The following is a 72089-nucleotide window of genomic DNA, read 5'->3' on the forward strand; positions in this document are numbered from 1 at the left end:
ATCCCGGAGATTGCCGGACACCGTGGGCCTACATCTGCATTTTGAAAATTTGTGCTGTCAGTTTTGAGATGATATATAAAAAACCAAAAAAATAGATAATTTAAAAACTTGTGAAAAATGAAGTACCTTTGTCGTCCCATTGTTCTCCCTGTGGAAGAACCATGTCCGGATCATTGCAAAATTCCATTCCGGCATAAGGAAAATCCTGAATCGCAAAGACCTGTCTCTCCAGCCAGTGAAAGTAACCATCAGGAAATCGAACAACTGCTGCTCCCTCATCAGGATGCCGGGCCATTACCGCAACCCATCTCGTCAACTTAGGCTCCCGAGGAGGCCCAACTGGAACTGTAAGATGCTCGGGGATCAGCATTGGAACTCTCTCTAGGGCAAAGCTCACAACTAAAGGCCCATATCCAAAGGTCTTCAGTTGTTCGTTCTTTGCCCTGGTTAGTTGGCCCTTCATATTGGCCAACACAGCATCACACCAGTTGAAAATGGTGCCTCGGAAGAAATCTATAGCCATCCGCTTTTGGGAACCAGTGGCTATGTGCAAAGCGGCAGTGCCACAAAGTCTGGTAACTGTAAAGGTAATTACCATAAGTTCAGGTCTGGATATGTATTTGATTTCTATCCCCTTATCCTGGTTTTGATTGTTGCACCACTCTAGCCAGAGACTAGCAAGGGATTGGCCACTCGGCCTAGTCCCGAATAGAGAGAGTTTCTCGCCCCTGTTAGGCAAGCCAGTGAGAAATTATATGTCGGAGGACTCTATCTCGAGCTGGTGTTCTCCGATGTAAAAACATTGATCCTGAATGTTCCACCTTTCAACCAGCCACTCTAAGAATGGCACCTGGGCCCTCATGCTAGGTATGGCCCAGTACTTATAAAGACCGCATGCCTTTAAAGCATCAATGGAAGGTTGATGACCTATTGCGGCCAAATCGACATCTTCGTGTTCTCTTTCACGCCAATCTAGCATGGTGGACAGTCTACACACGAAAAAACATTGATTAGAATTCATAAAATAAAAATTTGATGGTTGATTTTTGTGTTTGGGGCTTGAAAATCCGCTTTGCGCGGAGTACGCACCCCACGTTCAGAAAACAGAGCGGTGGTACGCAGCTGTTCTGAAGGTGGGCTACGTACTCCGACCTTTTTCCCATATACGAGAAAGTCGGGGTACGCAGGTCGCCCATGGGGCACCTGCGTCCCCCGAAAAGCGGACCCTAAAACCCAAAACCCTCTAAAAAATCAACTAAGACTTGAAATGAAATTCTAAACAGATGAAATTGAAGAGGAGGATGTTGTGAAATACCTGAAAGAGACGGCGCTCGATTCTGACGATCGGATTCTCCGCAAAGTCCACGGGAAGTTTCTTGCCAAAAGCCCTTTTCTCAACCTCAACAGTAAAATGGTAAAAATGACATGGTAAAAAGTCTTTTTATAGGTTTTTTGGATGAATGAATGCTAAATTTGTTTATTTTTCACCATGAAAGGATGTTTTTCAATGTATTTTTGCCCATCTTAAACAGGTATGAGTAATGTGTTTTTTTTGTGCAGGACAAAAGGACTTTAGGGTAAAATCATCATTTTTCACGAACCAAGAAATCAGAGTCATCTTTTAAGCCCTTTTCTGACTCCTAAAACATGAAAAGATTGCCGAGCGTTTCTTTTACACTCGTTAAAATGGAATTAAAAGACGGTCCTCTTATAGCCCTTTTCTGACCGTAAAAACACGAAAAGATTGCCGGGTTTTTGTCATTTCAAACTCGATATTGGAAATAAAACGACGTGTCCTTGATCACTTTTTACTTTTCAGGTCAAAGGCACTAATCATGAAAGTACTCCTTGGTCGTAAGATCAAGCGGTTCTCTCAGGTATTATTTATACCTTTTCAGGCTTGGGAGACACAAATTTACGAAAAAGTTCACCTTGGAGTCTTCTTTAGTTTTTTCAGACTCTCTAAAATTGAAAAACGTCGAGTTTCTCCTATACTGGACTCGTTAAAATTTCACAGTAAAGGACCTGTTCGATTACAAACAGGAACGGACCACTCCTTCTTAGGGTCCGAATCTAAACTAAGTTGGACTCATCCGAAGGATGAGCTTATAATCAAGCATATGTTATCCTCCTCAAGCTTGTAAAAAATAAAGAGGTACTTGCCAGAAATGGTGGGGGAAAAGAGAGAAGAATGAACCTATTTGTTATCCTTTGTTATATAAGAACCTTATCACCGCTCTTGAACACGACACATTTCATTCACCTGGGTTGGGAAATCCTTTGCCTTAAAGCTGATAAAATCACTTTGAAAGTCTTCAACCGTTTCTGGGTATTAACTTTGGGCCAATCGCCACCAAACCATCTGTCGTGTCGTTATGTGTTCAAGAGGTCTCTACAAATAAACCATTCATATGCAAAATACTTGTCATCCATTTGACCATCCCTGAGTCAGTCCTTACAGCAACATTTCTTCAACTTGAACAATGATTTCGTGTTGTGGGCTTGCCTACAATGGGTCGCTTTCTATCGACATCGGCACATTATCTAGAAAGATGACTTAGAAATCGTCAGTACCTTGAAGTCTTCATGCATCAATGGCAGGTTTCTCGCCTTCGACGACAGTTTACATCATTGACTTTCGATCAAAGGGTTCCGTGACGTGTTCGACATCAACTCATTCATTCACATTTCATGGATTGTACTCGGTACTTTGAGAACCATTGACATCACTGGTGGTTTCTCTCACACTTGTTAACGGTTTACATCATTGACCGGTAATCAAGTGGTTTCTACCATGCTCGACATCAACTCATTTATTCGCATGGATAGAATCGTACCAATTCGGGAAGTAGAAATGAAGACCCTGGATCTAGTTTCCACTATCCAGGCTGCGAGGAGTTTTGTATTCATTATATAGTAGACTAACCATAAACAGATGGCTGCGTCCATACTGTGTCTACAAAAGTCTACGATTGTGATGTACTGCAAAATCATTCTTGTATCAGAGCAGTAGTTAGATTGTTAGTTAAAGTTTTCAATCTGAGTATGGGAATGCCTACCTCAGCGATGATAGCATCTTATATATGTATTTTGTGTTGAATATTTGCAGGTTCTGACCAGGATCTCCGCAAGATACTCCTTGAAATGATAAAGTACTTCACCCTTCCTAGATCATGTAAAACCCTAATCTACTACAGGCTTCGCACTTTAGGGGGCAATATGTTACACTAAAAAATGTCACCATGACTATTTGCAGTTAGTATGGCTCCATCCACTGTCATACTATCCTCCTTGGCAAGTCTCATGCCTCTACTCTTCATGTCAAACTTCAAGAAAGAGAGAAAAGTCATTAAAATTCAATTATCTCTGGTACGCAGTTTCTCTTAGCCTGACCTGCGTGTACGCGACCCAAGTTCACAATACATGCGTACTTGTACGCTCTGTATGTAAAGGGGTGGGTGCGTACTCCTGTAAAGGTCAAAAGGCGCAAGTTTCACTCTAAAAAAGTTACTTGTGGTCATTTCTAGAGCCTTCTAGAAGCTTGTTTGACGTGTATGGAGCGCCTCCAGATGGTTCATGTATCCCTACAAAAGAGGAACTTATCCCATCAAGAGGGGAGCTATCCCATTAAAGAGGGGCTTATCCCATTGATGGTGGACCTGAATAACTTCCTCTAGAGCACTATAAATACAGGCATTGGGCCAAAGGGAGGGGAGGTTGAAAGCTGAATATTCCTAAGGGTAGATGCTGCTGGAATTAGGACTTCCTTGTAGAAGCTTGTGAGGAGAGATTACCATCTTTGCTTGTTCTATTTGGAAGTGGGTGAGCTGATCAGAGTAAAGGAGAACTCTTGTGGACCCTGGGAGGGACTTGCACAACACCAAGGCTCAGGTTGTAATGGTTCCTTTTGTTACCTTTTAATACAAATTAGTCCATTCTTCTCAACAATTTGTTATTTATGAGTTGTTTCATATACTCCTTGGTCTATATGTTAAATATATTTTATTTTATGTGATATTCAGGTGCTATTTAATCGTTTGATTGTTAGTGAATGCAGGTTTCGAAGGGAAGGAGGAGCTCATCCGGATCAACGAAGCTGGACTACTACAACAGCGTTGGGTTACAGGTAGGATCTAAACACTTGATTTCTCATATTGTAAAAGCATATTTAGAGAAGGATTGCTCTTATTTGTCTTGTTTGTCACTAGAAAGTCTTAGGCTTCTAGGGAGGTCGGTTTTGTCCGCACTAACGACTCATTCCGTGTGACAGTAAGGAGGTTGAGGATGCAGATGTTTTGAGAAGGTACCTAGTTCTAAAATAATTCTAGGATGTATTTCATAAGGATATTTTAGAGTTTCCACCTCACAGGGAGGTAGAATTTTCCATTGAGTTAGTGCCAGGGGCAGATCTGGTGTCAAAGGAGCCTTATAGGATGAGTACACCTAAGTAGTCTATCATCTTGGGATGCACCGATATTTTTTGTAAAGAAGAAGGATGGTACTCTTAGGTTTTGCATTAACTACAGGAAGTTGAACAAAATGACCATCAAGAACAGGTATTTTTTACCAAGGATTGTTGACTTGTTCGATCAGTTGAAGTAAGCAACAATGTTCTTGAAGATTAATTTGAGATCCGGATATCATCAGGTACACATTAAGGAAGAAGACATCTACAATAAAACTTTCTGGACCAGGTATGGGCATTATGAGTTTGTTGTAGTTCCATTTGGTTTAAATAATGCTCCAACTACCTTTATGTGCTTAATGAATAGTGTGTTGCATCCGTACATGGACAAGTTTGTTATTTTGTTCATTGATGATATATTGGTATATTCTAAAAATGAATAAGAGCATGATGAGAATTTAGAAGCAGTGTTTAGATTGTTGAGAGAGCATCAATTGTATTCTAAGCTCAACAAGCGCAGTTTATTCTAGACTGAGGCTCATTACCTAGAACATGTTATCTCCAAGGAGGGAATTATAGTAGACCTAGTAAAGATAAGGGCCATCATGGAGTCAGTAGCTCCTCGAAATGTAGATGAGGTGAGATCCTTCATGGGGTTGGTAGGTTATTACTGAAGGTTCATCAATAACTTCTCGCAGATTTCTTATCCTATCACATCATTGTAGAGAAAATGTAAGAAGTTTGAATGGACAAAGGAGTGTGAGGCTATTTTTGAGTAGCTCAAGCAATTTTTGACACATGCACTAGTGTTAAATATTGCAGTTCTAGACAAAGAGTTTGTAGTATGTATTTGGAGGAGTCCTTACGCAGGATGGACAGGTGGTATGTTATGAGTCGTGAAAACTAAATGAGAATGAGAAGAATTACCCCACACATGATCTTGAGTTGGCAGCTAACATACATGCATTGAAGATGTGGAGGCACTATCTTCTAGGCAGAAGGTTTGTGTTGATGAGTGATCACAGTGGTTTGCAGTATCTATTTGACCAACCAAACCTGAATGGTAGGAAAGATCGATGGTTGGCCACGATCAGTGAGTTCAATTTTGAGATCAGGTATATAAAAGGTAACGGGAACATGGTGGTAGATGCTCTTAATAGGATGGTATGGGTAAATCACTTAGAAGCTATGAGCTCCTATGAGACAGACTTACAGGATAAGATCTTGCAAGCAGGTCAGCAGGATGTCAGGTATATGGAGATTATGCACAGGTTGCAGCAGAGTACATGTACATGTACATGTGGCAGTATAGGTATAGGTACAAGTAGTAGAACAAGTATAGGTATAGGTATAGGTATAGGAACATGTAGTGGTACAAGTACAGGTATAGATGCAAGTTCACAGGATGTAGACTATTCCCTTATAGCAGATGGATTGGTTAGATTCAGAGACAGGGTATATGTGCCAGAAAATAGTGAGATCAAGAAGGTGATCTTGAGGGAGTTTCATGTGAAACCATATTAAGGAAACCCAGGCTATCAAATGATCTGAAATGGGGACCTAAAAGCTTCTTGTCAGCTTACAAGAACCTCTCCCCACTCCAAAGATTATATATATTCGCAAGATCTATGCTTATATGATTGAAAATTTGAAGAATTAAAGGACTTGAAATAGGTGTATGCTTTTGTTTGCCTTTAACTGTTAAGTGCTTATGTTCATTTGCTTAAACTGATATGAAATGCATATAATAGTAAATAAAGCAGCAAACAAGCAAACACATAAGACAACAATATAATATGGAGTTCACCCTGATATCTTGGGCTACGTCTCCTTGAGCTCTAATAAACTCGATTAGGCTCTCTAGGATTACGGTAATCTTTCTTTTACAAGTTCCACACTCAACTCCATTGGTTTATAGCTGAACCTATGGGTTTAGAATACCATCTTATCTTGCTGGTTGTCCTTTAGCTGCAGACAGATCTAGGATTCTCTAGACTTGACTCCTTCAGTTAGTGCTCTGAGCTTCTTGAGCTTCTAGCCTCTCTAACTCCCTCAGAATTCTGCATTGTCTCTGGAATCCTTCTCCTATCTTCAGTACAATATTCACCAGCAACAACTTGATCATTTCAATCTCTTCGCTATCCTGACTTCATTGCAGCTTCATGGCTTGTAAAAGTCCATTTGAGCTCTCTGGCTCTGTCTTCCCTTTCGCTCTCTCGCTCTCAGCCTCTTGGGCTTTGCAACTTTGTTGCGTTTAGCTCTCTGACTCTGCCACTCTACTGCGCTCATCTCTCTGAGGAATCAACCCTTTGCCATTTCCCCAACCTCTGGTGGCTTCTCTGGCTTTCTCTAGAACTGCGGCTCTACATCCAACCTCTGGTGGCTCTCCATCTATCAGTTCTCTGAAGGGAAAAACCAGCTTCTTCACTTGGCTCTCTAGCCTTTGAGGAACCCTCTAACTCTGTGGCTTCCTATCTATTTCTCTATCCCCAATCATGAGGAATCATCCCTTTCTGCAGCTTTGTGTCTCTTCGACTAGCCCTCTAGCTCACTGGCTCTATGGTTCTGCGCTTGGCCCTCTGGCTCACTGGCTCTATGGCTTTGTGCTTGGCCCTTTGGTTGCATCTTCTATAACTCATTCCTATTAAAAAATGCCCACTTACAGCGTGACACGGGTGATAAGAACCATTTTACAATGAAAAGGACCGGCGGCTTTCCTTCGGAACAAATTCTCGAAAATAGAACATAATTCCAATACACAGATAATACTCGCAATTACATTGAAAAACATGAGCGAAAAGACTTAAGCCGGATATCAAAGGGATGTAGAATCACCCCTGTGATGCAGGAAAGTGTTCCCTCTGTAGACAGAGGAAACCCCTCTAGCCCTAGAGTGGGTCTAGTCACAAACAAGGACAAATTAACAATAGCTTTCCTCAAATAGTTCAAGTTGAAGGCCTACCTCAACCGGTGGTCGATGGAGTTCCGTTGCACTGCTCCAGCTTCCACTTCCTTCTCCTAATGAGTAATCAACTTGAAACAATGCAAAGGAAATACAACAAAGCACGTAACTGGAACATCAATGATCTATTTAACCACAAAGTCAAGAAGTCATGAGCTACATTACAACAAGACATAGGAAAACATCATTGATTGCATTAATCATGAAATAGAGTAAGCTTACAACCAAGGTATTGACGTCACAAGCCTTCTCAGAGGGATCCAGCCAGCATGTTCCTCAAGCATTCACTCTTGAAAGTGGATCTCCCAATACACAAGTCTCTCTCACTCAAAGTTTTACACAATATCAAAGGCACTTCACAACCTTCCTCAAGCTCTCAACAAACCCACACTTGTCACACTCACACCAGTTATTTAGCAAACTCACAGTACTAACAGCAACACTCCAAAGACTAAGAATTCCAAACTACAAAAACTAGCCGCACATAGCAATGGTGAGAGTTTAAATAGGAGAAGGAGTCTCCATGAATGGTGGGAGGATGAGATTATCTCCAAGGAAGGTAGCACAAATGACGGAATAACCACGCCAGAGAAAGGAGGGCGACATAAACAAGGCCAACAACCAGGTCTGGAGTCATCTGGAAGGCCGACTGTTGGAACAAACTCGCCCAATCTGGATCACCGTGGGCACATATCTGGCCTTCCGCACTGACATCACTATTGAATAACGTAGCTAGTCAGGTCATCGCGATTACAAGCGAAAGTCGCACTGACACATAAAATCCTACCATCGTGGAAATGAAGTGTACTTCTGCGATGGCAGTGCTTCTGGACTGTTTTGGAGCGCTCATCAGCGCGTTTATTTGGCCAAAAGACGCGATGAGGCAGAAACTTTTGCAAATTGAGTCATTTGGCAACATCAGAGAGCATGGGCATGAATGATTTTGGACTCATGACATAGTAGGAAGACCGGGATGAAGGCAGTGACAAATTACTATGTAATAGATGCCCCCTAAAGTATGAGGCCCGAGAGAGAGGGAGGGATGAAATGCTTTATGAAACTGACTGGGCTGGAACACCATCTGGAAGAACCTGCACGCAAGTAAAACTAATATCTCTGATAATGAAGTACATGTAGTCTAGGCATGGGCACATCCATCCAAAAGGCATACGAAATAGGTCTATGGTATGGACGCAACCATCCAGCTAATGAGACCATGATGATGATAAAGGTATGGTCACAGCCATCCATGAATGAGTCATGTAATCATAAAACCAATCCACGCAGCCCAAACATGTGTAATCTAAGTTCGGGGTCTTGAACCCATCCGATCATAGTACAAATCCTAACATGCGAATAGATGTGCTGAGGTCAAACATGATAGAAAATCGCTTGATTACTGGTTAGTGATGAAAACCATTAACAAGCATGAGAGAAACCACCAATAATGCCAATGGCTCTCAAGGTACTTTCCAGTACAATCCACGAAGTGTGAAAAAGGAGCTGAAGTCGAACACCCATGGAATAACCAAATCGACGACCAATGATGAAATTCGACCGTCAGGTGCAAAGAACTTGCCATTGAGGCATGCAAGCTCTAAGGTACCAAAAGGGATCTCCAGGTCAATCTCCTAGATAATGAGCTGATGTCGATAGGAGACGACCCGTCATAGGAGGGCCATAATGTTTCCCCCATCAATGACACGAGATAAGGAACAAGAGGTAGATGGGGAAACAGAGAATCAGAGGAAAAGGTGAGGGTGTAAACTATAGAAGGATTATACTCTTGAACATGTCGGCGACACGACTCCAGAGGGGGGTGGTAGCATTTAGGAACCAAGGGATCAAAGGCTCGATGGAGACGGCATGAATCGAATGGAATGAGGCTAGAATGATAACCCAACCCGCGGAAAGCCAAATGACGACGTATGGATGTCCCAACTTGACAAGAAGCAAAAGTGTCGATGTTCAAGAGTGACTAGCTGCCATGGACAATCAATGATAAACATGTTGTTCAGTCCAACCTAGTAATAGTTTAACAAGCCCTAGGAAGGAGAAGCTCGAGTCTCGTCATGGTGACAAGTCCAATGTCGTCAGGGTTTAACGAGTTTGACATAGGTAAAACTCGGAGTCTTTTTCATGTTTAGATAGTTTGAAAAAGACACAGAAAAGAAAACTCCAAGGGGGTCCTTTTTCGTAGAGTTGTGTCTCTCGAGCCTGAAAAAGTTTAAAACAATACTCGAAAGAACCGCCCGACCATTACGATCAAGGAGTACTTTTCGTAACTAGTGACTTCAACCCGAAAAATTAGAAAAGCGGTCAGAAGCACATCATTTCATAACCGATAATGAGCTTGAAACAACAAAAGCCCAACAATCTTTTCATTTTTACACGGTTGGAAAAGAGCTTAAAGCATACCTTCATTTTTATTCTCTTTAACGAGTCAAAAAGGGAAAAATATTCGGCAATCTTTTCATCTTTTACAAGTAAGAAAAGAGCTTAAAGAAGACTCGTCCTAGAGGAACGAGTGGTATAAAGGGTAGCAACTGGTTCTGGAAATGGTGGAACTGCTCAAAACATGTAATGGTCAAGAGGCTGGCTAATAAAACCACTCATCGATGCGGTTCCTCAGGAAAGGATAAACAACCAAGTGAAAGCATATGATCAGCCAAAGACATGGTGGCGATGGAATGAAACAACCAAGGCTCATCTAGCAAAATTTAGCAGATAAAAATGACAATCACGAGGTGTAAATCGGCTATGGGTTCATTTTTACACAAGCTTGAACCATGGAGAACTCTGCTTGGATTCAGTTTCATGTTTACACAATCTTGAAACGAAAAACTATGCTTGTTATAAGTTCGCATGCCCCCAGCATAATGATGCAAATCGAGGTACATGCCCCCCAAGCTTCATTGCATTCAACGAGGTGGATGGAATGAAGGTTCACATTCGAGATATTGGAAAGACTTGACTTTGGTTTTTACGAGATCTTAATCAAAGACGCGATTTGGAAAGGGATTTGTTTCCTTTTTAAATGAGGTTGACATAGTAAAAGAACTATCCTCATAACCCTTGTTTCATTTTTTAACGAGGTTAACACAAGATCAAGAACTTTCCTCGTGACACCTTGTTTCATTTTCTAACGAGGTTGAAATAAGATCAAACTATCCTCGTGACACCTTGTTTCATTTTTTAACGAGGTTGACATAGGAACAAACTATCCTCATGACACCTTGCTTCATTTTTTAATGAGGTTGACACAAGATCAAAACTATCCTCAGACTCCTGTTCATGGGCCATCCGAGAACATGGCTCCCAAGAGGTCTTCACGGGAGGGAAGAAACGCACACTGGGAGGAATACATGTCATGGTGCACCAATGATAGATTGGATTCCAATGCCCCCAGTACATGATGTACGAGACCATCTGCATGATCATCAACAGAGGTGGAGATGGAACGGGTAGCCACATAATTGACCTGTGGCAAGGAAGGTACTGCTTGCGAGCAAGAACCGAGAGGGGATGACTGCTGCGCAGGAGGCACCGGGGGACTAAAGAACAATAATTGATCTATAGTCACTATTCTTCCTTCGTGTGGAAAACAAACCACGTGGAAAAGGGAAGAAACGAGGGCCCCCATGGCATAAATATAATCACGGCCAAGGAGAAGACTGAAATTTGCACCTTGGACAACCATGGCGTCTATATAGACAGTTTTGCCCCCCAAAGTAACAGGAAACTTTGGGAGGATACCGAGAGGTTGACAAGGTTCTCTGTCGAATGCCAATAGATTCTGTGTAACCGGAACAAGCTGTGGGGAACCCAAAGCTTAGCAAGTAGTGGAAGGCATAAGGTTGACAGACGCACCCTCATCCAAGATAGTGCCAGGTACTACCTTATCGTAGGCATATACTGTAATCTCGAAAGGCAGATAGGATGGAAGGCAGAAAGTAGTCAAGTGACTCCAGTCGAAGGTGACAGCCAAACTACTTGGTGGAAGAATCGTATGATTTCCCCCCTACCCCCCAGGAATTGAAAAAGGACTCTCGAGATTAGCTAGAATAGGAGAGTCGTTTTTAGATGCTGGAGAATTTGATGAGACGAGAAGAACATGAGCACTCCGCTCTTCTGAAATAGAGTGATCAACAAGCGATGGACCCGATTTGACACTCTCACTGACCAATGGTTGGTCTGGAGCAGGCTTAGCGCAACCAGGCCCGGAAGGAGGACGACGGACAAGAGAAGAATCTAAGTCATTCTATTTATCAATGGAGGGAGGGTCTAAAGAGAGCCGCTGATAACCAATGGGAAGTTGGGATGAAGAAGCTGTAAGACTTTCCAAAATGGTGGAATCTTTATCCATGAGTGGACAAAGGTGAAGGGGGTGGATGCCGTCACACAGTCTATAGGGGAATCGAATGTTCCCTTCCTTCTTACCGTTGCTAGTTGCTAGGATAGGATTGCCTTGAGCTTTAGAGGATGACAAGGGATGAGCCAGATCATGAGACCATACTTCTAGGATCCTTGGAATGCCAAGACAGTCACGAAGAAGATGGTCACCCTTGCATAATTTACAAGGAAATTTAACCTTCCACGGAGGAGAAGTTGTTTCATCCTGGGATGGACTCGAAGCAGTAACTGCACAGGTGGCCTTGGATTTATCGGACTTCTTCTTCTTCTTCGTCTTGTTCTTATTCTTCATAGGCTCCTGGTTACTAGATATGAAGCTTTCACCAGGCGAAGGAGGGGGGGAGGAGGAAGAAATAGGAGAAGAAGGCGTAGGCTCACCCTTGGATTCAACATGTTTTGGTTTAGACGAAGGAGACGGTGGAACAGGAGGCATGACACTCGGGACCAACGAGGTTGAAAACAACCATATGGGCAAACCGATGGTTATCCCAGGCAATGACAGTGTTGCCATATACAGAGCACCGGCATTTCCAAATGAAGGAAACGAACCAGGATTTCCATCTAAGGGAAAACCTGGGCCGGTAGACTCGGGGAATGTCGCCATCCAGAATGAGAAAGAACCCTACTCAAGCTAACACAAACAATATCTAACTGGGTAAATGTGAATTGTGGCCGAATAAATTTTAAGGCACAGGAACAAGACTTGACCTTTTCATTTTTAAAGAGTTGAGAAAAGGACAAAATATAACTCTATTCGCCTTCGAATATTTAATGAGCTTGAAGTGACAAGTGCTCAAATGGACCTTTTCTTTTAGGGAGTCCGAAAAGGAACGAAAGTGACTACTCTGGAGAACTAGGAAAAAGGTTTACCAAACAAATCAGTAAAATTGCATATACACCTTGGCAATCATATGAAAACCAAGTACTTTCCGTACGGCATTCAGTCTTCCCGAATGCTGTGTTCAGTGCGTTACGACTTGTAAGGCGGCAGACACAGCTTCTTATGGATAAAGGATGATAACTTAGTGGGGTCTCCCCATATACTCAACGGTACGTGGGAGCACAATTCCGTACTAGACCACTATTGAGTCACAGAAGGAGGAATCACCCAACCTTGAGTGGAAACAAAAGTGACTAGGTTTAACGATGCCACAACACGTCTCTAGCCTAGACCTCAAAATGTGTGTGTTATGTTCCAATGTGTTATTAGATTTATTCAGTTCATTTTAGAGTTGATCTTGGATTATGTTTCAGTTTTCAGGCCTTACTGTGTGTATATAAAAAAACCTAGGATGCAGCTAGAATGAATGAAATATCATTTTTCTTCGATGAACACCTACCTGTGGGAGGGTAGAGAGATCATTCCCAAACCAAGAAAACCAAGGCAACAAAACAGTCACTTAATGCAAACAGACACCAATCGCTAAAGTGCACAAATACTACTAATGAGATATTTAAATCATTCGCTTTTCAATATGCAACTTGAAATGCAAACTCACTTTCACTCTCGCATGCTAAATGAAATGCAATCTTTTTTATTTTGATGCCTTTAATCTAAAAGAAACCAATAAGCAAAAAACAAATGTGGAAAAACAGTTGATCCAAACAATTGTAATCTATGTCCGGGTAGTGAAGAGAAATCAAAACAACGCCAAGATTGGTCCAATAACAATCACTAAACAATCAACCAAAAGTAAGCAAAGGGGAAGGTTCAATCAAACCAACAGCAAGTAGCAAACGAAACCTTGCAAACAAGCAACCAAGCGAAGCTGATCCAAAGGACTTGAAACAATAAACTAGGTCACAAAGAAAAAGACAAGATTTGCTCAACAAAGCTCACAAGAGAGTGCCTCAACCTTTAAACAATGAAAAACAAGTCATCAAACAAGTGAGAACAGCAAGGGACTAGCAAGACTGATGGATTCAGGAGGTAGAATTGAAAAAATTCAATTCTACAGCAATCAACGCAGGCAATGTACTAGCAATAAAGCGCTGATAAGGAACAATACGCAACAACAAAGCGATGTCAGCATGGAAGTACACGACTTTTCCGCGATGGTCCGATTTACAGAACTGTCATGACTATTAAGCGTAATTGCGCGATGAACAGGATAATACAAAAGAGGTGGCGTGATGACAGCGAGACTGTTAAATTAAAAGCCGCGATGATGTTCAAAACACTAACAGGCGAACAAAAAACTCCCAAACCAAAAACAATCAATCTTTAAGAAAATAAGGACATTTCCCAGATCAGGCCAAGAAACTCAGAAAACAGGTAACTAATCCCCAAAATCCAAAAGGGAGTAAAACAAAAACAAGGCAAGAGTAAACAAGAAAAAAAACAAAGGCCAGCTCCCCAGTGGAGTCGCCAATTTGTGATGCAGGAAAGTGTTCCCTCCGCGGACAAAGGCAACCCCTCTAGCCCTAGAGTGGGTCTAGTCACAAACAAGGACAAATCAACGATAGCTTTCCTTAAGTTCAAGTTGAAGGCCTACCTCAACCGGTGGTCGATGGAGTTCCGTTGCACTGCTCCAGCTTTTGCTTCCTTCTCCTAATAAGTAATCAACCTGAAACAATGCAAAGGAAATACAACAAAGCACTTAACCAGAACAACAATGATCTATTTACCCACAAAGTCAAGAAGTCATGAGCTATCTAATACATTACATACAAGACATAGGAAAACATCATTGATTGCATTAATCATGAAATAGAGTAAGCTTACAACCAAGGTCTTGACGTCACAAGCCTTCTCAGAGGGATCCAGCCAGCATGTTCCTCAAGCATTCACTCTTGAAAGTGGATCTCCCAATACACAAGTCTCTCTCACTCACAAGTTTTACACAAGATCAAAGGCACTTCACAACCTTCCTCAAGCTCTCAACAAACCCACACTTGTCACACTCACACCAGCTATCTAGCAAACTCACAGTACTAACAGCAACACTGTTATAGCTCCAAATCTCACTCTTATGGTTTGTGATGCTGCACTCATGGCCTAGGGCAACCCCTCCTTCTAGACCTGGTCCAAAAATTTTAAAAGACAGCGTTTTCCCTTATACACGACATTGCCCTGAGTTAAACGCGTGTATACGCGGGTAGGCATATACCCAACCCGCGTATATGTATTAAAACACTTTAAAAAAATATAAAAACTCCTTAATTTCAGGCAGAGATCATGGGTTTTACCTGCTGATCACCTGTTATTGCCCGTGGCCCAACTGTTCCCAACCAACTCCCAACTAAAAAACTACTTTGGGAGAGGTATAATAAGACCTCAACAGGAAGGCCTAAAGGGAGAGAAGAGAGAGAAAGGTTATTATGCTGAGATTTTTCCCCTGACCAGGTCTGAAGATCCTTGTGCCTCCTGCACTTCCCCAATTTGTATAGGAAACCTTTGTTTCCTTGTGTGTTGATGTTCATCCACCACTTGTGACATCATGGAGTAATTCATGGAAAGAGTTTGTTAAAGGCTTGAGGCTGGACGAATTCGGAAGGAAGCTTTGCTTGGAGCCTGCAAAAGGTGACTCAGGTGAAGTTACTCCTTTTCTGTACTTTATTTATCTATAATAAAAGAAACACATGTCTTGGTTCCTGATATAAATCTTCTTTATGTTTATGATATTCATGTTAGAATTCATATGTGAATGGTTGTTTATATTTCATAACTAACTACCTTTCTTTATAACATGAAGATGGTTTCTTTGTAAGGTTTTGTCCATGTACTGTTGTGCTCTCTAGAATTGGTTGTTTTGCAGGACAAAGAAGCAAGAGGAACTCGAAGAAGGGTTTGGACCCTAAAGGACCTTCTCAAACGTAGGACCTAAGGTACGCCCCCTTTATCATAGAATTTGCTTATAATAGCATAATGGTTGTGTGAATGTGTGTTTCTTTGTATAGACAACTTTCAGTCTGCTAGGGTTTCAACCCAAAAGCCCTAGGGGAACATTTCCCTTAACAGAATTGGTGACTCCACTGGGGACAACATTGTTGTTGTTCCTAGTTTGGGTGTTTTCAAGCCAATCAGGGCTCAGCTGCCTGTTTGCTTGCTGTTGTTGTGTGGTCTGTTCTTGAATTCTAAGTTTTGCCAGTTTCTTCAGTTTGTTTTTTATTTTTCTTGAAATCTTTTATATACGTTGTTTTTCTTAGTTACAGAAGCGTATATACGCATGTTTCCTTAAGTGAACCCACGTATACACAAGTTTCCTCAGGCACAGTCACGTATACACGCAATCTGTACATAAGTACAGTCACGTATATATAGAAATTTTCAAGATTTTAAATCTTTTTGCCTCTGAAGGTCTATCTGGTGGTTTGATTCAGTCTGAAACAGTCACTTTCCATTATTAGTTGTTAGTTTTACAGCAAGCATCTTGTTCCAAATTCTCTCTGATTGTAAGAAGTATTGGTCTTGTTTTTGTTGTTGCAAGCGTCATCGTTTTTTGCTTAAGCACGCAAGATTTCTTGCTGGGAATCTTGGCTTCTCTGATTCATCAAGGCAAGAAGATTTATCTCAATCTTTGTGTTAAATATTGCTTTTGGTGACTTTTTGTTTGCTTGACAAAACCGCTTTTTGTGACCATCCACTTTTTTGTTTCATGAAAGTTGTTGATTGATACTTTCTTGAAATTTGTCTTTTTGATCTTTTTGGTCTTTGTTGCCAAAGCTTTCATTGCTGCTTTTGATTGTTAAGAGCATCTTTAAACACATTTCTTTTTGTTGAGTTTTCATCCATTGTGTGGTGTCAACTTGCAAAAGTGTTTGTTGCCTATTCTTCAATCACAAAGTTTCAGTCTTGTTGAGAGCATTTTTGAAAAGACTCTTTTGTTGTTGCTTTTGAAGAAAACTTTTTGAAAACTTAGTTTTTCTTTCTTGAACTTTGCTTTGATTTGGTTTCCTTTTAGTGAATGAAAGTGCTTTTTGTTTGTCTTGAAACTTGTTTTTAGTGTTTAGACAAAGTGAATGGTAGCATCTCATATTCCATCTGAACATTTTAAGTGGCAAAATAAAAATTGATAAGCAAGCAACTTTCATTTCTTGGTTTTAGAGTAGTTTTGAATCTTGCATCAGCATGTATTTGTTGCATTAGGATAGATTTGCATATCTTTTTAGGCATCCTAGTTTTTTTAACTTTTGTGAGTGTGAAGCGTGAATTAAAGAAAGGAAAAGAAAATTTGTTTTATTTGAAGTTACTCTGAACCCTGTAGAGATTTCTTTTCATCGAAAAACGAAAACAAGTGCATGTGCATGTAGTTTGGTTTTTATTAATTTCTTTTGCATCAAAAAACACCACTAGTTTCACTTCTGTTTATCCCATGACTTAAAGAACAGCCTATTTTAAAATCAAGTGCTAATTAAAATTCACTAAAACTTTTTTTTAAGTTAGATACACCAACAAGTTTTAGGATTTTAGGGCCTTGGATTAGGCGAGTGGAGAGTTAACTCTCCAAGGCCATTTAAACTGTCAAACATGGGAGTCTGAATAGTGAGTGAAAATCCAATAGCGTTAGGAATACCAGGAAAGCTCTGGATCTGGGAGTTAAGCACGAGGGTCTATGAAGACAGGGAAGAGAGATACCCCCTCTCCTACTTGTCTAAACTTACCTCACAACTGTTCCACCTGGCTTCTGCGACGAGTTGGTATCCATAGTTGCTACTCGTAGGGATCTACACAGGTGGCTATGGAGGGGAATACTGTGGCACCTGAGGTTGACGTTGCATCACTCTCAGCGGTACTACTAGAGGGCACCCTTGCGAAGCTTGGGGGCTTGCACTGGCACAGGCTGTTGTTAGGAGGTCAGCGTAACTTCCTCTGTTACCTTCGCTGATAGGACTGGGCCCTCATCATCCCAGACTATCTTTGGAAGGCCCCTTAATTCACTTTCTTGTATTTTGGTGTCCGGTCCTAATCACCCGAAGCAAAAATACTTGGAAGTTGTTTGACTGGCTGATATCTTTAGGGACTTTATGGTGTGTGCTCTGTGCTCTTAGTTGGTATAGCTTTCAATTTTTTGAGTCTTTAGTTAGATCTTAACAAAAAATTCAAAGTGGTTGACCGATCACCTAGACGGTCTCGAAGACTTCGTGGTCTTTCACCACCAAGTTTAGAGCCTTCTCCTAGAAGGCGCAGAGGTAATACTGCTTGTGGGTTTCGTCCCATGGTAGTTGACGCATCGGGGATTGATCCTCCTCTCGGGGGCATTAGTGTTCAAGCAAGGCCTGGCACTTCAAAAAAACAAGAGAGGAACACTCCAGTTCTTTCTCGAGTTCTCTTTCAGGCAGAGAATAACATAGAGGTAGAAGAAATCTCAGAGTCGTTAGCAGCTCCGAATTCTCTCCTACCATCTAGCCATATGGACGAATTACAATACGTTGGGACTCTGATGCATAGACTTTCAAGTCCAGGTTATGTTACGCGCTTACCATCGATGACCACTACTGGAAGCATGGCTTCTACTACAAGTGCTACAACTATGCAGACTCCAACATCGGTACAAGTGGGAGGAATGATTTCCATCTCCTCTTCTTCTTTGTTTGGATCTTTTGATAGCACATCTTTAGTTGGGTCTACATCCATTCCGTCCACGAGTGGAAATTCCCAAACCAATGCTTTTGGTTCTAGATTCTTCCCATTTGGCACCCATTCACACGGTATTCCATCAGTTCCGTTTAGTGCCGCCACATCCATGATGGGTGGATCAGCTTCATTCCAGAGTTTTCCTTTCGGAAGTGGTCATATACCACATTCCAACCCGACGATAGGATCCATGCCTTTTTCTTCTATAGGAAAAAGCAGCAATCCTTTCCAAGGTTGGACTAACCCTAGGGTTAGTGGCGCGGGAACTGGGAATATGTTTTTCGGCCAACAAGGGAATAGGCCGTACTCCACAGTTAGTTCGTTTCAAACTATTCCTCCCTTAGCTTCGGCTTGGAATCCATATCAGGGGTTATCAACTCCTTATAATCCTTTAGGAGGAAACTTTGCTAGTTATGGAGGTTTTGCGGTCGGAGTTGGTCAAACTCCGAATTTTGTTGGATCACAAGGCTTGCCTTTTTGTTCAGCTGGTTCTACTGGTTACTTTGGGTAGCCTGGTGCCTTCCAAAATCCAGGCCAATCTTTTCAGAACTTTGGGAGCTCCACCCAGTCTGGGTGGAATCCCCAAGGTCCTCCTAGGCTTCCGTTTCTGGCAACTTTGAACTTGCCAGATCTCAATAATTTAACAAATGATCCAATCAAGTACAATCCGGCCTGGCCTCCGGTCTCAACCAAACTCCCTTCGGACATTCCAAAATTGGAAGGGAAGAGCGGTGAAGACCCAGGCGACCATGTAACCACATTCCATTTGTGGTGCTCATCGAACTCCCTTATCGATGATTCGATTAGGTTGAGACTTTTTCAATGCACCTTCACTAGTAATGTGGCCAAATGGTATATAGAGTTGCGAAGGGGTAGATTTACATCTTTCGCTAACTTAGCTAATATTTTCTTAAATCATTTCCAGTTGCTTGTCCGTTATGATGCCGGAACTGAACTTCTGACCACTTTTCGTCAGGATAAGGCAGCTCACATTTCTGACCATATTCAGGAATGGAGACGGAGAAAGAGGCTCATTAAATCCGAAATACCTCTGGAGTACCGTCTCGAATGGTTTTTGAAATCGTTACAACCCGAAATATCTAAGGATGTCCCCATGTCTGGAGTCTATTCTGAGGAGAAAGCCATTTTTAGGGCCCAACAATTAAAATTAATCTACTCTCAGTCTGGGAGCCTACAAAAATACTTGCCAAATGCTCCTGGGTCTAAGGTTGACATAGCTAAGTCGAAGCCAGGTCCCCATGCGGATGGTATCTTTGGGTCGGTAGACACAAATGCAGTGAACTTGTTGAACCAATTGCAGCAGTTGTCTTTACAAACTGCCTCTAACAACCAAGTCACATCGTCTAACCCTCATGCTTCCCAAACCTCTTCGATTAATGCCATCCAATCTGATAACCCCAAAGGAAATCAAAATCCCAATGGGAAAAATAAAGGACGAGGTAAGAAAAAGAACCAGGATGGGAAGGCTAACGCAAATAAATCCGGCAATAATGCTAGTGGTGGAAGAAATGAGTCTAGAAAGAAAGTCAAGTTTCCATGCAAGTTGTGCAGTGGAGACCATTTAACTCACCTCTACCCCAAGATTGAGGATGCTCAGCACTTGTTAGGACAGCAAGGGACTTCTAGTTCTCAGGCTGTGTTAACCAACCCTTTCCCCAAGGGCAGCAACTTCTTGCTGGCGCGAGTTCAAACCCTGGAACCTCCGCAGGGGGCAACCAGGAAGGGGAAAATCATTAAATGTTTTTATGATGGGTTCTAACGTCCATGTGGCTACTTTGTCACGTGATTACGGTGAAGCCGAAACTTCCAAGGACAAGACTGTTCCCGGAAATACCGACCTTCATATTGAGCGACCCCCTATCGAGACTATACCACAGATACCGAAAGGTTCCGCTAAACATGCGACTATTAATCCTAATGCTAGGGCCGCCCAGAATTACTCCATTGTTGAGGATCTGGCTCAGAGTCCATGCGCCATGTCCACTTTATAGGTTCTCCAGTCGTGTCCGGCTCAATGAAGTGCTTTACTTTCCGCAATTGGGGCAGTCAATCCAACTAACACTTTAGTGCTCACTTTTGACATGTTAAATGTCAAAAAGCGACTCCCTCATCATATGGCTTTCCAAATAAAGTCTACATACCGGAAAATTAACATTTTTCATACTGTTATCGAAGAAGGAGCTTCCACGTGCGTCATGTCAATGTCAGGCTGGAAGGCTATTGGATCGCCTTCGGCTGTTCCTTCACCTACCGTCTTGACTGCATTTGATGGTCATTCTCATAAGCTGCATGGGATTATCCCGGCCTTTCCTATATGTGTTGGGGGGAAGGTCATCAATATTGAAGTAGAAGTCATAGATGCTAACCTAGACTACAATCTCCTCTTAGGAAGGAACTGGGTATGCGAAATGGACGTCATTGTTTCGACTCTGTTTCGTGTCAGTTTCTTTCCTCATGAGGGGAAAATCGTTAAGATTGATCAGTTGGATTATTGTCTAGTTGATCCTTAAGCAAGCTCTAACTCTATTGTTCCCTTAGTGGATAACCCTCGTCCGCCTATTGAGAATTTAGGAGTGGGGATGTATTCCTCATTGATGGGTACCTTTGATCTTCCCGCTCCTTTCGCTAGAATCAATGCCGTTTCATCATCTAAGGAGTCTCCTTGAGAAGAGTTCTTCCGAACTCATTATTTTTTAGACCCTTGGACCTTGCCTTCACCTACGACCACATTAGTTGAAGGACAAGTAAATGGAATGGCATTCCCTATATCTGCAGCTAAGCTTAGATATCAGTCTATCGTCAACTCTACAGACGACCACTCTAATCCTTTTTCCGAAGAGGATTTAGATGGTGATGTGGCCCCAGCCTGGAGCCTTGATTATACCTCTGCCTTGGACTGCTTAGATTTGGTTTTACCTTTTGAAGAAGCAATCCTCGAAGCAATGATGGGTATAGATCGACCTTGGGAAGACTTACACCATTGTTCATACTTTCTTCCTCCATTGCAGGAAGTAGAATCTAGATTCTCCGAGCTCTTTACTAGTGATGTTTGTACGGTGTCAAATCCTTTGGCTCCAGCACACGTTCGTGCCGAAGGTAATATGTCGGTGATTTCAAAAACGATACCTATAAACATCTCTAGGGACCCTAACATGATCGATAATCTCTTCATCGGAATTGAATGTTCCCCTGAAGAAATTCAAATTTACACCGACCTTTTTAAGGAATTTCGAGATGTATTTGCTTGGTCTTATGAAGAAATGTCTGGCATTGATCCTTCTATAGTTCAACATGAGATCAAGACGTATGAGAATGCCAAACCGATTCATCAAAGGTTTCGGCCGGTTAACCCTAGGAAAGCAGCAGCTATCAAAGCTGAAGTTGAGAAGCTGCTAAAGGTAGGTTTCATATACCCTGTTCCTCTTACTGATTGGGTTTCTAATCCAGTCCTTGTAGATAAAAAGCAAGGAACAATCCGAGTATGCATCGATTTTAGGGAACTAAACAAGGCTTGTCTAAAAGATAATTACCCCATGCCATTCATTGATCAGCTTATCGACGAGTGTGCGGGTAATGAGATTTTTTCCTTCATGGATGGTTTTTCTGGTTATAATCAAAATTCTATCCATCCTGAAGATCAACATAAGACAACCTTTATATGTCCTTGTGGTACCTTTGCATATAGAAAGATGCCTTTTGGTCTTAAAAATGTCGGAGCTACTTTTCAGCAGGCCATGTCATATGCTTTCCATGACATCAAACATGTCATCGAAGCATACTTGGATGATCTCGCTGCTCGTTCTCGAAAGAGAACTGATCACCCTAGTCATCTTCGAATGGTTTTCGAGCGATGTCGTTTTTATAAAATCCGGTTGTGTCGTGGCGGAAAAAGTCGTTTGTGCGGACACAACTGACCTCCCCAGGAGTCTAAACTCTCTAGCGACAAGCAAGACAAAATGGAGTGATCTTTCTCTAAATATACCTTTTAAAACATGAAAACTACAAGTGTTTAGGCTTACCTTATTCCAAAACGCGGTTGTTGTAGTCCGTCCTTGCCGATCCGGATGAGCTCCTCCTTCAAGTCAATTCCTGCAACCACAAACAATCAAACAATTACCAAGCACTTGCATTTCATATAATAAAACATATATCCAACATGCAGACCAAGGAACACATGAAATAACTCATTAACACAAGCTATTGAGAAAAATAAACCAGTTTGTATTAATAACGAAACAAAGAAACTCTTACAACCTGGCCTTGGTGTTGTGCAAGTTCCTCCCAGGGTCCATCAAGGGTTTTCCTCTACTTTGACAAAGCTCACCCACTTCCAATTAGAATCAAGCAAAGACAATCTCTCCTCACAAGGTTCTAAATGGGAGTCCTAATTCCTGCAGCATTTACCCAAAGAAAATGTATAGCTCCAACCTCTCCTCCCTCTGGCTCAATGTCTTTATTTATAGTGCTGTAAAGAGGTTATTCAGGTCCACCATCAATGGGATAATCCCCCTCTTTGGGTGGGATAGCTCCCTTATTGATGGGATAAGTTCCTCCTTAATAGGGATACATGAACCAACTGGAGGCGCATCCATTTCATCAAACCGACCTCTAGAAAGTTCTAGAAGTAACCACAAGTAACTTTTTTTAAGATGAAACTCGCACATTTTGCCTTTTACAGAAGGATGCACCTGTCCCTTAACATACAGAGCGTCCATGGACGCAACTTTTGTGAACATTGTGAGCGTCCCCGCAGGTAAGGTTAGAGAGAACCTGCGACCCCAGAGATAAACACATTTTTAACAAGACTTTCTCTCTTCTTTGAGTTTGAGATGGATAGCAGAGGCATAAGACTTGCCTAAGAGGGTAGCATGACTGTTGATTTGAGCCATACTAACTGTAAGTAGTCATGGTGACATTTTTTAGTGTAACAGATTGCCCCCTAAAGTGCGAAGCCTGGAATAAATTAGGGTTTTGTAATTCTAGGAAGGGTGAAGCGCTTTATCATTTCAAGGATTGTCTTGTGGATGACCTGGTTGGAACCTGCAATTTTCAACACAAAATACATGTATAAGATTATATCATCACTGAGGTAGGCATTCCCATACTCAGATTCAAAACGTTAACTAATGGACTAACTATTCTGATACAGGAATGATCTTGCAGTACATCATTTTTTATAGACTTTTGTAGACACAGTATGGACGCAGCCATCTATTTATGATTAGTCTACATAGATAATGAATACAAAACTCCTCGCAGCCTGGATGGTAGAAACTATATCCAGGGTCTTCACTTCTACTTCCCGAATTGGTACGATTCTAGCCATGTGATTAAATGATTTGATGTCGAACATGTTAGAAACCACTTGATTACCAGTCGATGATATAAACTGTTAACAAGCATGAGAGAGACCACCAGTAATGTCAATGGTTCTCAAAGTACCAAGCACAACCCGTGAAATGTGAATAGATGTTTTGATGTCGAACACTTCACGGAATCCTTTGATCGAAAGTCAATGATGTAAACTGACGTCAAAGGCGAGAAACCTGCCATTGATGCATGCAGACTTCAAGGTACTGTCGATTCCTAAGTCATCTTTCTAGATAATGTGTCGATGTCGATAGAAAGCGACCCGTTGCAGGCAAGCCTGCAACACGAAATCATTGTTCAAGTTGAAGAAATGTTGCTGTAAGGACTGACTCAGGGATGGTCAAATGGATGACAAGTATTTTGCAGATGAAAGTTTTGCTTGCAGACCTCTTGAACACATAACGACACGACAGATGGCTTGGTGACGAATAACTCAAAGTTAATCCCCGGAACCCGGTTAAAGACTTTCAAAGTGGTTTGGTCAACTGTGAGGTAAAAGATTTCCCAACCCAGGTGAATGAAAAGTGTCGTGTTCAAGAGTGGTAATAAAGTTTCTTTTGAGACAAAAGGTAACAAACAGGTTCATTCTTCTTTCTTTTCCCCCACCATTTCTGGCAAGTACCTCTTTATTTTTAACAAGCTTGAGGAGGATAACATATGCTTGATTATAAGCTCATCCTTCGGACGAGTCCAACCTAGTTTAAATTCGAACCCTAGGAAGGAGTGGTTCGTTCCTGTTTGTAATTGAACAGGTCCCTTACTGTAAAAGTTTAACGAGCCCAGTATAGGAGAAACTCGGCGTTTTTCATTTTTAGAGAGTCTGAAAAAACAAAAGGAGACTCCACGTTGAACTTTTTCGTATATTTGTGTCCCTCAAGCCCGAAAAAGTATAAAATAATACCTGGGGGAACCGCTTGATCTTGCGACCAAGGAGTACTTTCATAATAGTGTCGTTGACCTGAAAAGTAAAAAGCGATCAAGGACACCTCGTTTTATTTCCTTATCGAGTTTGAAACGACAAAAACCCGGCAATCTTTTCCTGATTTTGCGGTCAGAAAAGAGCTAAAAGGGGACCGTCTTTTAATTCCGTTTTAACGAGTGTAAAAGAAACGCTCGGCGATCTTTTCATGTTTTAGGAGTCAGAAAAGGGCTTAAAAGATGACTCTAATGTTTCACTTTTTCGTAAGTTTTAACGAGTTCGAAAAAATGATAAAAATGTACTCATATGGCCGACTTTCAATTTAATTTACGAGCAGGAAAAGACGGAAAGAACTCGGCATTTTCATTTGTTTTACGAGAATGAAAGATAGCAAAATAATCTCGGTATTTTCATGAGTTTAACGAGTCTTGAAAATAACTGAAATTGACTCGAAATAGGTTTCATTTTTACATAAGCTTGAAACAGAGAAAAACTATGCTTCATAGTAGTTTCATTTTTTCACAAGCTTGAAACAGAGATAAAACTGTGCTTGATGCCCCCTAAGCGTAACTGCTAGAGCGCATGCCCCCCTGCTTCATTTCATTCAATCGCTTGGATGAAATGAAGGTTGAGTTACGAGATCATTTGAAAGACTCGACCTAAAACTGTAAGAAAATTATGCAAAAACTGAAATAACTAACCTAAATATACAACTTAACATTTACGAGGTCTAGTCAATCTCTCGACTCAAGTAGAGGAGGATTTGTTTCATTTTTTAATGAGCTTGACACAGGAAAAGAACTATGCTCGGATTCGGTTTCATGTTTATGCAAGCTTGAAATGAAAAACTATGCTTGTTACAGTTCACATGCCCCCAGCATAATGACGCAAAACGAGGTACATGCCCCCCAAGCTTCATTGCATTCAATGAGGTGGATGGAATGAAGCTGTACTTTCAAGATCTTGGAAAGACTTATGGGAGATGTTTCATTTTTTAGTGAGGTTGACACAAGAAAAGAACTATCCTAAAAACCCTTGTTTCATTTTTTAAACGAGCTTGACACAAGATAAGGAACTATGCTCATAACTACTCTACAATCTACCTAACAAAAACTTTACTCTAAAAACCTTGATTCATTTTTTAACGAGCTTGACACAAGACAAGGAACTATGCTCTAAAATCCTTGATTCATTTTTTAATGAGCTTGACACAAGACAAGGAACTATGCTCATGACTACTATCTAGAATCTACCTACTTAACCTAGCCTTGTTTCATTTTTTAACGAGCTTGACACAAGACAAGGAACTATGCTCAAAAAGTTCGCATGCCCCTAGCATAATGATGCAAAGCGAGGTACATGCCCCCCAGGCTTCATTGCATTCAATGAGGTGGATGGAATGAAGCTTTACTTTCAAGATCGTGGAAAGACTTGTGGGAGTTGTTTCATTTTTTAGTGAGGTTGACACAGGAAACGAACTATCCTCAAAACCCTTGTTTCATTTTTTAAACGAGCTTGACACAAGATAAGGAACTTATGCTCATAACTACTCTCTACAATCTACCTAACAAAAAACTGTACTCTAAAAACCTTGATTCATTTTTTAACGAGCTTGACACAAGACAAGGAACTATGCTCTAAAATCCTTGATTCATTTTTTAATGAGCTTGACATAAGACAAGGAACTATGCTCATGACTACTATCTAGAATCTACCTAACAAAAACTTTACTCTAAAAACCTTGATTCATTTTTTAACGAGCTTGACACAAGACAAGGAACTATGCTCATGACTGCTCTCTACAATCTACCTACTTAACCTACCCTTGTTTCATTTTTTAACGAGCTTGACACAAGACAAGGAACTATGCTCATGACTGCTCTCTACAATCTACCTACTTAACCTACCCTTGTTTCATTTTTTAACGAGCTTGACACAAGACAAGGAACTATGCTCAAAAAGTTCGCGTGCCCCCAGCATAATGATGCAAAGCGAGGTACATGCCCCCCAGGCTTCATTGCATTCAACCGGCTGGATGAAATGAAGGTTTACTTTCAATATTTAACTTGAAAAGGGAGTTGTTTCATTTTTAAGGAGGTTGACACAAGAAAAGAACTATCCTCATACCTGATTCATTTTTTAATGAGGTTGACTCAGTAACAGGAACCATCCTCATACCTGATTCATTTTTTAACGAGGTCGACGCAGTAACAGGAACTATCCTCAAAACCCTACTTTCTACAATCTACCTAACAATCCTAAAATCTAGCTGATTCATTTTTTAATGAGGTTGACTCAGTAAAAAGAACTATCCTCTTACACACTGATTCATTTTTTAATGAGGTTGACACAGTAAAAGGAACTTTCCTCACTAGCATGTTTCATTTTTAAACGAGGTTGGCACAGGAAAAGGAACTGTCCTCGAACACACTGATTCATTTTTTAACGAGGTTGACACAGTAAAAGGAACTTTCCTCGCTAATCCTACTTTCCTATATAACCTACTATCTACCTGATTCATTTTTTAATGAGGTTGACTCAGTAACAGGAACTTTCCTCATAACATCCAATTTCATTTTTTAACGAGGTTGAGAAAGGAACAAACTATCCTCGTACACACTGAGCATGGCTTCTAACTGGAAGAAAGACATGTCAATGGACACACCTTGATCATGGCTTCCAAGAGATCTTCATCAGAAGGAAGAACAGTTCTTTTGAAGGAACACATGTCAAGGGACTTAAAAGGGATAAGAACATCGTGTTCAAGTAATCCCATAGAGTTTTCCATGCCAATTACCGGATCTAAATCAACAGTGAGAAGCTCACTTACATTGGTAACTGAAAACATGGGATCAGTTGCCACATAATTAACCCGTGGCAGGGTAGATACCACTTTAGAATCAGGAACATTTAGGGGTGTCATATTATTGGTAGTTGAGAAAAGACTAGGGAACGAAAGCTGGTCTACAGTCACAATACTGCCATTGTGAGGGAAAGACATCACGCGAAAGAGTGTCGATACGACAGCTTTCATTGCATAAACATAGTCTCGCCCAAGGAGTAAATTGAAATCCAAGGGACCTCGAACTACCATAAGATCAACACAAACAGTTTTACCTTCCAAGGTAATAGAAAACTTAGGAAGGATCCCTAAAGGTTCACTAATTGTTCTGTTAAAAGCTTTCAGATTCTGCGTAATAGGCGCAAGCTGAGGGGAACCCAAAGCTTTCCAAACAGCTGAGGATAAAATACTAACAGAAGCACCTTCATCTACCTGAGTACGATGTATGTCCCTACCACCAGCCTTGACAATGATTTGGAAAGGGATGGAGGAAGGAAGACAAGGTTCTGTCAGTCTATTCCAATCAAAGGAAAAGACCTCAGTACTTGGAGGGGGTTCTGTAGAAACAGGTGAAATGCCCCCCGGCATAGAAGAATCTGATGTAACAAGAAGAACATCAGCGGTATGAAATTTACTCTCGAAAAGGAGAGTGTGATCGACTGAATGTGAAATTTAATCGACCACTTGATCAACTAATGGATCATCAACCTGAGTGACATGAGTTTCACTCTCCAATGGAAGAGTGTGATTGACTGTACTTGAAGTTAGATCAATCACTCCGTCAGTTGACGGTAGGTTGAGAGAAAGTTTACGGTAACCAGTTGGAAATTCTTGCTGTGGAATAGTAAGGTTTTCCAACAATGTTGAGGCTTCATCCATGTGAGGGCAAATGTGAGTTTGATGACTCCCTTTGCATAACTTACAAGGAAACCTAACTTTACCCTTTTTCCCAGGAACCTGACTATCACTGGTTGATGGATCAACGGAAAGTTGATGAGATTTTTCTGACCATACTTCCAAGACCTTTGGTATACCAGGACAATTGACAAGGAAGTGGTCACCCTTACAAAGTCTGCAAGGGTATTTGGGTTTACGATGCATGTCGGAATTTTCCTCAACACAACTAACACTTACAGCCATGGTTGGTTGGTTGACTTCTTTCTTATCTTGCTTCTTTTTCTTCTTCTTCTTCTTCCCTTTCTTCTTCTTCTTAGCCTCCTGGTTACTAGCATCAAGGCTTTTACCAGGCGAAGAGGAAGAAATGGAGGAAGAAAAATTAGGCGAAGAAGGTAAAGGGTCAACAGAAGGTTGGTGATGTTGAGATGGTGAACTCTGTTGAGGTGAAGCATTCGGTTGAGATGGAACAATTGGAGTATTTTGGGCCAACGAAGTTGAAAATAACCATATTGGTAAACCTATTGTAAATCCAGGTAATGACAAAGTAGCCATATAAGGAGGACCAACATTTCCAAAATAAGGAAAAGTACTAGGATTCTCATTAGGAGGGGTTCCTAGGTTGATAAATTCCGGAACATTTGCCATTATATTCAACTTCAGTGAATTTTATTAACAATTTAAAACTAAAATTAACAATTCACAATTCACACTTAACAACTAAAATTCACAATTCACACCTATGGTCTCTAAAAGTAAAAACAAACAAATTAACACGCGCTATCAAATCTAGGAGTCAAACCATACACAAACAGTAGCCTTCTGGACCGAAAACACTAGTTGGTGATGAAGCCCAACATCACTGAATTCAGTACAGAAGTGGTGGGTGGAACAGTTACCCCGGCAACCTGCTTAATGAATAGACCGGCACAAGTTCCTCCACTTTAACCGTCTCGAAGTGAAGTGAACCCCCCGGAAAATCCAAGTGAGTATAACCGACGTCTGCTCCAGGTACAGTGGGACCTTCCCTCCACCGTCACCTCGGTAGAACCCTAAATATTATGGTCACTAAATTTACCAATCACAACAATTACACCTGGGGGAACAGTCTAAACTCTGACAGCACGCAAGGGCAGAGTAACAAGCTCAATCCCCTTACCGGCTCCTTGACAGTAATCCAAGGTTTACCGATAAGTGACCCCTGGCTCCTCGACAATGGTTAATCTGAGGTTTACCGTTTGTAATACGTACTGTCTGGCGTCGTTCCCAACGAGGGGGGAATGATCCCCTCACTGGTTCGGACACGAGCTCGTGCTTCTCCTTTAAGAGGAGCTTTCCCAGAGTGCAATTGAAACAATTGGATTTATTCTACTCAAGATAAACTATCTGTTTGGTTTTGTAGTCTTGGAGAATTAAGTACTCACCTACTCCAAGACCCTAGCCTAAGCTATGTTGGTGTTTCAGAGCCCTAGAAATGTAAAAATTACTAGATGAATTTTAATTAAGCGCTGTGTTATTAAGGCTGTTATTACTCAAATGGGTAAATGGAGAAGAAACCAATGGTGTTATGACCCGACTCAACTGAATGCAATCGAATATGATAATGCAATCCTTTCAATTCGATGAATCCTAACTAGAGTAAGGAGAGAGTTTCCATTCACTTCCAACAATGCAAAAAATTGATCATTAAGAGAAAATTTAACAAATTCTCTAATGCACTAATTTCATCAAGAAAAACTAATGCAAATCAATTCCAAACCAATTTTTATTTTTATTTTTGTGTAAATTCAAATCAAAGAAAGTTGATCTAAATCTACGATTGATTTTTCAGAATGTAAACTATGCAATTGTAATCTATGCACAATTCACATGAAAAGTATGCAAATGTAATCTATGCACATTTTTCATTCATATTCTGAAACTGAGAACTCTAATTATGCAAATGTGATCTATGCAAGAGAATTCTCAAACACAAGATGATTCTAATGTAATCTAAGAACCAATCAAGTGCAAGTCGAGAAAATTGGGTGAGAGTTCCAAAGACCAAAACATAAAAACACTCAAAGGCGATTAACACTCATACACAATTAACACTCATACACAATTTGCAAAAACAAAAGCAAAAAGATGCAAAATTGTGAAAAGACTGAGAGAAACCTCCAAGTAATGACCAAAGGAAATCAAATTAAGAATTTCTCAAAAAAGAGACTCAAAACACCCAATTGATGAAAGCTAAAGGCAGGAATGCTAATGAAACAAGTTCAGGTGAAAATTTTTGACAGGGTACTAAAGGGTCTGGGTAGAAAACACTAAGAAAAACCAAAATCTAAAAGCAATTAAAGCAAAAATGGAGTTTTCCGAAATTTTTACAGGAAGACGCAGGCAACCCGTTAGAACAGGTGCGGGCCCGCTCTGTGCAAACGGCAACAGCGCGTCCAAGGACGCACTGTGCAGTACTCAGAGGGTGCGTCCTTCTGGAAAAGTTAAGAAAAACCAAATCTAACTAAATCTAAAGCTAAGCCACCCAAATACTAATTCTCACAGTAAAAAACCAGAAAATAAAAATGATTTTCTCAGAGCAAAGTTCACACAAAGGAAAAGACTTTCACATTAATGGATTCCCCAGTGGAGTCGCCAATTTGTCGTGGCGGAAAAAGTCGTTTGTGCGGACACAACTGACCTCCCTAGGAGTCTAAACTCTCTAGCGACAAACAAGACAAAATGGAGTGATCTTTCTCTAAATATACCTTTTAAAACATGAAAACTACAAGTGTTTAGGCTTACCTTATTCCAAAACGCGGTTGTTGTAGTCCGTCCTTGCCGATCCGGATGAGCTCCTCCTTCAAGTCAATTCCTGCAACCACAAACAATCAAACAATTACCAAGCACTTGCATTTCATATAATAAAACATATATCCAACATGCAGACCAAGGAACACATGAAATAACTCATTAACACAAGCTATTGAGAAAAATAAACCAGTTTGTATTAATAACGAAACAAAGAAACTCTTACAACCTGGCCTTGGTGTTGTGCAAGTTCCTCCCAGGGTCCATCAAGGGTTTTCCTCTACTTTGACAAAGCTCACCCACTTCCAAGTAGAATCAAGCAAAGACAATCTCTCCTCACAAGGTTCTAAATGGGAGTCCTAATTCCTGCAGCATTTACCCAAAGAAAATGTATAGCTCCAACCTCTCCTCCCTCTGGCTCAATGTCTTTATTTATAGTGCTGTAAAGAGGTTATTTAGGTCCACCATCAATGGGATAATCCCCCTCTTTGGGTGGGATAGCTCCCTTATTGATGGGATAAGTTCCTCCTTAATAGGGATACATGAACCAACTGGAGGCGCATCCATTTCATCAAACCGACCTCTAGAAAGTTCTAGAAGTAACCACAAGTAACTTTTTTTAAGATGAAACTCGCGCATTTTGCCTTTTACAGAAGGATGCACCTGTCCCTTAACATACAGAGCGTCCATGGACGCAACTTTTGTGAACATTGTGAGCGTCCCCGCAGGTAAGGTTAGAGAGAACCTGCGACCCCAGAGATAAACACATTTTTAACAAGACTTTCTCTCTTCTTTGAGTTTGAGATGGATAGCAGAGGCATAAGACTTGCCTAAGAGGGTAGCATGACTGTTGATTTGAGCCATACTAACTGTAAGTAGTCATGGTGACATTTTTTAGTGTAACAGGTTGAATCCCAGCAAGTGCATTTTCGCGGTTACGTCCGGTCGGTTGTTAGGGTTCATTGTGTCAAATGAAGGGATTTAGGTTGATCCCTTCAAGGTTGAGGCAATAGTTCAGTTGCCTCCCCCATCCTCAATTCGACAACTTCAAAGTCTTCAAGGGAAGGCTAATTTCTTAAGACAGTTTATAGCGAACTATGCCGAGATTACTAAAGGGTTCATGTGATTGCTACGGAAAGGAGTTCCATTTGTGTGGGATGACTTTGTGCAGCGATCGTTTGATACTTTGAAAAAGGCACTAGTCTCTGCCCCGCTTTTGAGTCCACCGATTATGGTAGAGGCTTCCTTTTATATCTCGCTATAGCAGAATCAACCATTGGTATGGTTCTTGTTCAGGAGGACGATGCTCTCACCGAGCATGTGATTTATTATTTGAGCCGAGGCTTAATAGGTCCTGAACTTCACTATTCTCCGGTTGAGAAGTTGGCCTTGGCAGCTGTCCATGCTGTCCAGCGGCTCTGTCATTATATCCTACTACGCAAAAATTTTGTCTTAGCGGCAGTCAATCCATTTCAATTTGTCCTCAATAGGTGAGTGATTGGGGGCAAATATAATCGATGGATAGTCATTTTGCAAGAATTTTATCTCGAGTTCTTGTCTGCCAAGTCTAATAAATCCATGGTTTTCGCTGAGCTAATTTCTGAGCTGCCTTGTGGAGAGGATACTGTTTATGAGGAAAGTTTTCCCAATGAACATTTATTCCTCATCTCTTCACTCGATCCTTGGTATAGAGATATCATTGTCTATCTCCAGACTTTGAAGTTTCCCTCTACTTTCTCCAAGGATGAACGTCGAAAATTACGTCACCTGGCTAAAAATTATGTTATCATTGGTGACACATTATACCGTCGAGGGGTTGATTCAATCCTTCGGCATTGTTTAACCTTAAAGGAAGCAGAGTCAGTGCTAAATGACTACCACAGTGGAGCTTGTGGTGGTCATCTATCAGATCTTGCTATAGCCCAGCGCATCTTACGTGCCGGCTATTTTTGGCCTTCACTCTTTAAAGACTGTGTGGAAGCGGTCAAACACTGTCACCCCTGTCAAATTTGTACTCGGAAGATGCACACACATCCAGCTCCTCTTTTTCCCATTGTCACCGTCGATCCCTTTACTAAGTGGGGTATTGATTTTACAACTTGTAATCCGCCTTCAACGGCGAATCACAGGTACATTATCGTGGCTGTAGACTACTTTACGAAGTGGGCCAAGGCCATGCCCACTTATAAAAATGATAGTGACACGGCAGCGTTGTTCCTTTTTAATCAGGTTATCTCAAGATTCGGTATCCCGAGAGAGATTATCACTGATCATGGCAGTCATTTCCAGAATCAACTGATGTCTGAATTGGCTCTAAAATTGGGTTTCCGGCAGGAGCATTCGTCTCCTTATTATCCTCAGGCCAATGGACAGGTCAAGGTAGTCAATAAAACTCTTAAGACGATCCTCCAATGGACAATCGATAAAAATCGGTCCAATTGGCACGTTATGTTGTATTCGGCTCTTTGGGCATACCGGACCTCCGTAAAGACTGCAACTGGTTTTACGCCTTTTCAGTTGGTTTATGGGATGGAATATATCTTTCCGGTTCAATGTGAAATTCCATCTCTTAAGTTAGCTGTTGAGCTCCTTCCAGAGACTTCGAGTCTCGAAGAGTGCCTCCTTCACTTGGAACATCTCGATGAGCAGCGTCGAGATGTCACCACGATGAATGAGGCTCATAAGAAAAGGGTTAAAACGCAGTATGATAAATCTGTCCGTCCTCGAGTATTTTCTGAAGGTGACCTTGTCTTGGTCTATGACCAAGATAAAGACACCTTGGGTGCAGGAAAACTTAAGTCTATTTGGTACGGTCCTTTCATTATTAAATGAGTTTTAGAAAAAGGGTCTTATGAGTTAATCGATTTTGAGCGAAACAAGCTAGCGAAGCCCCGAAACGGGCTCTACCTAAAGAAGTACTTTTCTTAAGTAGGAGTTAGGCAATGGCTTCTTTGTACATTATGTATATTTGTACATATATCATCGAGATCTTTTTATATCAACACTTTTTGGTCTGCTGTGGCAGGTGTTGATGGATGACTTGGTCTATTTTGGATTCGTCGATGGTGCTAGTCGTCACACTCGGAATCTCGCTTCCACAGCTTGGGTACTCTATTACGCAAATGGTCAATTGATGGTATCAAGAGGTGTATGCATTGGTCCCGCTTCAAACAATATGGCTGAGTATACTGCCATTATCAATTTACTATCCGAGGCAATTTCTCATGAGATCGACTCGTTGGTAGTTTATCTTGATTCTCAATTGATAGTGTCACAATTAAACAACATTTATCGGGTAAGGGATCCATGTTTATATCACCAGTATTTAAGGGTGAGGTTGTTGCAAAGATCATTTACCTATATTAATTATTTGCACATTCCAAGATCTCATAATTGGTTAGCTGATTCTATCACTAATCAAGCATTAGACTGGCACATCAATCATTCATCACAATAAAATCAAGAATCAAAAAGTCAAACTGTATATATATATATATCATAAAGCGTCTCGAGTGTACATATGTTTGTCCAAAAATATACAAAATTGGGACTCAAACACCCATAATCATGTATGGAATATCTAATGCCCCAGCTCGGGATGAGCAGCTAAGTAGGTAACTATCACATTGGCCACATGCCGAAAAGTGCGAACCCAGTCACGTGGCATGCCAACCACATGACGCTGCATATCCTCAAGAAGGTCCTCTATGGTAGCCATCGGTACTCGGCAGCTCAATCTTGTCAAGTGTCACTGGATGTTATGTAGAGTTCGTTCTCTATCAACATCCACCTCTTCGGCTCCTCGGCCACGCCGTCCATGCCGCGAGAACCCATCTGGTCGTACCGGCCCAATATCTGGAACATGATCATCATATTAGTCATTTGAATCCCATTAAAAATATTTTTCAAAATTCATCATTATATTTGAAAAATCCAAAAAAAAATCATAAAATCAAAAATTCTTACCAATGTCGCTCCATGTTGCATTCGGTGGTAATGCTAGATCAGGATCTCTTCGGAAATCCAGCCTAGCATAGGGGTAGTCATCTACAGCGATGATCTGTTGATCCCACCAGGTAAAGAAGTCATCATCAAATGCAGTCCGTGGGACCTCCCCACCCCCTAGACATTTCATCAGGTCAGCCCACCGGCCCATGCGTGGATCGTGTGGGGTGCTGATGGAAACTGCTACCCTAGGGAGGAGTGCGGGGACTTTCTCGAAAAAGAAAGAGCACAGGATAGTCCCATATCCAAAGTTTTTGGTCTATCCCTTCTTGATAGAAGTGAGCTAGCTCTTCATGTTGGCCAGAAGAGGAGTACACCAGTCAAATACAGTGGTAAGAGTGTCAACTGCCACGCTCATGGTTAGCCGTGATGCCTGATGCAAAGAGGCTGATCCGTTCACTCGAGCTATGATGAACAGGATTATCCTCAGTGATAAACTCGCCACATGTGTGATGTAAATTTGGCTCCCAACCTTCTTGGGATGTCTCGGGCAATATATTTGTACATAGTCCTCGATCGTGAGACTGCTCCGTGTCCTGCCCCGGGAATGTACTACCTCTCCCCTTTGGGAAAGCCCCGTGATGAAATAGATATCCTCCACTTCTATCCTGAGTGGCATCTGGTCAATCATAAACGCATCCTCCTCGACATCCCAATAATCAATGAGCATCTCAAGCAGACGTGTGTTTGCTTTCATATTCGACAGTTTGAAGAATTTAAGAAAACCACATCCCCGTAGGGCATCGAAAGCTTCAGGATCGTTCATGACTTCATTGTCCACCGCGGCATGCTCTCTTTCTCGCCAAGTGACTGGCATTCTGAGCAAAAAATGATTTTCAAACGTTAGTTTTTTGGTTAAAAATGTTCGCGGCATATACGCTGGTCCCTTTGCACATAGTCACGTATAGGGCCCGCATGTACGCGAGTTTCATATTACCATCCCGCGTATACGCTACGGTGAAATTTTTAGCAAAAAATTCAACGGTGAAACATTAATTAAAAATCTTAAAACTAGTCACAATCAATTGCAAGCTAAGTATAAGAGTTACTTGGAGGTTTTTGAAGAATTTGAACGGTTGAATTTGGCGTACGGAAAGTTTGCTCCTTTTGCTCCAACTCTTTGCTCTCAAACTCAAATGGTGAAAATGGTGAGTCCAAAATCCCTTTTATAGGTTTTGAAAATGCAAAAAATTTTCAAAATTTTATTTTGTTTGGCCTCATGTGACTTTTAACTTGGGAGCTTGGAATGTCGAGAATGGTTTTTTTTTAGGACATTTTGGACGTTTTTTTGACAGTTTCGAGACGGTTCCATGACTACTGACCTGTCATGGCAGGTATCATTTTCTCACTGGCATATAGGTTAGGGACACCATTTTTCCATTGCATTATGCATACTAGCCTCCATTTGTCGATACATCTGCCATAGGGTCGACCCATCATGTTATGGTTTGTAAGCCATCTTCACTCGCCAATTCTTTAAATCATGACATGATGGTAGAGCCATCCTTTACATGGGCATCATAGTTAGCACCTCACTGACATTTGTTGCCCATGCTGCTCTGATTTGAGTAGGCTCGGGAGTCCTCTGTAGTCCTGCCATGACTTATACGTTGAAGACTCATTCCTCTTAGCTTCTTCGCTTCGTTCTGGCCTTATACCCTAGAGGCTCCTTTGTGTTGAGTTGTACTACTACATTGCATGTTGACCACGTGCACCTTTTGGCCTAGAGCCGGCTTCACTTGGACTCGTGTTTAAGCCAACTTTTGACCATGACGACTGCAAAATCAACCTTGCATACCTTTGACTTTTGCAACTTGACACACCTTGACCCGTGGAAGGAAGGCACCTTTGAGTGTCACTGACTATCTTTCACCTCCCTGCATTGAGCATAGGAACATTCCATTCCCAGGAACTAGATCATCTGTTTCACTGACACTCGTTCTTTCCACTATACCATAGCATTCTTTTATTCTTTTTCAAGCTTAACAGAAAAAGAAAAAAAAAATATTCCAAAAAAGAGCGGGAACGAGACAGTATTTCCATTTATTGTTGGCAGCTAGAGTCAGTTGTGTCACCCTTGAACAAAGGACTCAAAGCAAAGTCTCCTCCGTTTGGGCGGGATTTAGTTTGACTTAGGTATACCGTAAGCTTGTTATTGAGTCAGTTCTCCCCCGATTGGTTATCTCTTCCAATCATATGGAGGGTTCATTCGTGCCTCCTGCATGACGAACTTATACAGAGTCATCATATGCTGCCACATAGTCACATTGAGTCGTGCTTTTGTTCAAGGGAAGTTAGCCTGAGTCGGCCTCTCTGCGGTGTCTCTTGAGTCATTTTTCAGTCAGCCATCCCTGGTTGTCAGTATCATGTCTATCATCACATCAACTATATTGGTCCTTTACTCGTGCCGGTTTGAGAAGGTCTCCATTGACTTCTTGTTGGCGGGTCTTGTCCTTATCGACGATGACACCTTGCTCTGAGGACAGGCCTAAAGCTACACCCGTGCCCTCTTTTCATTATTGATAGGTCACCTTGTGCTCAGCATCGATTAGTATCATGGGTCTTTGACTGAGTGGTTTCACTTGTGTTTGACATCATCTTACATTATCACACATTGGGATTCGTGCAGTACCTTGGTTTCCATTTGACCCTATTCGTGGATACCTCGCCTCTGTGTCAGCTTCCATTATTGGTTGGTTCAGAGGGTTTCTATCATGCGCTAGCCACATCTTGTGTACATCGAAAACATACTTCAGTTGGGTTACTACATCTCTTTCGTCTGATTCCTTCCACATTATTGGCCTACGGGTTACACTCGTGCTAGATTGATGAAGGATGCCTTAATGCCTTCCTTCTAGCAGATCTTTCCCTATCGACTCCGACTCATTGCTCTGGGGAAAAGATCTAGAGTCCATTTGGCAGAACCTTGGGGTTTGCAGTGATTAGTGGCAAATCCTTCGCTATCGATAGTGGGAAACCATCATTGTCTCCTGATCGATAGATTCTTACAGGTGTTCGACTCCAGCTCATCTATTCACACTTGTTAGATTGTACTGGGTACCTTCATGCTCATTATCATTATCGGTGAATAATCTCGCGTTTGTTAACGGTATACATCAATGACCTGTAATCAAATGATTTCTCACATGGTCAACTTCAGATCATTTATTCCCATGGTGTATAAATGTACCACAGCGGTCAGTGAAGACCTCAGGTTGTATCAACATTCATTGGTTCACTTGACAGTTGCTCCTGTTGCTGCTAGTTGATACCGTTCCACCTTATATGTTGCAGTCAGTCATGGCGACATTCTATATGCTGGCACCTGAGTTTGCAGTGTAGTACCATCCTATTCCATCATGTTTAGTTGGTACCTTTTGGGATCAGTCTTTGATATCAGTGATCCGTTGCATATTTTAGCATCATTGACGTCTTATATGTGATATTCAGACATGTACTTGTTCGATCATGATCAGATGATCCATTATGTATTTTCCAGTCATTTATACTTGTATACTTAGTGGATCCGCTTGTACTTGATATGCCGACATGCTTTACTTTTTCTGAGCGTGGGTATGTGTTCACGGGAAAAGTGTCTATTCAGAACGACCCTATCCCACTAAGGTGTGACAGTGACCTTAGAAACAAACAGAGAAAACTACTTTTGTATTCTTCTTTATGAACTATAAACAAAGAGAAATAGGATGAACCAACCTGTGTCTTGCGCTAGTCCTTTGATCCAATCTCTCTCCTCTTTGACAGCTTCTAGCTACCTACTCCCTTACTTGCCCAGCTTCACCAAGTACCTGCAAGATCACAGAAGAAGGAAACTATACAAAGACATGGGTTTATACTCATAAAAAGCTTAGGATCATATTTAACCTAAACATGCAAATGTAACAAACATCAATGATACACAAGCATGTAGCAGAAACTCAAATAGTTTTATTGATATAACAAGAAGATCCAGGAGGAGTTACAACCGATGATTCCTGATCCAGCATCAACCTCCCAGCAGAGAAGCCCCTCTTCACCTCCAACAAAGCATAAATCACCCAATACTTTGATATCTATCTCAAAACCAACAGCAATTCTTTGCAATGTACAAAATTCCAGCCTCTAGATCTCTGGGATGAGGGATCCATATATAGATGTATGCAAGGAGTATGAGTCAGCTTATGATTTGACTAGTGGCTTCTCTCTGTCAGTTCTTGCTTCCACTTGGAGACTGAGAGCCTCTTACTCATCCTTGGTCGAACTCAGTGAGGCAAGTGTCATTGGAGAAGATTCTGGAAGCTTCCATTGTCTTTCCACCTCGCAGAATGGCACTGCCATTTGTCATTCCCCGCTCAACGCACCCTGGTAGTGCATTTAGGTGCGTTGCAATGCACCTAGCTAGTGTATCTGGGTGCTATGCAACGCAGCTAGCCAGTGGAGCAGTTGAAATGATCCTGATTTGACTGATTCTGAGCAGTTTTTGGTGGAGAACTTCTGGGAGAAGCTGTAATTTGTTGACCTTGTCCCTTTAGGGGTCGGAACAACACTTTTAGGGACTTAGGATCCCTTGGTTTATGGTCATTTCATGCTTAAAGCTGTAAGGCACAAAAATGTCTATAACAGTTGCCCCCTAAAGTATGAGGCCGTTTATCGGGTGAAATGATTTATTAGGAGGATCTGAAGTTCTTTCAATGCTGGGAGGAGACCTGTAATAAGATACAATACAATACATTATCTTCATACTGTTTTCATGATCTAGCTGAGGCGGGCATTCCCATGCTCAGCTTTTATAAATTCATTTTCATGTACATAGGACAGACAATCGTCTGATGGTAGACTGATGATTCTGATAGAGCCATCATCCTTTTGGTAGGATGATTATCTGTGCTGCAGTGCTGTACATTTCAATGCCTTTATTTTCCTGAATATATATCGCAGCCCGGATGGATGAAACTAGATCTGGGGTCTTCAATCTCGTCTGATCTTCACTCGAAGTACAAGTCGATCCATGTGAGAAATGTTTTGAAGTCGAACATGGAAGGACATCGCTTGATTACCAGTCAATGATGTAAACTGTTAACAAGCGAGAGAGGAATCACCGATAATGATAATGACCCTCAAGGTACTGCAGTACAATTCACGTGGTGTGAATAAAGGACTTGGCATCGAACACCACGCAAAATCTTTCGGTCGAAGGTCATTGATGCATACCTGTCGCTGGAAGTGAGAAACTTGCCATCGAGGCATGCAAGCTTCAAAGTACTGAATGGGGTGTTCCTAGATCAACTTCTTGGATAATGAGCTGATGTCAACAAGAAGCAATCCGTCAAAGGAGGGCCTTAATGAATCCCACATCAATGACACGGAACGAAGCAAATGATTTTGATGGAGGTGAAAACGATCTGATGATATATGGTTCAGGATGGCGGTCATGAAAGAATGAAGTATAATGTATGGTAGTGGATGGGACACAGGTGACTTCTCTGGATGACTTCTCTTGAACATGTCGGCGACACTTATGTGATGGATTGGTAGCATTTACCCCAAATGTGGATGGTATGGCGTGACCATGGTGATGTGAACGGTGAATGAAACAACCCAACCCGACTCGGGCACGGAGTGGAAGTGTCATGTTCAAGAGCGACTTGCTACCAATAAAGATTCTTTGAGTTTTCTTCCCAATTTTTCTCCAGTCATTGCTGACCAGTACCTCTTTATTTTTGTCAAGCTTGAGGAGGATAACATATGCTTGTTCTATAATTTGCCCTTCGGGCAAACCCATCGCTATGTTTTAACGAGCCTAGCGATAGTGAAACTCGTTCTCGTCTAAAGACAATTTTGTCGCTATTAATCTTTTTAACGAGTCTAACGACACAGATAACTCGGTCATTTTCATTTTTAGAGAGTCTGAAAAGGTACGTAAAGGTAACTCCAAAATTCCTTTTTCGTCATCTAATCCCTTAAGTCCGAAAAAGTATAAAACAATACAGAAGGGATGAATTTTCGATAGTTTTAACGAGCCGAACAAAACAAGCGCTCGATCTTTTTGTGCAATAATCCCTCAGGTCCAAAAAGATTAAAATCTAGAGGATGGATAGCACTTCCGATCGCTTTAACGAGCTGGAAGGCCAAAAGTCGGCAATATTTTCATATTTTACGAGTCAGTTGAAAAGAGCTTAAAGAAGACTCGTCTTTTGAGGAATGAGTGATAAAATGGGTAGCAGCTGATTCCAGGTAAGGGTTGGAATTTTCCAATCACGGCAGTGTCACAAGGATGGCTAGTGGAATCACTCTTCGCAGCTGTTCCTCAAAACGGGTAAACAATCAGATGGAGGTGAATGATCGGCCAATGGAAAAGTGGAGGTGACGGTGCAAACACGACCAAGGCTTTAATGGCTGAAATGTTACATTCACGGTGGTTATTTACCGGGGAATAGTTCATTTTTTAACGAGCTTAAACACGGGTGGAAACATTTGCTCATGTCTTATGTTTATTTTTTAACGACCTTGAACTATGTGCTAAAACTGCTCGATGCGGATTTATTTTTTAACGAGCTTGAACCCTACAGTAACACTGCTCGTGGCGAGTTTGCATGCCCCCAGCATAATAACGCAAATCGATGTGCATGCCCCCCAAGCTTCATTGCATTTAACTCGGTGGTTGGAATGAAGGTTTACCTTTGATATTTGGAAAGGGGATTTGTTTCATTTTTTAATGAGGTTGACACAGTAAAAGAACCATCCTCAAGACTCCTTGTTTCATTTTTTAATGAGGTCGACACAAGGTAACAACCATCCTCGAAATCCAAATCCATTAGATATAGAAGATTTCATATTCCACTGTGGCCACTTCCGCCAGATTACTCGGAGGCGGTAGGGCAAAAGTACCCATTAAGGCAGGGTCTTTTAGGAGACCTACTCCGATATTTTGAAGCGCATGATTGCTTCCATGGATCATTGGAATGCTTCCCGTAACTTCTGAACTGTTGGGGAGAAATGTTTGTTGGTCGACGATTGTAGTTCCTCCTTGGAAGGGAAGTGCAATCTTTCTGAAGTAGGTCGACACAACTGCAGCCATGGCATATATCCAGGGTCTTCCCAGTAGGATGTTGTAATCGAGGTTTTCGTCGATTACTTCAACATCAATTTCTACTGTTTTACCCCCCAGTTCAACCTGCAAGTTACTTAAAATCCCGTATGGAGTGTATGATCGTCCATCAAATGCTTTTAACATTGTTGACGATCGCGACAAGGGTGGTGACCCTAAATTTTTCCAGCAACTCATCGACATAATACACGTGGATGCCCCCTCATCAGTAATTGTTCGATGAACAGTTTTGTTGAGGGATTTCACTTGAATAAGGAAAGCCAGTTGAGCTGGTAACTGAGGGTCATATCCTTTATGATCAAAGGCCACAAGATTGGAATCCATTGGGTCAATCCCACTTATTGCTCATAATGAAGCTTGCTCTTGGGAGAGGCAATTTTGCGGTACCTCAAGTGTCGACATAGCGGATGGCGATTGGGCCAGGTCCTCTATTATATTATAATTCTGTGCTATTTTTGCACAAGGATTAAATGTCGATTTGTGTACTACTCCTTTTGGTGACTTTATCATTGGTTCAGGAATGATGGGTGGCACAACTTCAGTCAAAGTTGTTGTCGAACTACTAGGTTGTTCATTAGCCTTGTTATTCGACGGCTGTGGATTCCCGTAATCTTTATTCCTCGTCAAAGCATCATTTTGCTGCTTTGATATAGACAACATAAGCACTTGGGATCGGGAAGCATTTTGATTAGCAACCAGTTTGGTTCCCGGGTTTGGAAATGGATCAGTCAATACTGCTGAGGTTTTTGAACTCTTAAAGAGTTTCTTAACTTCAACTTTATGTGGACATTCTCTCGTCCAATGATCCTCATCGCATATATGACACCCCGTAGGGGGTTTCCTTTGCCCAGAAGGGTTTGTAGAAGGTTTTTCAGGAGATGACTCATCCTGCTTCTTTCTTCTCCCTTTCTTTTTCTTCTTACCCCCTGGTTGCTTCAGTTTTTTTCTCTTGTCGGTCGACACAGCATTTACTTCCGAAGCAAGAAGTTCCTCATTTGCATTTTGACTAGAAAGCTTACGGGCCTTTTTAGATGTAGCCTTTTTCGATTTCGTGTCTGTTGCGCCAATCATGCCATCGCCAGCATGAGAGTAATTGTTTGATTTAGGAGGAGGAGGAACTGAGAGTTCCGGTCTAGGGGAATCAGGTATTTTATCGTAGAGCATGCCGGACTGAGTGTAAATCAAGTCCAAATATTGCACACGAGCGATAACTTGCTCTTCTGTGACGACTCCCCCTTTTGCCACATCTTCTGTGATGGAAGGTAGTAATGACTTGATAAACCATTCAGCTAAGAGCTGATCGGGAACATACGTTTTTACCATTCTACGATGACGTCGCCACTCATGTATATGATCAGATATGTGAGTGGCCGTTGTTTGTTTGAAATTGGTAAGAAGTTATGTTCCCGTTTCGTACCTTATCGGTAACTGAAAATGGGTTAAAAAGGTTGTGGCTAGGGTACTGAAGTTGTCAAACGAAGCTCTGGGCAATTCGATATACCATTTAGATGCCGAACCAGTTTACGTCCTCTGAAAAAGGCGAAGCCTAATCGAATCATCATTTAGGGTGTTTGATGAACACCACAGATGAAATGTCATCACATGATTCGACGGGTCTTCACCCGGATTTCCATTGAATTTAGGAATATCTGACGGAAATTTATGCGGAATCGCTGGCCACCAAGGGGCATAAGAAATTGGATCATTCGTCAACTGGTTTAGATCTGGTAATTCTAGAGTTGCTACAAAGGGAAACTGTTGATTCAGGATAGGCGAAGCATACCCATGATAAGATGGAATCGCCTGAGCAGTGGGTCTTTGCATACCAGCATAATGTATTTGATGCTGGCAACTTTGACAAGGTTGATGGGCATAACCATTATAGTATGGTTGTTGATAACCGCTTTGGAAATGCAGTTGCCCATTACTTACAAAGATTTGTTGCTCAGGTCCTTGATATGATTGCTGGAATTGCGGTTGTTGAGATTGAACCAGTCCTCGTTGTTGGACCATTTGCTGTTGTCCAATACTGGATGATTGACCAAGATGAGGAGTCATAGTACTTGTTTGAGCCTGAGTCGCTCCAGATAAGGAGGCACTAACCTGAGTTTTTGATTGAGTCGTCGAGACAAGAGGTTTTTGTATTGCAACCTGAGAAACTTGGGGTTGACATACAACAGGTAGCTCTTGTACTTGCCATGCAGTCACCGTAGCAGGTATAGTGGGAATATTCTACACAGGATGGACTGGTTGCATTGAATATACAACCCCTGGTTGCTGAGGCAGTATTGGTACCCAACCGCTGGATGTAATTCCAGTTTGACCTGAAGTTTGTTGTAAACTCGCATATGGTTGTTCTCTGGGAGGGAACAATGAAAAGGCATACTGCCCTCCATATGGTGGAAATCCAGTACTTAAAGGGTAGATTGGCCTTTGAAGACACATTGGATCAATTTGTTGAGTTTCAACATAAGAAATACCAGATGATAATTCGGATGAAGAAATAGGAACTAACCATGTCGTCGAAGCAGTCCCTGATTGGACTCCGGCTTGTTGTTGATAACTTGCCGGGACAGATGGTATACCGGCGAACATCGTTGGAGTAGCACCCAGAGACTCAGCTGCTGCTGTGTCAGATGACACAGTCCTGGATGTCGATGGTTGTTCAGACATATCTAGTCTATCCAAAAGATTTCCTAGCGATTCTACAAGAACTTGCGATGAAGGGAGACTAACTTATAAGACCAACGAGGGAACAGTCATGTTATTCCGATTAAAATAAATTTTAGATGCTTTGACACAACTTGTTTTTTTCAGTTTTTAAGAGTCGAGAAAAAACAAAAGATGACTCTAGTCTCCTTCGATTTTTAATGAGCCTGTAGTGACAAGTGCTCAAATGGACCTTTTCCGTTAAGGAGTCTGAAAAGGAACGAAAGGGACTGCTCTGGAGGTCTAGGTAGAGGGAGTACCAAACCAATCGCAAAACTGCAGAATACTTTTTACAGTACGGCAGTCAATCTTCCCGAATGCTGTGTTCAGTGCATTGCGATCGATAGGGCGGCAGACACGGCTTCCTATGGATAAAGGATTTAAGCCTATAGGTGTCTCCCAAAATATACTCGACGGTACGTGGGAGCACAAGTCCGTACTGGCACTTATCGTCTCAAAGTGGAGGAATCACCCAACCATCAGTGAGGACAACAGTTACCAGGCTTTACGACGCCGGAATACGTCTCTAGCCTAGACCTCTAAATGTTGTGCATTAAGTTCCAAAGCGTTGCTAGATTCATTGAATTTATTTTAAGTTGATCTTTCTTATGAAGTTTTCCTTTTGGGTTCACCACGAGATGTAGATGTAATTCCTAAAATGCAATCTAAATATGATAAGCAAACTTTTATCTCTTTTCAGCAATGAAAATCCTAGCAACAAGGGGAAAAGAAAGACACAATCTTTTCACAAAGAGCAAAGAGCACACTGTAAATGCACTTTTCCTAAATCAAGCCAAACAGACTGCCAATATGAAAATGCACATGCATGTGTTTTGATTTTCACTTTCTTAATATTGATGCCTAAAAAGAAAGTTGTTGTACAAATCTAAATTCGCTTTCAAGTGACAAACAGAAACAAGCTTCTTTTCGAAATCAAAAGGTAGAGAGGATTATGACACTTTACGATTGTGAAATAAATACTCGTTTCGACACTAGAAAGTCACGAATTCAAACCAAAGGAAAAAGTAAAAGCATAATCGAATGTCAACAGCAAATAAACTTTATCCTATGATCAAAATCGACACTTGCGACAGATCTGAACCAAAGGACGACAGTATGACTATTCTATTTTTGCAATGGGAAACTGTAAATGACGTAACAAACACACAAAAACATATACAGTTTCTTTTATACAACTGAGGCGGAATTATAGCAAGGAAAAGGGGTTTTTAAATAGACACATACACTGATCACAAGCTGCAAAAATCAGAGACAAAACTGAAAAAATTGAGCAAAGAACCTTAGTTGCACAAGGCTAGGCTGATCAGCGCACCTGTTACACAGAGAAACTGGATTGCAACGCAGGTTGCCCTCTCGAGAACTGCGCTAAAATGCAAGAACTCTTCACAGTACCTGCACTGGGGCAGAAACGAGAATTCTATCTGGGTTCTGGGTCACGGTTTGCAGTTTAATCTATGGCTTTTGGCCAAGTAAAAGCAATCAATAATGCACAATCAGAGGGTAGATTTAAAGAAGGTCTAAGATCTATCACAAAGGGTAATCAAATCATCTGTGAATCAGCTGTTCAAATCATAAACAGATCCAGTGGATGGATTGAAGCAGTAGATGTCTACTTTGCATTTGCTAATGGCAAATGCAGTTCGATTGCTACTTCTAAATTTATGAAACAAACAACAAGAGAAACACAAACAAACTAACTAGACAATCGTCAGGTTGAGGAGTATGAGTCAGCTTATGATTTGACTAGTGGCTTCTCTCTGTCAGTTCTTGCTTCCACTTGGAGACTGAGAGCCTCTTACTCATCCTTGGTCGAACTCAGTGAGGCAAGTGTCATTGGAGAAGATTCTGGAAGCTTCCATTGTCTTTCCACCTCGCAGAATGGCACTGCCATTTGTCATTTCCCGCTCAACGCACCCTGGTAGTGCATTTAGGTGCATTGCAATGCACCTAGCTAGTGTATCTGGGTGCTATGCAACGCAGCTAGCCAGTGAAGCAGTTGAAATGATCCTAATTTGACTGATTCTGAGCAGTTTTTGGTGGAGAACTCCTGAGAGAAGCTGTATTTTGTTGACCATGTTCCTTTAGGAGTTAGAACAACACTTTTAGGGACTTAGGAGCCCTTGGTTTATGGAAATTTCATGCTTAGATCTGTAAGGCACAAAAATGTCTATAACAGTTGCCCCCTAAAGTATGAGGCCGTTTATCGGGTGAAATGCTTTATTAGGAGGATCTGCAGTTCTTTCAATGCTGGGAAGAGACCTGTAATAAGATATAATACAATACATTATCTTCATACTATTTTCATGATCTAGCTGAGGCGAGCATTCCCATGCTCAGCTTTATTAATTCATTTTCATGTACATAGGACAAACAATCGTCTGATGGTAGACTGATGATTCTGATAGAGCCATCATCCTTTTGGTAGGATGATTATCTGTGCTGCAATGCTGTACATTTCAATGTCTTTATTTTCCTAAATATATATCGCAGCCCGGATGGATGAAACTAGATCCGGGGTCTTCAATCTCGTCTGATCTTCACTAGAAGTACAAGTCGATCCATGTGAGAAATGTCTTGAAGTCAAACATGGAAAGACATCGCTTGATTACCAGTCAATGATGTAAACTGTTAACAAGCGCGAGAGGAATCACCGATAATGATAATTACCCTCAAGGTACTGCAGTACAATTCACGTGGTGTGAATAAAGGACTTGGCGTCGAACACCACGCAAAATCTTTCGGTCGAAGGTCATTGATGTATACCTGTCGCCGGAAGTGAGAAACTTTCCATTGAGGCATGCAAGCTTCAAAGTACTGAATGGGGTGTTCCTAGATCAACTTCTTGGATAATGAGCTGATGTCGACAAGAAGCGATCCGTCAAAGGAGGGCCTTAATGAATCCCACAAAAATGACACGGAACGGAGCAAATGATTTTTATGGAGGTGAAAACGATCTGATGATATATGGTTCAGGATGGCGGTCATGAAAGAATGAAGTATAATGTATGGTAGCGGATGGGACACAGGTGACTTCTCTGGATGACTTCTCTTGAACACGTCGGCGACACTTATGTGATGGATTGGTAGCATTTACCCCAAATGTGGATGGTATGGCGTGACCATGGTGATGTGACCGGTGAATGAAACAACCCAACCCGACTTGGGCACGGAGTGGAAGTGTCATGTTCAAGAGTGACTTGCTACCAATAAAGATTCTTTGAGTTTTCTTCCCAATTTTTCCCCAGTCATTGCTGACCAGTACCTCTTTATTTTTGTCAAGCTTGAGGAGGATAACATATTCTTGTTCTATAATTTGCCCTTCGGGCAAACCCATCGCTATGTTTTAACGAGCCTAGCGATAGTGAAACTCATTCTCGTCTGAAGACAAGTTTGTCGCTATTAATCTTTTTAACGAGTCTAACGACAAAGATAACTAGGTCCTTTTCATTTTTAGAGAGTCTGAAAAGGTATGTAAAGGTAACTCCGAAATTCCTTTTTCTTCATCTAATCCCTTAAGTCCGAAAAAGTATAAAACAATACAAAAGGGATGAATTTTCGATAGCTTTAACGAGCTAAACAAAACAAGCGCTCGATCTTTTTGTGCAATAATCCCTCAGGTCCAAAAAGATTAAAATCTAGAGGAGGGATAGCACTTCCTGTCGCTTTAACGAGCTGGAAGGCCGAAACTCGGCAATCTTTTCATATTTTATGAGTCAGTTGAAAATAGCTTAAAGAAGACTCGTCTTTTGAGGAACGAGTGATAAAATGGCTAGCAGTTGATTCCAGGTAAGGGTTGGAATTTTCCAATCACGGCAGTGTCACAAGGATGGCTAGTGAAATCACTCTTCGCAGCTGTTCCTCAAAATGGGTAAACAATCAAATGGAGGTGAATGATAGGCCAATGGAAAAGTGGAGGTGATGGTGCAAACACGACCAAGGCTTTAATGGCTGAAATGCTTCATTCACGGTGGTTATTTACCGGGGAATAGTTCATTTTTTAACGAGCTTAAACGCGGGTGGAAACATTTGCTCATGTCTTATGTTTATTTTTTAACGAGCTTGAACTATGTGCTAAAACTGCTCGATTAATCCAGTCATATGATAAGAATGTCTCATATAAAAACGGCAACTTTTAGATTTTTGCCCCACATCCTTTCTTTATGCAAGTTAGGAAACGACTAATCCAAAAAATAGATAAATAATCGCTCTTTTCTTGCACTCCAAAAGGTTTGCATGCCCCCAGGTATAAAATATGGTTTCAAGGTTACCCCTAAATTTGCAGACAAAACATTTGTTCTATCGGGAGAGGCCTACCTCTTACAGGTTACCCAAAGATTGTTCTATTTACGGCGTAAACAAAACACTTCTTCGGCGATGTCTACCGAGATAAACAAGGGTGAGTGACGACGTCCGCCAACTCACATAACTTTGACAAGAGAATCTTATTCTAGAATAACCCCTCTTCCACCGACGGACGGGGTACAGACTATCCATATTCTCCAACGGAAACCTACCCTATACCCAAAGTTTTTCGGCCGAAGCAGACCAGGACGCATGCCCCCTGGGTTTCAGTCATATCCCTCCGAATTACTCGTGCTCATCGGGAGGACGGACTGGGGATTGAGACATTTCTTGCATGAAGAGAGCATTTAGGGACGGTATATGACTATTTGCTATGCGTGATCCGGGAAATGAAAGCTGGTCCACGAGCTTGACCACTCTTCCTTTGTGCGGAAAACACATTACTCTAAAGGGTGAAGAGACGATGGCTCCCATGCAATAAATATAGTCTCATCCAAGGAGTAGGTTATAATCCAAGGGTCCTTGAACTACCATGACGTTCATGCGAACTGTCTTTCTTCTCAATGTTATGGGCACATCGGGAAGGATCCCTAAAGGTCGACTGGTTCCTTTATCAAAGCCTGTCATATTTCTCATCTCAGGCAAAAGCGATGGCGAACCAAGCGCTTTCCAAGCAATAGAGGAAAGGATACTCACAGAAGCCCCCTCATCTATGATGGTACCATCCATGACCATTCTATATATTTGAACGATAATTCGGAATGGTATGCTTGCTGGTAGGCGGGGTCTGCCTAGTTGATTCCAGTCGAAGGAGACAACTAGGTTGCTTGGAGGTGGGACCGAGTAGACAGCCGAGTATGGCTCTGACGAACTTCCTTCCTGCGGTAAAGGAATGGGTAGATTGCCCCCATGTTCGTCGGAGTCTGTGTTGATCAAGAGAATTTGGACGGTGTCATCTTTGTTCTCTTCAGTGACTGTATCATCCGAAGATAAAACTTCTGAAGGCAAGACCAGGTCAACTGTCGCCTCGACCTTTTGAATTTCGTCTGGTATGGATTCAGTTGGTTTATCTTCAATGATAGGCGCTTCAGCCGACCACCTGAACGGGCTAGCTAGATTCTCAACTAGTGACGGTCTCGGCAAGAGTTTTTTATATCCAGGAGGAAGTCATAACGGTGAAACCGGATGATCATCCAAAACTCTTTTAGCTTCGTCTAAGAAGGGACAATGGTGGACGGCATGATTGCCTTCGCACAGTTTATAAGGAAATCTAGCTTTCCCTTTCTTTCCTAGGGCTTCACTTTCACTAGTTGACGGTGTGCTTTCAACATGATCACCAGAGGTTGATGACACCAGATTGTGCAAATGAGGAGACTAGTCCCTTAGTATCCGGGGGATGCAAGGACAATCTCTGTGAAAGTGGTATCCTTTGCAAATGACGCATGGCGATTTAGGCCTGGTCGGTGCAGTGTGTGGATTTTCGTTAGACGACACTCGTTTTCCCACATTTGCCTTTGGCTCCTTCTTCTTCTTCTCTTTCTTCTTCTTTTCCTTCTTCTCCTTAGGAACTTGGCTTTTAGTTTTACCAGTTCCATCAAGCGAAGAGGAAGGAGGAGATGAAGAATTAGAGGAAGTAGAAGGCTGGTGGACAACTCTGGACTCGTCTAATTGCTGATTCGATTGTTCAGGAATGGTGGTGTTCTGAACGACATTGGTTGAGAAGAGCCATACTGGCAAGCCAATTGTCAGTCCTGGAAGCGACAATGTGGCCATATGGGGCGCACCAACATCTCCCCAAGAGGAGAAGGGACTAGGATTTCCACCAAAGGGAATTCCTTGGTTGGTAGGCTCCATTTTCTCAACCCAAGATCAACGTAGGAAAAGGGTATGAATATTCCATTTAAAATAAATTTTAACACGCTTTGACACAACTTGTTTTTTCAATTTTTAAGAGTCAAGAAAAAACAAAAGATGACTCTAGTCTCCTTCGATTTTTAATGAGCCTGAAGTGACAAGTGCTCAGATGGACCTTTTCCGTTAAGGAGTCTGAAAAGGAACGAAAGGGACTGCTCTGGAGGTCTAGGTAGAGGGAGTACCAAACCAATCGCAAAACTGCAGAATACTTTTTACGGTACGGCAGTCAATCTTCCCGAATGTTGTGTTCAGTGCATTGCGATCAATAGGGCGGCCGACACGGCTTCCTATGGATAAAAGGTTTTAAGCCTATAGGGGTCTCCCAATATATACTCGACGGTACGTGGGAGCACAAGTCTGTACTAGCACTTATCGTCTCAAAGTGGAGGAATCACCCAACCATCAGTGAGGACAACAGTTACTAGGCTTTACGACGCCGGAATACGTCTCTAGCCTAGACCTCTAAATGTTGTGCGTTAAGTTCCAAAGCGTTGTTAAGTTCATTGAATTTATTTTAAGTTGATCTTTCCTATGAAGTTTTCCTTTTGGGTTCACCACGAGATGTATATGTAATTCCTAAAATGCAATCTAAAGATGATAAACAAACTTTTATCTCTTTTCAACAATGAAAATCCTAGCTACAAGGGGAAACGAAAGACACAATCTTTTCGCAAAGAGCAAAGAGCACACTGTAAATGCACTTTTCCTAAATCAAGCCAACAGACTGCCAATATGCAAATGAACATGCATGTGTTTTGTTTTTTCACTTTCTTAATATTGATGCCTAAAAAGAAAGTTGTTGTACAAACCTGAATTCGCTTTCAAGTGACAAACACAAACAAGCTTCTTTTCGAAATCAAAAGGTAGAGACAATTACGACACTTTATGATTTTGAAATAAATACTCGTTTCGACACTAGAAAGTCACAAATTCAAACAAAAGGCAAAAGTAAAAGCATAATCGACTGTCAACAGAAAATAAACTTTCTCCTATGATCAAAATCGACACTTGCGACAGATCTGAACCAAAGGACGACAGTATGACTATTCTACTTTTGCAATGGGAAACTGTAAATGACATAACAAACACACAAAAACATATACAGTTTCTTTTATACAACTGAGGCGGAATTACAGCAAGGAAAAGGGGTTTTTAAATAGACACATACACTGATCACAGGCTGCAAAAATCAGAGACAAAACTGAAAAAATTGAGCAAAGAACCTCAGCTGCACAAGGCTAGGCTGATCAGCGCACCTGTTACACAGAGAAACTGCATTTCAGCGCAGGTAGCCCTCTCGGAAAGTGCGTTGAAATTCAGAACCTCTTCACAGAGCCTGCGCTGGGGCAGAAACGAGAATTCTATCTGGGTTCTGGGTCACAGTTTGCAGTTTAATCTATGGTTTTTGGCCGAGTAAAAGCAATCAGTAATGCACAATCAGAGGGTAGATTTAAAGGAGGTGTAAGAGCTATCACAAAGGGCAATCAGATCATCTGTGAATCAGCTGTTCAAATCATAAACAGATCCAGTGGATGGATTGAAGCAGCAGATGTCTACTTTGCATTTGTTAATGGCAAATGCAGTTCGATTGCTACTTCTAAGTTTATGAAACAAACAACAAGAGAAACACAAACAAACTAACTAGACAATCGTCCCCATCGGAGTCACCATTTTTTTAACGGGAAAAGTGTCTATTCAGAACGACCCTCTCCCACTAAGGTGTGACAGTGACCTTAGAAACAAACAGAGAAAACTACTTTTGTATTCTTCTTTATGAACTATAAACAAAGAGAAATAGGATGAACCAACCTGTGTCTTGCGCTAGTCCTTTGATCCAATCTCTCTCCTCTTTGACAGCTTCCAGCTACCTGCTCCCTTACTTGCCCAGCTTCACCAAGTACCTGCAAGATCACAGAAGAAGGAAACTATACAAAGACATGGGTTCATACTCATAAAAAGCTTAGGATCAAATTTAAGCTAAACATACAAATGTAACAAACATCAATGATACACAAGCATGTAGGAGAAACTCAAATAGTTTTATTGATATAACAAGAAGATCCAGGAGGAGTTACAACCGATGATTCCTGATCCAGCATCAACCTCCCAGCAGAGAAGCCCCTCTTCACCTCCAACAAAGCATAAATCACCCAATACTCTGATATCTATCTCAAAACCAACAACAATTCTTTGCAATGTACAAAATTCCAGCCTCTAGATCTCTGGGATGAGGGATCCATATATAGATGTATGCAAGGAGTATGAGTCAGCTTATGATTTGACTAGTGGCTTCTCTTTGTCAGTTCTTGATTCCACTTGGAGACTGAGAGCCTCTTACTCATCCTTGGTCGAACTCAGTGAGGCAAGTGTCATTGGAGAAGATTCTGGAAGCTTCCATTGTCTTTCCACCTCGCGGAATGGCACTGCCATTTGTCATTTCCCGCTCAACGCACCCTGGTAGTGCATTTAGGTGCATTGCAACGCACCTATCTAGTGTATCTGGGTGCAATGCAACGCAGCTAGCCAGTCGAGCAGTTGAAATGATCCTGATTTGACTAATTCTGAGCAGTTTCTGGTGGAGAACTCCTGGGAGAAGCTGTATTTTGTTGACCTTGTTCCTTTAGGAGTTAGAACAAAAATTTTAGGGACTTAGGAGCCCTTGGTTTATGGACATTTCATGCTTAGAGCTGTAAGGCACAAAAATGTCTAAGGTGTGACAGTGACCTTAGAAACAAACAGAGAAAACTACTTTTGTATTCTTCTTTATGAACTATAAAAAAAGAGAAATAGGATGAACCAACCTGTGTCTTACATTAACCTGTGTCTAGGGATCGAAACCAGAGATTCTGGGTTCGATCCCCAGTGGAGTCACCATTTTGTTAACTGGAAAAGTGTCTATTCAGAACGACCCTATCCCACTAAGGTGTGACAGTGACCTTAGAAACAAACAGAGAAAACTACTTTTGTATTCTTCTTTATGAACTATAAACAAAGAGAAATAGGATGAACCAACCTGTGTCTTGCGCTAGTCCTTTGATCCAATCTCTCTCCTCTTTGACAGCTTCCAGCTACTTGCTCCCTTACTTGCCCAGCTTCACCAAGTACCTGCAAGATCACAGAAGAAGGAAACTATACAAAGACATGGGTTTATACTCATAAAAAGCTTAGGATCAGATTTAAGCTAAACATACAAATGTAACAAACATCAATGATACACAAGCATGTAGGAGAAACTCAAATAGTTTTATTGATATAACAAGAAGATCCAGGAGGAGTTACAACCGATGATTCCTGATCCAGCATCAACCTCCCAGCAGAGAAGCCCCTCTTCACCTCCAACAAAGCATAAATCACCCAATACTCTGATATCTATCTCAAAACCAACAGCAATTCTTTGCAATGTACAAAATTCCAGCCTCTGGATCTCTGGGATGAGGGATCCATATATAGATGTATGCAAGGAGTATGAGTCAGCTTATGATTTGACTAGTGGCTTCTCTCTGTCAGTTCTTGCTTCCACTTGGAGACTGAGAGCCTCTTACTCATCCTTGGTCGAACTCAGTGAGGCAAGTGTCATTGGAGAAGATTCTGGAAGCTTCCATTGTCTTTCCACCTCGCGGAATGGCATTGCCATTTGTCATTTCCCGCTCAACGCACCCTGGTAGTGCATTTAGGTGCGTTGCAACACACCTAGCTAGTGTATTTGGGTGCTATGCAACGCAGCTAGCCAGTGGAGCAGTTGAAATGATCCTCATTTGACTGATTCTGAGCAGTTTCTGGTGGAGAACTTCTGGGAGAAGCTGTAATTTGTTGACCTTGTTCCTTTAGGGGTCGGAACAACACTTTTAGGGACTTAGGATCCCTTGGTTTATGGACATTTCATGCTTAGAGCTGTAAGGCACAAAAATGCCTATAACAGTATGCCCGCCTCAGACAGTGTTTCTTTCTGATCTCCTTTTGTGGCTTGGTAGGTTGAATTCTGGTGAAGTCCTCCCTGGTTTTTGACAGATTTCCTTTCCATGAACTTGCTTAATACATTTCAGCCATCATGTACCCCTTTTGACCTCATATATTAGGGGGCATCTGTTATAGCTCCAAATCTCACTCTTATGGTTTGTGATGCTGCACTCATGGCCTATGGCAACCCCTCCTTCCAGACCTGGTCCAAAAATTAAAAAAAACAGTGTTTTTTCCCTTATACATGAAATTACCCTGAGTTAAACGTGTGTATACGCGGGTAGGCATATACCCAACCCACGTATATGTATTAAAACACTTAAAAAAAATATAAAACTCCTTAATTTCGGGCGGAGATCGCGGGTTTTACTTGCTGATCACCTGTTAGTGCCCATGGCCCAACTGTTTCCAACCAACTCCCAACTAAAAAACTACTTTGGGAGAGGTATAAAAAGACCTCAACGGGAAGGCCTAAAGGGAGAGAAGAGAGAGAAAGGTTATTATGCTGAGATTTTTCCCCTGACCATGTCTGAAGATCCTTGTGCCTCCTGTACTTCCCCCATTTGTACAGGAAACCTTTGTTTCCTTGTGTGTTGATGTTCATCCACCACTTGTGACATCATGGAGTAAGTCATGGAAGGAGTTTGTTAAAGGCTTGAGGCTGGACGGATCCGGAAGGAATCTTTGCTTGGAGCCTGCGAAAGGTGACTCAGGTGAAATTATTCCTTTTCTATACTTTATTTGTCTATAATAAAAGAAACACATGTCTTGGTTCCTGATATAAATCTTCTTTATGTTTATGATATTCATGTTAGAATTCATATGTGAATGGTTGTTTATATTTCATAACTAACTACCTTTCTTTATAACATGAAGATGGTTTCTTTATAAGGTTTTGTCCATATACTGCTGTGCTCTCTGGAATTGGTTGTTTTGCAGGACAAAGAAGCAAGAGGAACTCAAAGAAGGGTTGGACCCTAAAGGACCTTCTCAAATGTAGGACCTAAGGTACGCCCCCTTTATCATAGAATTTTCTTATAATAGCATAATGTCTATGTGAATGTGTGTTTCTCTGTATAGACAACTTTCAGTCTGCTAGGGTTTCAACCCAAAAGCCCTAGGGGAACATTTCCCTTAACAAACACCCCAAAGACTAAGAATTCCAAACTACAAAAACTAGCCACACATAGCAATGGTGAGAGTTTAAATAGGAGAAGGAGTCTCCATGAATGGTGGGAGGATGAGCTTATCTCCAAGGAAGGTAGCACAAATGACGGAACAACCACGCCAGAGAAAGGAGGGCAACATAAACAAGGCCAACAAGCAAGTCTGGAGTCATCTGGAAAGCCGACTATTTGAACAAAATCGCCCAATTTGGATCATCGCAGGCACATAATTGGCCTTCCATGCTGACATCGCTATTGAATAATGTAGCTAGTCAGGTCATCGCTCAAGATTACAAGCGACAGTGACGCTGGCACATAAAATCTGACCATCGTGGAAATCAGGTGTACTTCCACGATGGCAGCGCTTCTGGACTATTTTGGAGCGCTCATCAGCGCGTTTATTTGGCCAATAGACACAATGAGGCAGAAACTTTGGCAAAGTGGGTCATTTGGCAACATCAGAGAGCATGAGCATGAATGATTTTGGACTCATGACACAGTAGGAAGACTAGGATGAAGGCAATGAAAATTTACTGTGTAACAGAACCTATCATTCCTTTTTGGTTCGTCCTTTCGTTGCATATCACTATCGCATGGCATAGGCCAAAACAACCCAGTACACGGGAAACACATAGAAATCCCGTAATTCCGGATTTCAAAATTTATGAAATCGCGTCCATAATTCTATTGGGTCCAGGCTCTTTATCGCATGTCACAAGGTGAAATGCTTAAAACCCATGAATTTGGAAAATGCACAGAAATACAAAGGAAATCTGCTATCAGGCACCAAGCCGGATCTCAAATGGTATGAAACCGCATCTATAATCCTTATCGGGTCCGCGCTTTATCGTAAGTCGAAATCGCGATGTGCATTGGCCCTTTGTATCGGGGATCACCGATCGCCGATATCGGTGTATCGCTATCGGCCCCATCACTATATTGGCATATTACAAAATTTTTGTCACAATGGCCTCGGGGATCTTCCCTTTGACTGTGCTGATCGCTGATTGCTAACATCGATCATCACATATCGTAATCCGCTCTGCCAGGGTCTTGATATCGCACTAAGGCCTTCCTCTAATGCAATATATCAGAGATCGCTATCACGGAGCCCTTAAGGCCTGCTGCTCCACCCTTTAAACCTTCCGATGTGATTTTTCCATAGATATCCTTTATTTCTCTTCAGTCCCATTTATATAAGAAATTGCCTCCTTTTCAAAGGACAATGGGCAAACTTCTTTCTACAATATCTCCATCATTTGAAGTTCATTTTAGCCCATTCAAATTGTGTTAGATTCAGATTGAAGAGATCTATGCAATGATACTATTTCCAGGAGCATCCTTTGACTTTCATTTTCCTCTGTGAGGAACATTTTTAGACTTAGAAGTCTATTCTAGATCCATTTTGGATCACACCTTCCCACTAAAAGTAACTTTTGGTCTCCAAAAGACTAATATTCTAATCTGAATAGTAAATTAGAGTAACAACACCCTCTTCTTTCAGCCTCCATACACTTGCTTTGTATAATGCCTCTGAACCAAAACCTTTGAAAACTTTCCTTCCTGGATGTGCTTGTCCTCCTAGGAAGAACTATTTTCCTCCCTGACTTCATGTAGAACTCCTGCTGAGAAGGTCACAGAAGGTAGTTTGAACTTCTTTGCCTTGATCATTGATCCAAGGTGGCTCAAACAAATGTGAAGTTACATCTGCTTCACAAAATCTCCATTTGTACCTGTTTGACATACTGTCAACAACGACTGTTAACAACAACAGGATTACAAACAACAACTGGATGGCCTAAACCCCTGCTTCAACAAGAGAAACAGATTTCACATCTTATGAACACATCCATGTTTTTACATCTGCATACAAATGATTGACTAGATAACAAGCCAACAAAACATGCATTTAGAATAATTGACCCTTCAAGTCAGGCATGTAGAAAATATCTCAAGGATTCATTTCAAAAGATGAAACACTTCATCATCATCTCCATCTTGGAGACCAAATCAACTTTTCCCAAGTCAATATTGCATTACATGCATGTTTACAACAAAGTAATCAACCCTTCAAGTTAGTTACACATACATGTTTAAATACAAGGAAATATTTAACATCCTTGTGTTCATGCATATCAAGCTTATGCATGCACTTCATCCTTCAACTTTTGCTTACGTACATTTTAATTTTGAAGCTGAAACGAACATAATATTGCAGCGATAAAGTGAGTCTCCCACTCAACTTTTTCCATTCACCTTCTTGGAAAAACCTTGCAACTTGCATTCCATTAACAAAGAAATGCAAGTAGATGCATTATACCAATATACATGCAATCTTAATTGGATAAGAATTCTAACCATTTCTTACCAAACCATTTCAAAGGTCCTTCCTTTGTCTGCACATCAGCATCAACATGTGAATCATCTTGAAACACATCATTTATGGAATCTTTCTTTCCATTCTTGCCATTCTCTCTTTCCACCTTCTTCAAGTTTCGTGGAAGCATTGTTGGATTCAAAGTCCAACACCTTTCATCAATATGTCCTTTCTTATGCCAGTAAGTGCAAGACATGTGTATCTTCTTGACAGCATGATTTGCCTCGTCTAATGGACCTTTGTCTTCTTTCTTCCTTTCCTTGAAAAGTTTCCTGTATGTGGCCATTCTCTTCCAACATCTAGAAACATTATGGTTATCCAAACCACAAAAGGAACATGCAATTCTTTTCCCATACTTATACGGAAATTTATCATGCTTAACATAATCAAAAGGAATATGATTAGAACTACATTTATACCTTTATCTTTCACCTTTATTGCATTCATGAGGAGGTGAACTGAATGAAGAAGTAGCTCCCTTTGGAACACCATCAACCTCTTCAATGCTGTCAGAGTTTCCATAACTCTCTGGTTCAAGTGTATGCTGATATACACCTTCTTCCTTAAAATGATGTTTCAAGCTACTGAATTCTCCATGAATACAACCTTTACACTTTTGAGGTAGAAGACCTGAAATGAAACTCCTTGGAACTGTTTCAATTGTCTTCATGGTAGCTTTGGAACTTTCTCCATAAGCTTGTCCATATCCAAGACCCAAATACTTAGGCCTTTCCTCAACCATTATTGGCTCAACAATACCTTTTGCATGTTTTCCCAAGCCTTTTCCTTCATAACCCATCTTGGACATTAACTTGGAACCTATGCCTCTGGTATGTTCTTCAAGCTGATACTTGACCAAGGCTTCTTTGGCAATAAGGAGTTGTGTCTCCAACTCATGCATCCTTTTTAGGTTCATATTTGCAATATGAAGTTGCCTCTCCATTTCCTGCAATTTGTCAGAAAGCAACTACTTCTCTTCCTTCATGGAATTCAACTGCTCTTTAAATATGATGCTCTTCCTTACATCCTCATACATTTCTCTCACCATGTCCATCATGATGAACAAGTCTTTCTTCATTTCTTCATCAAAGAATCTTGTGAAGAAAGAAGAATATGAGGACTCACTTGTAGAAGTAGTCATAATCAGAATGAACAAAAGAACTTCAAATAAGATTAACAAAGAGCTTATTCAAACAACCTTTTGCAAAAAACCACTTGTGCTTCAAGGATTGATTTGAGGTCCTTTGGGATAAGAATAATGTCTTCAACCCTTCTTCCTTCTTGTCCTCTCCTGGACTTAGCTACTAGTATCTTTCCCTGAACCTTGACAAACTCAAACAACAATCAATTTACAAACAATAAAACAACTAAATTCCTTCTACTGTTTGAACACCTTCCAATTTAGGCAAGCAAATAGATTGCTCTGTCAAACAAGCATTCTGATCTGGTACCACTTGCATCATGATACCACTTGCTCTGGTATAACTTACTCTAATATAACAAGCTTTGATATCACCTTCTTTGAAGGTGGGGTTAATCAACCTGATGCCCTAATATAACCTCTCTGATACCACCTGATCTGAAATGGGGACCTAAAAGCTTCTTGTCAGCTTACAAGAACCTATCCCACTCCAAATATTATATATATTCCCAAGATCTATGCTTATATGATTGAAAATTTTTGGAATTAAAGGATTTGAAATAGGTGTATGCTTTTGTTTGCCTTTAACTGTTAAGTGCTTATGTTCATTTTCTTAAACTGATATGAAATGCATATAATAGTAAATAAAGTAGCAAATAAGCAAACACATAAGACAACAATATAATATGGAGTTCACCCTGATATCTTGGGCTACATCTCCTTGAGCTCTAATCAACTCGATTAGGCTCTCTGGGATTATGGTAATCTTTCTCTTACAAGTTCCACACTCAACTCCATTGGTTTACAACTGAACCTAAGGGTTTAGAATACCATCTTGTCCCGCTGGCTATCCTTTAGCTGCAAACATATATAAGCTTCTCTGGAATTGACTCCTTCAGTCATTGCTCTGAGCTTCTTGAGCTTCTGGCCTCTCTGACTCCCTCAGAATTTTGCATTGTCTCTAGAATCCTTCTTTCGTCTTCAATACAACAGTCACCAGCAACAACTTGATCATTTCGATCTCTTTGTTGTTCTGACTTCATTACAGTTCATGGCTTGTAAAAGTCCATTTGAGCTCTGTGGCTCTATCTGCCCTCTAGCTCTCTGGCTCTTAGGCTCTCAGGCTTTGCAACTTTGCTACATTCAGCTCTCTAGCTTAGCAACTCTGCTGCACTCAACTCTCTGAGGAATCACCCCTTTGCTATCACCCCAACCTCTGGTGGCTTCTCTGGCTTTCTATGGAACTGCAGTTCTGTGTCCAACCTCTGGTGGCTCTCCCTCTATCACTTCTCTAAAGGGAAAAACTAGCTTCTTCACTTGGCTCTCTAGCCTTTGAGGAACCCTCCGACTCTGTAGCTTCCTGTCCATTTCTCTGTCCCCAATCATGAGGAATCATCCCTTTCTGCAGCTTTCATTCTCTTCGACTGGTGCTCTGGCTCACTGGCTCTGTGGCTCTGTGCTTAGCCCTCTAGCTCACTAGCTCTATGGCTCTGCATCTTCTATAATGCATTCCTGTTACAAAACACTACATATAGCATGGCATAGGTGATAGGACCCATTTTACAATGAAAAGGATCGGCGGCCTTTCTTCGAAACAAATTACTGAAAACACAACATAATTCCAATACATAGAGAATACTCGGAATTACATTGAAAAACATGAGCAAAAAGACTTAATCCAGATCTCAAAGGGATATAGAGTCACCCCTATCATTCCTTTCAAGTTCATCCTTTCATCGCATATCGTTATCACATGGCATAGGCCAAAACAACTCAATACACAGGAAATACATAGAAATCTTGTAATTTCGGATCTCAAAATTTATTAAATGGCGTCCATAATTCTATCGAGTCTGGGCGCTTTATCGCATATTGCATGTTGCACAACGAAATGCTTAAAACCCATAAATTTGGAAAATACAAGGAAATACAAAGGAAATCCGCTATCGGGCACCAAGCCAAATCTCAAACGGTATGAAACCGTGTCTATAATCCTTATCGAGTCTGCACTTTATCGCAAGTCGCAATCACGATGTGCATTGGCCCTTTGTATCGGGTATCACCGATCACCGATATCGGCGTATCATTATTGGCCCCGTCGCTATATTAGCATATCACAATATCGTTGTCACAATGGCCCTGGGGATCTTCCCTTTGACTGTGTTGATCGCCAATTGTCGACGCTGGTCATCGCATATCACAATCGGCTCTACCTGGGGTCCGATATCGCACTAAGGCCTTCCTCCGATGCGATATATCATAGATCGCTATCGAGGAGCCCTTAAGTCTTGCTACTTCGTCCTTTAAACCTTCCGATGCAATTTTTCCATAGAAATCCTTTATTTCTCTTAAGTCCCACTTATATAAGGAATTGCCTCCTTTTCAAAGGACAATGGGCAAACTTCGTTCTGCGATAACTCCATCATCCGAAGTACATTTTAGCCCATTCAAATTGCGTTACATTCAGATTGAAGAGATCTATGCAATGAGACTATTTCTAGGAGCATCCTTTGACTTTCATTTTCCTTTGTGAGGAACATTTTTAGACTTAGAAGCCTATTCTAGATCCATTTTGGATCATCAGAAGACATTGACCACAATGAAGAAATTTTATTATTGGTTGAATCTAAAGAAGGATGTAGCAGAGTTTGTGGCTAGGTGTTTTTATTGTCAACGTATGAAGGTAGTGTGTAAGCATCCAGGTTGAATGTTATAGCTGATTGCAGTTCTAGAATGGAAATGGGAGGTCATTTTCATGGACTTCATCACAATTTTTCTGAGGATAATGACACAACATGATTCCATCATGGTTGTTGCGGATACATTAACAAAGGTTTTTCACTTCATTCCAGTGAATTATAAATTCTCAGCTAGCGATGTAGCACAGGTATTCATCAGATATTTGGTCAGATTGCATGGTGCTCCAAAGAAGATTTCATCAGATAGGGATGCAAAGTTCACTTCTAAGTTTTGGAAGAAATTGTTTGTAGGTTTGGCCATAGATTTGGCCTTCAGTATATCTTATCATCTACAAACAGATGGACAGATGGAGAGGGTCAACAGGATATTGGAGGAAAAGTTGAGGATGTACGTGATGCATCAACAACAAAAGTGGGAAGAGTATCTTCCACTAGTAGAGTTTGTTTACAACAATAGGTATCATGAATATTTGAAGATGAGTCTGTTTGAGGTATTGTATGGATGGAATTTAAATACTCCCATGAGCGATCAAGTTAATAGTGTGTTGATTGGAATGAACATATTGGTGGACATGGAACAAGAGATGCAGGTTATAAAGAAGAATCTAATGGCAACACATAATAGGAAGAATAATTATGCAGATCGGAACAAGTTGTTCAAGGAGTTCCAAGTTGGGGAACAAGTGTACTTGTGCATCAAACCAAAGAATAGTTACTTGCAGATTAGATCATGTGCCAAGATGGCACCACGATTTTGTGAACCCTTCAGTATTATTCAAAGGATTGGGCCAGTACCCTATCAACTTGCACTACCTCTGATAGTGAAATTCCATGATGTTTTCCATGTGTCATTTCTTAAGAAATATGTTAATTATGTTGATCATGTGATTGACTAGTCTGTATTGTAGGTGGAACCAGATGGAGAATTCCAGCTGGAGTGTCACTGTATATTACATAAAAAGGTGATCATGTTCTGTAACTAAGAAATTGAGTAGGTTAAGGTGCAATGTGAGCACTTTGGGCCCGATGAAGTTACATGGGAGATGGCAGATTAGATGCAAGATATGTATCCTTCATTGTTTCCTGATTGAGGCAAAGTAGTGTTGGTATGGTGTTTTGGTATATGTTTTGGTACATGTTTAGTGATGTTTGATACATGTACATATGTATATGGATGTAAATACCGCCATGAGATATGTCATAAAGCTCCAATAAGTGGTATGGGTGTCGTGTCATTATGGTGTTATACTTCTTATGTTGTCATGTTGGTTTCTTTTCAGCAGGTTGATGGTTTTCAATACCATAAAAGGTCATGACTTCCAAGAGGTTTTCATCATATGTGAGAACAATGCTCTGGAAGGGATCCATAGCAAGGAATTCATTAGAGAGATCTGGTTCCAATTCCCCCAGTACACAATGTACAACATCACTGAATTGATCGTCAGTTGATGTAGGCATGGAACATGTTGCCACATAATTAACCTGTGGCGGGGATGATACCATTGGTACAAAAGGACCACTTAGGGAAGATGGTTGACTGGAAGCCATATTTGGACCGGAAATGAAAGTTTGTCAATGGTGACAATCATGCCTTCATGCGGGAAACAAATCACTTGAAAGGGTGTTAAAACAATAACTCCCATGTCATAAACATAGTCGCGCCCAAGAAGTAAATTGTAATCTAAAGGGCCTGGGACTACCATCACATTGAGATAAACAATTTTTCCTCCCAAAGTAACAGGTAATTGAGGGAGGATCCCAGAATACCTCCCGGCGAGCCTAGAAGTATGGGCAGGCAATCTCCCTAAATGCTGTGTTTGGTGTATCACAGTGTTAAAGGAAACTGACTCAATTACCTAAGGATGGATAGAAACCTAGTGTTTTCCTCCCATATATACCTGAAAGTACATGGAGGCCCAATCCGTATTAGTGTTGTCTAATGCGAAACCGCATAGTGTGAGAATTCCCATATACTTTATGTACTGTAACACCGCCTTATATACCCGAAGGTATGTGGATGAGCTACGATATACTCACGTACGTGGAATGAGGTATCACACTCGGGATGTATCTCAAGCAAGTTAGCGGCAACTGCTATGTTTTATGACGTTGGAATACGTCTCTAGCCTAGAACCTCTAAATGTTTTGCGTTAGGTGACAATGCTCCATTAGGTTAATTCATATGAATTTTAAGTTGATCTTCTTAGAAATTTGCCTTTCAAGGTTCACCATGTGATGTATGTTTTCAATTCCTAGAATGAAACTAATATGATAAGCATTCTTTCCATTCAATTTAACAATGAAAACCTTAGCTAGTAGGGATAGAGAAATCAGGTTTCTTTTAATCAAAGAGCAAAGAGCACACCTAATGCAATTTCCCTAGATATTTCTATCAAGCATTCACAAACTTTAATATTCACAATGCAAGATTTTCTTTTCAATTCCCTTCATGTTGAAATGAACAAAAGGAAACTAATGCACATACAATCAATCAATCTTTTTGTAAGAACGAAGACTTTACGACAATTCCTTTTCGAAAGAAATGAAGACTTTTACGACGCTTTCTTTTGAACAAAGATTAATTGACTATAATCTAACTTTGAAAATGAATCAATAATGACAAAGAAATCATTTAAGAAACATTAATCAATCAAAGCCAAAGTAGGGCTAGCAAAGGAAATACAATTTTGATTTCAGATACATAACAATCATTGGTCTTTTAGCAAACCACTTCAGAAGGAAATTTGGAAAAAAATCAAGCCAAAGGTAGATTTTTTGGCTTAAGGAGGATCAATGCAGCCCTGAATGGTAGACAATGTGCTATAGAGCACTGTCTCTAAGCCAAGGGTGCTCTGCAGAGCATTATCCCCTGACCAAGGGTGCTCCGGTTACCGCACATTCCTAGAATAGGTATTTGAGTGAAAATTTTGACCAAAAACACTTCAAAAAGGCTGAAACAAGATTAATGAAGGCAAGTAAATTCTACTAGAGTGCCCTAGGATGTGTATAAGCTACTTGGAATGATGCTCATTCCCCAGTAGAGTCGCCAATTTGTTTTGGAGAATTTGGTATCTACGAATAAATACTAATTCCCTAGATATGCCCAAATGGATCTGTAACAAACATCCCTGATGAAAATTACATGTAATAAATTTTAATAAAAGGAAAAATAATAACCATGGTTGATGGGGCACTGATTCCAAGATGAATGTTGGGCAAGACATCCTACTCTGGGTGTTCATTGGTTTATTAATGGCTAAGGAATTTGACAAAGGAAATGGAAAAGGAAAAAGGGAATTTTTAGCACATTTATTTATGAAAATAATGGAAATTATGAAAAAAGGGAGGTGAAAGGTCACAGGTTGCATGAGAGGAGGAAATTGAAGGAAATAATGGAAAATGAAGAAACCAGATGCCTCATTGATAAAAATGCTTCTAAGTATTAGTGGGTAACCTTTTGTTAGTTCAATTTTTGGAGTTGTCTCATTATTCTCTCTCTCACTCTTGGACAATTAGACTTTTCTTGGAGCACTATTGGAGTGTGTGGCATACTTGGAGTTTTGGAGAAAGAAGGAAAAGGAAAAGCAAGAAAGTGCAAGAGGATATCGAGATCAACAACTATAGTGGGTTTTTCGTGCAGGTCTCAAGTTTCATCTATATTTTCTTCACTATTTTTGGCATGCATGGAATACGCATGTGATTTATTGGTCATCATCTATCACTGGCATGGAGGATTGCTTGGATTGATAGTGAATTTTCCTAGCCTTTCCATTTCCTAGATAGTCACAATGTTGTGGGTTTGTTTATTTGTTTTTATGGTTGGTTCTCATGTTTCCTTATGTTGGGTTGAGTTAGTAGTTACTAGAGCCTTGGTTGGACAAACGCTCTGGATCCCTATAACAACTTGGGTTGAGTTACTAGTCCTAGAGCCTTGGTTGGACAAATGCTTTGGAGCCCTCAGTGGGTTGAGTTACTAGTCCTAGAGCCTTGGTTTCACAAACGCTCTAGAGTCTGATATAAGTTGTGGGTTGAGTTACTAGTCTTGAAGCCTTGGTTGGAAAAAATGATTTGGAGCCCTGGAAGGCTTGGATAGAGACCAATCTGATGATGGTTTTGTGATGTCCAACCATGAGGTGGAATCATTATTTGATGGGTTGAGGTGGTTGGCCTTTGGAATCCATAGATGATTTTGGATTGATGTGTTTTATCATATCCCACATTCATGCTTGGAATATGGCAAGGGGGTGAATGGTTGAAGAGAGTTTGGCTCAATCATTCTATGGTTGGGTAGAAGGTGGTAGTCCCATCATAAGTTTGGATTTTTCATCATCAACATGAGGTTATTTTTCCTTTTACTTCTATGAGTATTATACTAGTTTATATGTGGATCATATGGTTGTTATTTCCTTGGTATTTATGTTTATATTATGTTGGTTATGTATATGCTTTATGACAGTGGTTGTGTATGACTCTCATCATGCTTTTACTTGTAAATGAATGAACAATGTATCTATGACCTAATGGATGAAACTACAACTAACGTATTGAGGCATCAATGATTCTTAGCGATTATCGGTTGAGTATGAGACCCCTATGCTTAGATCTATTGTTTACACTCTTAGAATACATATTTGTGATATGTTTGGCGAAATTCTTGTCATGGCTAGTAGGGGTCTAGTTAAGGGCTTATTCAATTATTTGCATTTTCATCATTGTTTCATTGTTATCTTTCCATTCTGAAGTTTTCATTCAATTATGGGCATTGACCGGGGCTCTGGGCCTGAAAAAGTGTCTCAAGTCTTGGAGATGCTCGCACATCAGTGAGAAAAAGAGTCCCTAGATGCTGGAATGCATTTTGATGAGAGAATCCAGAGCCTCCTGGATGTTGTCATGCCCATAGCATGGGAGCGTCCAGAGGTCAAGTGGCCTAAAATATTAGTGGGACACAGGGGTTGGTTACCAGAAGTGTTAGGATGGTTCTTAGGGGTCATGTAGCAGATGTGGAAGGTATGTATGATGTGTTTCTATCGATTCCATTTCCTTAAGGTCATAGAGGAGCTTGAATCCAATCATAGTAGTCTCCCGTCACATGTTTACCCCAGTTGGTCAGTTACTTGGGTAGATGTGGGAGGAGGGTGTTACACATATGTTAATATGTGTTATTCTTGATTGGTGATCAATGAGCATAAGTGTTAATTTAGTGTTGACTATATCACTGGTTTTTAATGGCTTCATTCTCATTAAATTTTGGTTACATGCATGGTATATTTCTTATTATATGATGTGCTCTTAATCTAGATATAATTCATGGTTTGATGGCTCATGCTTGAGTTATATTAATGCATGTGCTAATTTTTAGTTTGGTGCAACTAGCATGAGAGGGAAACAAGCCTTCTTGATGAATACCTGATGAACTAATGAAAATAGTGAACAAACTATGCATTCATGACCTAGAGGTACGATAATCACGAAGTGTTTGTATAAATTAATAACTTAGACTACCAACTTCTCGGGGTCATAACTTTGGCATGCGATCTTCGTTTGATTGTCATAATACCTTATTTCAAAGATCTCCATGAGGAGGAAAAAAAATATTGTGAAACATATTTTGACACTTTTCTAGTCTCTCATATTTCCCTAAAAATATCCTATAGGTGATCAAAACAACCTAGAAAGTTTATGACCCAAAAAACTGCCAAAAATAAAAAGTGGTGTTAAATTTGAGGAAGCGAAAATAAAAATAAATAATGTTGGGTCAAGTTAGGCTGATAACAATGTGATCATGTGTCTCTATATGGTTTTAGTAAGTTGGCAAATGACCCCATTTCCATAACTGAATCTTGGAGGTTGGGACTTGCATAGTAACTTATAGCTTACCCTGGTGAGCTTGTAAAAGCCAGTAAATGTGGGCTGGCATGCTATAGAGTGCTATCAGAGAGAGATTATAACTCTACACCTCAGGGTCAATGTAGAATGTTATGCATGAATGTCAAATGTTTATATTTTTACAATGCATGCATGTTAGCTACTTATTGTTATAGTTATCATATCGATGCATGTGTTGTTATGCTTGTGATGTTGTAGCATGCTAATCTAGATTGGCTTATGTAGATGCATTAACCTCCCCTGAGATACTTTGAGGTATAATTTTAATTATGTTTTAGGTAGCTAAGAATGGCATATTGAAAGACATAAAAGGCCAAGAGATGAAGAGAAGAATAGTTTAGTACAATTCATACGACTCTTCGTACAAGCCAAAAGAGACCTTGGTAGGATGGGAGAGATCACTTGAGCAATAGGGATAGTGACATTCTCCTTGTTTTGTAGCCACATTGAGAAATTTGAATGCATAAATTGTGAGTTGCAAGGAAAACAATGAGTGGTTGATTGAGGAATATGAAAGGATTTTGAGAGCTTAAGAAAATAAAGTTGAAGTTAATGCAGTGAATCTTTAGAGCCTTATAGATTTGGAGAAGCAAGGACAACTAGGGATCAGTTAGGGATAGGAAGAAAAGAAAAATGGTGAAAATGAAAAGGGGTATAATATGTACAGGGATGATATAATGCGTTGTGGGAAATCCTCAAATACACCTGACAGGAGGGAAATCACTCATGGATTTTATTATAGCTCTAATACCGAGAGAAACCATTGTCATCATTGTCAATATCCTTATAGGAGGAGTGAAAGGGGGTACTTTATAGAGGAGCTCAAGAAAGACAAGCATCCTACTTTTGATGGGGAAGTGAATAAATCATAAGATGCAAAGAATGGTTGCTTGGGATGAAGAAGATATTCATATTGCATGATTACTTAGAGAACATAAAACACAAGATAGGCACATTCAGTCTCAAAGGAAAGTATTTACAGTGTTGGACCTGCCATCATTTAGGGGATCTCCCCAGTATGAAGTCCCAACTAGACCTCCCATCGTTTGGTGTATGATTCTCATCTGGTACGATGGCCCAGTTTCCATTCTCTTAGAGATTTTCCTTAGCTCTTTTTGTTATCCACATGAGAGTGTTATGCTTTTATCTTCAAAAAGCGAGGTGGGTATGCCTGGTGAGTGCGTAATTAACTTGTGTCTAGGTTCTCTTACTGCAAAGGGGGAGATTAAAGTGAGCCTTCAAGTGAGAGATAGTAGTACTACCCAAGAAGAGACACACGTGAACTAGAAACGGTCTGTCTAGCATCCAGTGAAGTAGTACACAAAGGATGTGCAGTCATTAAAAATGAAGTGCAAGGGAAAACACATACACCATCCAATTGAGTAGTCCACACAGATGTGACAGTCACTATAACCAGTAAACAAGATAGGTTTGTCTAATGTCATGCGAAGTAGTCCACAAGGATGAGACAACAGTGATAAGCAATGAAAAACATTCTCAATAATGTAAGTACTAAAACAACCAAAGTAGTTCAACTATCTTAGTACATGTTAAGAAAACATGCATTACAAATGTTTAAAGAGTAGTATTTCAAATATCTACAAAACATGCGAGAAAACGTGTTGGCCCTAACAGGCTTCTAAATTAAGCAAAAGTCCCAAGACATATATGTACACCATACATCACTAGTCCCAGTAGTGGGACATTGGAGCCACTCCTCGCTCCTCAAAGAACATACTGAAAAATCTCAAGGCTATGTGGGATGAGCCAAGGTGAAAACTCCTTGCTCATATAATGGGAGGGGTATGTAGACAAGGGTGATGCTTGACCCTTGTGACTCTTGGACTACCCTCATGACCGTTGAACTTCCTATGACTTTTCAACTGACATGAATCTTCAACTTCGTGTGTGCATCCATTGGAATTTCACTTTACATTACATGCAGTTACAACATATATGGCCCATAGTGGTGATGTGTCATTGACAACTCATGACACAACTTGACATGACTCTATTGACATGCACTGGTTGGTTGTGGCATCCATGTCAAGCTATTGTGCTGCTAAGTGATGGATGTACTGTCAGGTGTGCTTTGTCTTCTACTCCACATGGCTTGCTGTTGCAGGGTCTTTAATGGTCTTGGTCTTGCAGGATGGTTTCGTGCATGTGTTGCTTTCGCTTGCTACTTCTTTCATCTGTCTAGCTACAAGTGAGTCTTCTAGCATGTGCACTCCTTCTTCATATCGTTCATCATCTCATCATGATATATCAGTGTACCTATTTTTAAAATTTACTCATGATAGGATGAAATCAAATCCAAAACCTCCTAGTCTATCATGATGCATTGTTTTCCATGTTCTGGGCCTGGGACAAATTCCAGGCTGGGAAGTGGGGCTAGTAACTGTGCACTACACAGTTCCAGGTGTCAGAGAGGGGGAACTGATCACTGAGACTGCGCTTTTTGCAGTTTAGGCTTGGACAAGGAACTCCGGGGCATAGTCTTCACTGGCCAGGAAAAATGTGCAGAGGCCACTGGGAGGAAAGATTGCGCAGTTAAGGACACCAATGGTAGCTACAAGGTGGGACCCTAAGGGACACCTCTGTGCAGTTTCCACAGGGAAGATAAGGAAACACACCAGAGGGACCAAAGGACAACTCTGCACAGGTTTTGAGAGTAGTGAGTCCTGGGTGAGGGAAGTCACCGATAGGACATCTATGCGCAATTTATGGGACTAGTGAAGCCTCAAGTCTTTGTGCAATGTGGGGTTCCAACAAGTAGGAAGGAGGCTTGATGACTGCTCTTGCAAAGTGTGCAATTCAGATAGGTAGTGAGGCAGATTCTTTGAAGTTATGGGAAGGAAGACAGGTTACTCACCTTTGGGATTATGCAGTGCAACTAACTCAGAGGACAACCTCAAGCACTACATAGTTCGAGATAGTAGAGAAACCCCACTGAGGGCTTAGATAGCGTAGTGCAACTCAGTCGGAGTCCCATGAAGTGAAGTTGTTTGGTTGAGAATGTTTTAGGAAAATGGCTAAGTGTGAGAGGCAAGTAAACTTGTGATGACTCGACATTGTGATCACACACTTAAGGTACTTAGACAACATGACAACATTGACCATCAGGACAACATAGTAAATCATGACCCTCTGTGGGACTGTTTAGAGTTGAAAGCGACAAGTGTGACACTTCATATAGACCTTTGGACAATCGTGACGACACTTGTACGATAGTGCTTACAACTTTGTGTGTGTGTGTGATGGGTGTTCCTATAGCTAAGACAACCCAAACACACAGAGATAAACCTTCAAAATCACCAGAAGAAGATCTCAAGCATGCAAAAGCAATCAACATGTCAAAAGAAAACAGTTGATTAAGCGAGTAAGAAGGTGAAAATACTCTGATAGATCTGATGGAATGAGCTCAATTGTTTGCAACCATCAAAGGAAAAACCAAGGAAGGCTCCGAAATTTGATTGCAAAAAAAAAAATTGGAGGGTGTTCCAATTGCTACAACACTTAGCAACACATTGGTTGAATACCAACTTCTCTACTTTGGTTTATTTTCTAGTGTAGGGCCCTGGTCCTTCGACGAGTATTGATTCATCATACAA

The sequence above is a fragment of the Pinus tabuliformis genome, chromosome 9, assembly GCF_031772625.1.
Source record: "Pinus tabuliformis cultivar Carrire ecotype Pingquan chromosome 9, CPIR1, whole genome shotgun sequence".
NCBI classification, from domain to species: domain Eukaryota; kingdom Viridiplantae; phylum Streptophyta; class Pinopsida; order Pinales; family Pinaceae; genus Pinus; species Pinus tabuliformis.